The sequence below is a fragment of the Chiroxiphia lanceolata genome, chromosome 2 (genome assembly GCF_009829145.1).
Source record: "Chiroxiphia lanceolata isolate bChiLan1 chromosome 2, bChiLan1.pri, whole genome shotgun sequence".
Classification (NCBI taxonomy): Eukaryota; Metazoa; Chordata; class Aves; order Passeriformes; family Pipridae; genus Chiroxiphia; species Chiroxiphia lanceolata.
This window is the reverse complement of record NC_045638.1, coordinates 35,375,179-35,447,267: the sequence shown is the minus strand read 5'-3', so window position 1 is coordinate 35,447,267 and position 72,089 is coordinate 35,375,179. Positions and strand designations below refer to the sequence as shown.

Sequence of the window (72,089 nt, the reverse complement as noted above, 5' to 3'; positions counted from 1 at the left end):
TTTGTCTCCCATGCCTATCCAAATCTTTTCTACTATATAATGTCCAGAAATATTCCTGGTACATATCTTCTTAGAAACAGCATATGTGGCACCCTGTGATTTCTTTGCATGTGATTTTTGTTTTCTGTTGTCACTGAACAGGGGACATCTCTTTATTCTCTCCCACACCGAGGGAAAACTGAATGATTCACTTCCCAGTTGAAGAGTTTATGAATGGTATTTGGAAATGGAAGCAGCAGCACAGAAGAATCTCTCGGATGAAGAGATTGTGTAACTGTTGAAGAGACATTGCAATGTTCGTTTCGGACTCTAAATAGCCTCTTCCCAGAAAGCAAAATTAATCCCTGAAGTGGGTAGGAACAGAGGAATGAACCTAAAATGTATTGATTTATTTCCCATAGTAAGAAATGGCTCCACGAATAATTTAATTTCCTTTCATTAGTTCTACTCTTTTTTGTTTGGAGGTTTGTTGTTGTTTTTTTTTAATCTAACTGAGTTCTGTCTGTCAGTGAAGTGTGTGGTTGTGACATATTTTCTGCCTTGGAAAGAATATATAACATTGGAAGTAGTACCTGTGCTGATACGGGGCAATTTCAATTAACTAGAATTAATCATTACTTCCTGTGGCTGGTTCTCATTAGGCCTAATTATTGTATTCTGTTTAAAGCAATAGATGACAATATACAGAGATAGTTTCACTCTCTCTAACATAGCCTTATGGCAGAGAATTACTCTTGTTTGCACAGAGTAGGAGCACACAATGCAGAGCAGATAAATTTCTAATAATTTATCTCAGTGAAAGGGCTCACTGCCATCTGTCTTACACTGAACAGAAATGGCAAAATTTCTGCATTTTGCTTTCACTGAGGCAGAATTAGCATCTGTTGTGGTACTGGTTTTTGAACTGTCTGGTCAAACCATAATGTGGTGTAGCCTAGAAAACAAACAAACAAAAATAGATTTAATTGCAAAAACACATTGTACTATGCTCATTAGCAAGATGTGTGTTTTAAATAGCTTTAGTACCATGCTGTCAGATGCATTATTGATAATTGCACTTTTTATACAAGCAACCATGAGATGCTTTCACTTAGTGACAGATTTCAATAGTTATCACTTAAAATAAGTCAAAGTCTAAAAGATCTGGAGTTTTTTCTACTTTTTTTTCCTTACCCGTTTAGAGGGAAATATTTGAATGTGATTCCAATTAACACTAGAAAATTAAGTATTTCCTCCATAGTATTACACATTGCAGGTTGATACCAATCATAAAAGCATCTCATGTTTTAATGTACACTTTTTAAATCCCAAAATTTTCTTAGTAATTTATGGAGTGAAAAGCAAGAGCTGATGGCTTTTCTGATGCAGAAAAGAGCAATGGGTTAATACCACTAAGCTTCCTCAGTAGTATATTTCTTTTGACAAATTCCACAAGATCTAATATGAGTGCAACTGTTGACACCCCAAAGACTCTTTTTAAAAAAGAGGTGAAACTGCATTATTGCCATTGTAGAACTATACATTTCTGAAGAAGACAAGATCTTTTAAGGACCAAGATCACCTCTGTAGGTTCAGCCTTCTCTCCCCACTTATGTTTCACTTAATCCAGAAAGACCAGAGATATTTTGACAGATCTGGCATAAGTGGCTATAGCATTAATTCCGTGTTTCAGCAGCAATGTCTGTAGCACAGCCTTGCTTCCCAACACACTCATGGGAGATGTCAGGGGAATCTGTGGTAGAATGCTGTGCTGAGTTTTTGCTATATTTGCTTTTTGCCCCTGGCAATCCTTCTTCCTCATTTCCCAAGGTCTGATTGTGAAATCTGATAAGCTAAACAAAGTAAGGATGACCAAGCCTGGTCACATTTGATTTGCTCTTAACTCTGCTCTTTTCATGCACACAGGTACTGCCAATATGTCTCAGAATGTGCTGCCAGGGCTCATTCATTTTAAGCTTTACGTCTTAAAAAATGTCTTCTAGTCATTTCTATTACAGGTAGTGGGTTTATACTGAGATGCAGACTAACACAGTTGAAATAATCATTAGATCACCCAAATCACTGACAAAGTTGAATCAAGGTTTGTTTCTGGACCACAATATATACATATATACTTCTATATCTTTCACTATGTATCAGTCTATATATGCAAACACACATACACGTATATATACAAACTGATTTCCCCCTAAGCTCTTTCTACAGCTGGCAGAGACACTCAGGTTTGTGTCAGGAAAGTCCTCAGGTGGTATGGTGATTCTGTGCTAGAGAATGACAAGTCACCCTACTATTAAGTTGTAAATACCCTCCTACCTTCTCTTCCCAGATACGAAAAAAGCTTTGGTAGTCAGAATGGAATTCTAAAGTCATGTAGGTACCACATATTGGACAGCAATCAACTTACAGCCAGAGACTGAAAGCTTCCAAAAAGATTAGGTTTTTGAACTTACTACAAATGAGAAGATATTCAGGTACTGTTAGCTGATGTGTTATCAGGAAGTGCTAGAAAATGTAAAAGTGGGAGAAATAAACCTAATAAGTCTGGTTTAGTAACATCAACTTCAGGAGTAGAGTGGTTTGTCTTGACCTGCACCACAAAAAAGTTTGACACATCATCTGTGTAGGATTTACTTGCTCTGTCAATGTCTAGACACTCACATAAATTCTGGGAGTTTCCAGTATTCTGGCTGCCAGACCCACAACATCATTGCAGGTGAGCTATTTTTCCTAACAGTGCAATGAAATAATTTTTTTTCATTAGTTTTCTCTTTAACCTGCACTACTATTTGCAGTAGTATTATTGTCATGATAGGAAGAGGAAACAGAAGGAGAAGGAAGGTTGCCATATATTTCGTATCTCTGAGCAGGAATTATCTTTAATATAATGACAGTCCTGTTTTAAGGATAAAGTGACAGTTTTCTGCAAGTGGGGATAGAATGCAATGATTCTTGTCAAGTAATTTTATTTATAAAAATAATAATCTTAACAGTGTATTTTCAGCTACTTACACTATAGCTTAATTGTTGTCTTACTTATAATTTGGTATGAAATAACCATATGAAGCAAGTTTTGCACCAAAGAAAGGGAAAAGTTATTTAGGTTAGTGCAAGGGGACTTAATTGTGACTCACAGGGTATGACTTAGAAAGGGAAAATGTCATGACTGCAAGATCCTTTGACCTATATAAAGGGGAAGGCTTCATAACAGCCAAATTGTTTTGTTTGAGAGACTGTGTGGGAAATAAATTTGTCTGGGAAAAGCTGCAAAGCCAAAAACCTTTTTGTCTTTAGCTTCAACTGCCCACTTTACCCTTTGCTGGTAAAATAGGTGGTATAAAAATGAATATCTCTACTAGGTTTCAGTGATATTTTTCTGGCTTCACAAGCTTGCTGGTATTCCAGGGCACTTGTTACCTCTTTTAGAAAGCCTTTGCTTATTGAGCTAAGAGATGGAATTTTTTAATGTTTCTTTCCTTCTGGCCTTGCACCTGGGTCAGGGCAATTCCAAGCACAAATACAGCCTGTGCAGAGAATTGACTGAGAGTAGTCCTGAGGAGACAGACTTGATGGCGTAGGTGTATGAACATCTGAACCTGATCTGGCAATGTGCCCTTGCAGCCCAGAAAGCCAATTGTATCCTTGGCTGCATCAAAAGCAGCGTGGACAGGAGGTGAAGGGAGGGGATTCTGCTCCGCTACTCAGCTCTCATGGCACCCCATCCAGAGTGCTGCATCCAGTTCTGGAGCTCTCAGCACAGGAAAGACATGAACCTATTGGAATGGGTCCAAAGGTACACCATGAGGATGATCAGAGGGCTGGAGCACCTTTCCTATGAAGGGAGGCTGAAAGAGTTGGGGCTGTTCTGCCTGGAGATGGGAAGGCTCTGGGAAGACCTTATAGCACCTTCCGGTACCTAAAGGGTGCCTACAAGAAAGCTGGAGAGGGACTTTCTACAAGAACATGTAGTGTAAGGACAAGGGGGAATGGCTTTAAAATGAAAGAGAATACATTTAGATTAGATATAAGAAGAAATTCTTCACTATAAGGGTAGCAAGGCACGAGAGCAGATTTCCCAGAGAAGTTATGGGTGCCCCATCCCTGGGAATGTTCAAGGCCAGGTTGGATGGGGCTTTGAGCAACCTGGTCTATTGGAAGGTGTCCCTGCCCATGGCAGCAGGTTGGAACTAGATGGTTTTTGAAGTGCCTTCCAATCCAAGCCATTCTGTGATTCTACAATGTGTTTAAATATTTTACATATATATGGCACAACGGTCACAATATTGTATATTGTGGATTATGGTTTTGTAGGAGGACTTGAAGAATTTAAATTCTACATCAGTGATTATCTACAGTTCTATCACCCTTCCCTACAGAGCTGGACTACCCCAATTTTCTTCACAAAGATGGATGTCGTTCCTGTGATCTCAACCAGTTTTTCAGGGACCATGACTCTTTTTAAGCAAGTTCTTCTGATCATGGAATTGCAGGGAAGTATAGTTTTAGGCAAATGTTTGATGTTGCCCTGACTCTCCTCTCAGCACTTTCACTGACATTCTGTCCTGTTCTTACTAAAATAGTGAGTTTAGGGAGATGGCACATCAGTTTGAAAGTAAAGCAGCATCTTTGTAAGTGTAAACTATCCAGGCCTTCTAAGTCTAAGTTCATGATAACTGATAATAACACTACACAGTAAGCAGAAGAAAGCAATTTGATAGTTGACCTGCTTGTCCAGCAGACTGAAGTTGAATTTCCTTCCCTGTTAAAACTTCCAGCTAAAGGAATTACACACAGTGATACTTAAAATTTAAGTGCGAAGCTGTTGCTTCATATGGGCATACCTGTGCACAGTGCATGGAGGGAGTCAAACAGCTTAAGTGAGGTTCTAAACAGCCAGTTGGGAGGAGCCTAAACTACTCAAGACCCAAGTCAGGTATGGATTTGAGGTTTTCATCTCAGCTCTCTGCAGGAGACAAGTGCTGAATCTCTCTCTCCCAAGGATCAAACAGTTGATCTTTTTTCCGTAGGATCCTTTCAGTAGGAGGATTACAGGATCTTCATGTTTCATAGGCTTCTTCAAGTGAGGTGGGAAGCCTAAGCTTATCTCCTATCTCAGCCCAGAGGGAAACAAACTCACAACGAAAATTGTCAGGGCACATTTTTACAACGTGGTCAAACCAGAATGTTCTTAACACAGAAGCAACTGTTCGTTGTTATGAACCCGAAGTATTTGGTTTCTAGCAAGATCTACCTTTCAGTCCAGACTCTGGGCACCAGAAATGTGGTAGTTTATTAACTGATGAGTTTAAAAGATAAAGGAGATTTGGTTTAGCATCTAAATTGCCCAGTATGCAAAATTTGTTGTGATGTCTTTCTCAAATCTCTGTTGTTCAGCTGTTACTGACCTCAGGGCATGATTCAGTGGGTGATATTCTACAGCCTGTGTGATGCTGAGGTCTAAACCCATGTGATGTTACTTGTAAGGAGAACTTGGGGAGATTTTCATTTGCATACACAGTGTTTTTCAATTGTTTTCACATTGGCTTAAACTCTTATTTAGATATTTTATTTTAGATTGTATCCAGGCATCCTCTGCTGACCTCCTATGCTGGTCAAAGACAACTGTGTCTGGTGATCTGTCAGTGAAGCACCTCCTATGAGCTCTTTTGCATGCAGAAGACAAATGCCAGTCAGCCAGCTCCAGCCTGGCTGACCTAATTGATTTTTTCTGTGGTAACGGGGAGTCTTGTCCCATTCCTTCTCCTTCCCCCAGCCAGAGGCAGGCAGAAGTTATTAACTCAGGTTAAGGTGTTATCAGCTGCACCAATCTGTTTGGCTTCTCTGCTGGGTATTAATTACCACAAGCAGAGTCAGGAAAAATCAGTATTTGTTTACACCTCTGCTGCCCTCATGCACACCCCAACTTCTGTAACTATGTGGGAGCTTGGGCACATGCCACATTTTTGTCTGCTGCAGCCAACACTTGTACCTCTTGACCCAAAAAGTGCACTGGTGTATATATTGAGCAACTGAGGTCAGTGCTTCTGTATGTGACTGAGTTCTGCATTGCTGCTAGATTCAAAATCACATTAGTTAAGTTGAGCACTAATTTAAAGTAGATCTGCGAAACAGCAGAAAGACATGATTCTTTCTCCATCTCCCTCTCCTCTCTTCTCTTTGCAGGAAACTGGATTCAAACTCTGATGTTTCACCCAAGCAATGAAAATTTCTTGTATAGAGCACTGGTTTTTAGGAAGGCTTCTGTACACAGAGTGTGTTGCTCTCTTTGTTGACTTCGGTCTATAATCTAAAAACCACAAGAGTTCAAGCAGTTTGCTCAAGTAACTAGGCTCTTGCAGCAACAGGTGAAAAGAGTTGTATTTGACTTATGATCAAACGAGAATTATAGAGTCATAGAATATCCTTAGTTGGAAGGGACCCACAAGGACCATCACAGCCCAACTCCTCCACAGACCCCAAGAATCACACCATGTACCTGAGTATTGTCCAAAGGCTTCATGAAGTCTGGCAGGCTTGATGCTGTGACCACTTCCCTGGGGAGCCTGTTCCAGTGCCCAACTGAAGAATAATGGAATATAGGAAATACACAAAGAATTCATAGATAACTGTAGTGTAAAATTTAGCTTATATATAATGGCTCAGCAAGAAGACAAATACTAATACTCAAAACTGAAGTTTCACCTTGAAGATCATTAACAGGAGAACAACCTAATAGCAGAAAAATTGACTGTAACTTCAGCTGAGTGACCAAACCTCAGAGAGGTGAAGAGTGCTAGGCACGAGTGCTGTAGCGTAGACTCTAGCCCAATGAAAGAGAGAGGGACGTATCTGCAAGCAAAACACTTCTTTTACTAATTCAGAACGTATTAGTTAGGGCAAATTATTACCAACACTATTTTTACCAAGCATTTCTAATTGTTATCAAGAGTAACACACATAAAACTAGCAGTAAAGTTTTGATTCTATATTAAGAACTCTGAATATCTACTGACTTTAATCATCAGGCTTTCTGACTTCTGCTTCTTGGAAAGCCCCAGCTTACTTCTCACTTCTGAATATTTGCACCTCTGATGCTTTCAGGTTGTTGCATTTCTTAGTAGCGTGAACAAAGACAAGCTGGACATGTGTAATTTTTTTTCATTTTCACTAGTGCTAAGAAAGCTGCTATGTATATTAGTACCCTATCTATTTTGCTGCTATCTTCTACTGTTTAATATATGAAGTTTCCTTAGAGGAGCCCATGTTAAATGATCACTCTGCTAAGGAGCAAATGAGTTGCTGAGGTAATAATTTCTTTCAGCATCCCAGCTAGATCTTGACATTTGCACCAGTCGGGAAGGATTTTTACCTGATCTGATTAGCATGGGGCATTACTGCTAGTGCAAACAAGTTCTCTGGCTTAATGCAAGAGTAAAACAAGTGAAAAAGCTATAATTTAGGAGGGAGCCTTAGCATAGAGATGGATTTTACAAGGACAACAGAGGTCTACTAAGAATCCTGTAGCCATCCTTGGCATTACCTAATATGTCTTTGTCAGTTTTCTCTGAAACAGGGTGCTTGTGCCTCAAGGAGTGTGTAAAACAATTCATTGGAGTGCAGAAAGAATACATTTTTGTACCATTAGCAAATAAAATTAAAATATGAGTTTTTAAAATAGTTTTTATTTTATCTTTATCTCATCCTTTTTAATTTCTATTTTTTTGTAAGTTTTATAATGTACATAATATGTTAGTTCAATAGTACACTGGTATAACTTTTTTATAAATAAACATACATATGTTGAGGGATTATGCTCAAAAATTTTTTACTTAGGGTGCATGATCAAAGAAATTTGAAGACCTGTGTCATATTGGAGCCATCTTCCACTGGACATCTGTCTGATCAGCTGAAGAGTATGAGTCTCAGTACAGTTTAGGACTCATCATGTGGCTAACCTCAAGTAGCACTATTGAAACAGGTTACCTATTTTTTCCACTATGGAAAATTACTCTTATGGGTGAATGACAGTGACAGATCAGGCTGCTATATGTAGACAACATATTGCCTCCCTCATACTTATATTCATCTTCTACTTGGATAGCACTTAATATTTTAAAAAATTCTTTGCAGCTTCCCCTTCAGTAAAGAGAAGGTTGGTATACATTGGAATTTCAGCATTGCAAACCATATGTCAATTCTGGAAAAATACCTCTGTTGGTAATTCCAGCATTTGTGATGTGAGTGAAAAGCTGTACAACGCTCCATGAGTAGTGGGTTCATCATGCAAAAAAAAAGGTTTTGAATTGGGGAAAAATATATATCCTTTTAGGAAATATTCTAAAATAGCTTTGTCAGTGATTAAAAGAAATGAAAAGAGGAAGTAGGTGCAGCAGTTTAACATGTTTGTGTTGGCATCCTACTGGAGAAATGCATTCAGTGAGAAAAGACTGAAGAAATCCAAATGTGTGTTAAAAAATCAGGTAAGAAAATAATTTCCTTATTTAGTATTTATGAAGTCCTTAGGAGCACAAGTAACTCTTTCCACAGTCTGTTTGACTGACAGGAGCATTTGATTCGTGGTAGTATTTGATCAGTCTTTGTAGTTTGAAAAGACTGAGTTTGTTTAGCTTTAAAGAAGAAAAATGTTTGGAGGGCTTATGTAGGAGGGAGCTCATTCTCTGGGTTCAGGGTGGGTAAGACAGGAGCCTTCAGGCTCCAGACTGAGTAAAGAAGAGTCACATCTGGAAGATTTTTTTCTTTTTTCTTGTTTATAGCTGGCACTTCAACAAATGCCTGAAAAAATTATACTCTGTATCTTTCTTTCTAAGAAGATGTTAGATATACATTTAATGTTAGAAATTTGACTGATTCTGCCATAGGGAAAGGATATGAACAAATAAGACTCCAGTCAGCCCTATTTGTTTTGTGAAACTGTTGCTGCTATTTCTTCCATTGTTTTTTGAGGTATACAAGGCTAAATCTGGGTTTTGATCTATCAGTGAGACAAATTCCAGAAGAGTAAACCTCCCAGACAAATATTTAATTTATAAATTGCCCAAAGTCCCATGGATTATAAGTGGTGTGCTTTTATATTGCTATATTGATCTTATAATTATGTAAAACTGTGCTGAACTGAGTACTGTAACAAGCCACATTTTCTTGAAAATGTCTGTATGGAATTCAGGGTTGACAATGGTTAAAAAAAGATGTGAAATATTTCACTGTTTAAGGCAACATCCCTTTTCTGAAGATAGGATTTCAGTGTTATAACTACCAGTCTAGTTAATTTATTTAGCTAACTGAGCTCTTGCTCAATTTTCTAATTAATTCCATTTGTGTTTTATACAGTACTTTACATGCATATATCCATCTCAGGAAAAGGCTGAAGTGTTCAGATCCTCTTTTGTAATTTAAGAGCCCAAGTCAGATTTTGCCTTCTGAAGTCATTAGGCTTCACAAAGAAACATTTTCCTCAGCATCTCTTTCCAAAGATCTGCTAGTGTGAAAAGTGAGCAAGGTGTTCACAACAGTAGAAGTGAGTAGGACGAGGACTGTGTGATAACAAAACCAAAAAGTCAGATAGCTGTTCTGTTTATTTTGCTTGTGCTTAGTGGGTTTGCTGCAGGGAGAAGGGGCTATTCTTGTCCATCCACGTGCATATGCATTCAACAAGCTGCAGAGAGGAGAAGTGAAACTCGGGTGGTGAGAGAGAGGGAAGGTGGGTGAGTTGTGGATGTTGTAGAAACAGTGGAGTAGAGGGAAGGGACGTGTACTGGTGTTGACACATCGTGGCCATCTGGTTAATGTGGGGGGAAAATGGACTTTTCTGTGGAAAACTTTCACTGTTCTGGACAGACATCTGTGACTTTAGACATTGTGAAGAAGCATCTGCACATTTGTGCAAAGCTGTTGAAGTCATTATTGAATTCATACTCACGGCATTCAAGAACTTATGAATACTTAGGTTGACAATATACAGACCTTTTCAAGTATTTCAGACAAAGAAATCAATTATAACTAGGCAAAAGGTTCTTTTCAGAGAAAGTCTACTACAGAAGTGATGTTTTTGTAGCTGTTTTTCTTGTGGAACAGTTAGTGTGAAAAGGTCTGGGTTTTGCCTTCACTGTTTTCCTAACAGGGCAATTGCTTGACAAGTTAGGATAAACCCCAGGGAGCCACTGAAAAAGTCCAATGGTTTTCACTGCTTTTTTTGAGAAGAATAACATGTTATGTAAGGAAATTGATACCATCTGAAAAAAACTCCCATTAAAGGATTAAAGCAGAGCCTGAAGTTTTATACATTTTCTTCTCCACTTCTGTTTGATATGATGCCATAGCCAGCGAGTTCATGTCATAGCCTGATACTTGTACCTCTGAAATGTTAAGTCCTAATGAGAAGTGTCCAAAACACTTCCTTTTCCATTCAGCTGTGCTCTTTGGATCAAGTGCTTGTATCTTCACACGTACACAGAGTAGCTGTATTCCAATTTTTTTTTTCTCAGATTTGTGCCCTGCCTTTAATTTAGAAAATTACTGGAACCTGTAAAACCAGGTATATACACAAATGTCAGTAGCTAAGTAAGCAAGAGAGTGCCCTTTCTGCTTTCACTGTCCCATAAGGATGTCACAGGGACTGTGAGGGTGGGCTACCCCACCAGGACCAAGCCAGAAGCCAAGTGTAGGCATGAGGTTGGTGGGACTATCTATGCCCTCTCTTACTGGGGTCAATGCATCAGCACCAAGCAAGGGAGACAGGGTTGGTGATCATGGCTAGCCCAGAGCCCTGCAAATGTCTGGCAAAGCCACAGTGATGGGGCAGGTGCAGATTCCAGTGAGTGCAGTAGATGATGGTCAGCAGGTACAGACTGGGCACAGACTGTGATGTAGCTCAGGCAAGGGCCACAGGTGAGGATCTGGTCACAGATGCAGTTCCCAAGAAAATGGGTCACATAAAGCTACCCCAGTGATATTCTTGGCTCTTTCTGCCCTGGCTCTTTCAAGCTGGGCTGCAGAGCCAGGAGCAGCACTTGGAGTCCTGGAGAATGGCGGCTCAGGAGCAGAGCAGGATTGATTTTTTCCTGTGAGTATCACTGAGAAATGCTGTTGTTTTCCCTGAAGTGTTTTCTTGGAAGCATATTGCATTATCAGCAAAGCCTCTGGTTTCCAAATGGGGCTTTGTGGTCCTGGAGCAGGGGGCCAGCAGTGTGAAAAAGCTTTAGGGTCTATCAGGGGCCAGTGTGACCATGGCCTGAGAAGACTCTACTGGGAGTGGAGGCTTCAAGGTGTTAGTCTGTGCAGCAGGCAATGAGCATACTCAGTGGCTCAGTAAAAGTCTTGAGGATTTGCTAGACCAAATAAACATGAAACTTTTAGAAACATCAACCTCCTGGAACAAGAGCAGCACCAAGATATGTTTCATCTGCGGAAACTTCATAATTTCTTGAAAATTTTTGGCTTGTGAGAAATTAAGAAAAAAAAAAATCTGTGTTTGTATGGTTTTGTTCTGACTCAGACAAAACCCAGATTTTAACAGTGCCTGAACTTCCCAGAAACCTCAGAACTCTTTCTCATCATCTCTGGAAGGAGGCTCGCTCTGCCACCCATCATTTTTTTTCCTTAGAACCAAAAATTAATTTCTACACAAGTCCTTTTTAGAAAGCACATTGTTCTTTTATGGCTGTAGCTGAACTTTTCAGAATAAAATGTAAAAAAAAAAAAAAAAAGACTTCCATAGTAGAGAAGAGAGAGTAGTCTAAAGCTGTAATGAGGCAGCATTACAGGTAAAAGATTGAACTTTGAGAACATCTCCCTTATTTGCATTTACTTCATACAGCTACAAAGATAATGACTTCTTGCATTGTGGTGTGGACTTCCTGCTCTCAGGAGAGGATAAAGGCAGACAGTTTTAAAATATCTCTGTCTCCAGACAGTGGTTAGACCAAGAGGATGGGCAGGCATTGATCTCCTCTCTGTGTTGAACAGTGACAGGACCCAAGGGAATGGCCTGAAGTTGTGTCAGGGGAGGTTGGATATGAGAAAAAGGTTCTTCACCCTCAGAGGATGGTTGGGCACTGGAACAGGTTCCTCAGGGAAGTCACAGCACCAAGCCTGACAGGTTCAAGAAGCATTTAAACAATACTCTCAAGCAGAGTGTGTGACTCTAGGAGATGGTCCTGTACAGGGCTAAGGGTTGGACTCGATTATCCTTGTGCATCCCTTCCAACTCAGGATATTCTGTGATTCTGTAATAATGAAATGTTAGTTGATAACAGTGGGGCTTATTTGTATTTCAATACAAAGTTTCAATGTGCTACTTGATTCTTCAGTGGACAAAAATATTGCTGACATGAGCATGCAAATGAGTTTCATATCACTTGTTTTAGATGTTAAAGTCTCTTTCCAGGCAGTGATGTAGCTCAAAGTACACACAAGTAAAAGATCTAATGTGAATAATGTAAGGCTTTTCAATTTCCCATCAGAGAAACTTTTTTCTTTTTTATTGATTTATTGCTACCTCACCATACACAGGCAAGTGTAGGGATGTGATTTGGATTAAGTCTTTTGTGGAGTAGCAGCTGCACTGACAAAACCATCTCAATATAAAAGTCTTAATGGATTCTAGGAACTGGTCTGTATAGTCTGGCTAGCCCCCCTAAATGGCTTTTACTTTGGGCAATTTCACACAGGAAGATGGGCCCAGCCTCAAATGGGTACAACAAAGTAAAAATTAACAACATCTTGTTTCTTATGGTATGATACAGGGAGAAACAAAGCTTTGTTGAGAGTGTAAGTGCAGTTCATTTATGGATTGAGACTGTGACCGAGACATGCTGTAAAATGAAAGCAATAAATTTGGCTTTCTACGGCCTCATGTATGTATATGCAGTGGAAACTACATTATCTGTGTACATGGTAGGAAATAAGTTCTGCCTTAAACACATTGGTTGAACATTGAGCTTGTTAAATTGTGATGTGTTCTTGCTTAAAACAGCTTGAAACTTGTTCTGTGCCAGTGAAGCTGCTCAGAGATAGGATAGCATGAATTTTTCAACTGTAGATTGGTAAACTGACTTGGTAGTAAATCAGCATGCTGGCTGTAATTTAGAGACAAGAGCTAGTTGTGCAGGTCAAGGATCCATGCTAAAACACAAAGAGGGAACAGGGAAGCAATGAATAATTACAGTTCAGGGTTTCTTTTATTCCTACCTTCTCATACAGGTGATGCAAAGTCCGTTTTTCAAAATCGTGAAACATCTGAAAAACCCCTCCTGGTCCTTACTAGTGAGGGATTCTAGCAAAAGGAAATACAAATGCTATTTTTTGCCTTGAATTGTATTTATGAGTTTAAAGTTCAGCATAAAATCAGCATAAAGCCATGGCATTAATGTGAAAAGACTTATGGCACCTGGTCTGAGTCAGGGCCAAAAAAGTCCCTTTCTTCAGAGGTGTTTCAGGTGCTTTATTACTGTCACTAGAATAGTAATATGAGAATGAACTTTCAGTTAAAATCCTCTGCCTAGGGGTCAGAAACCCACCAATTCAGTCATATATCAAAGCTATGGCATTATGTTCTTCCTGCCCTATCTTGGCAGCAATTCCCTGTAAATGAGCAACAGTGGTTTTCAGCAGGTGCCTCTTCCTCAGCCTCAGGAATCCAAAACTGACTCAGCAGCATCTCTTGCTATGACCCTGCTCAACCTGAGGGAGCTCTCTGAGTAGCTGAGATGGGGGCACTTGCCCCTCTATCCTCAAGTCTCAGACATCTTCATCCAAGGATCTCCTCTGATGTGAAGCCAAGCCATCTGCACTGAGTCCTGGGCCTGGTGCTGTGTCCCAGGAGCTCTGAGATAGGTAAAAGTGTTTTACTTTCAACATCTGCAAACTCTGTCACCCTTTAGCTGGGTATTTAGGATCCTACTTCAAAATGGCTATATTCATGTATTGTGGGCCATTGCTTCTTGGGCTTTAAGATTTTTCACATTTTTTTTTAAAGGTTTTTGAGTTATACTTCAGGGCTATCTTGGTGAAACTATAAGGATTCAGCCATTTTTTCCCAGCTCACTTCCTCTCATTTGCATCAAATCTCCAAACAGCCCAGAGAGCCCCCCAAAAGTGACATGTATTGAGAATCCCTTCTCATCTTCTGCCTCTGGTTCGCTATTTATCTCCTGCCTCCAAAAGCACCAGATTTTCCTGCTGCCTCTGGCGCCTCGGCCCTCAGGATCAGCTGTATCCAGAATGGGAAATTGGACGCAGTGGATGCCTTAAGGAGAATGAGTCAAATGGAAAAGGGACAAAAGGAAGTCAAATGCTTGTAAAGATGAGTAACAGTCCTCCTCGGGATGTTCAGAAAGGAGATGGAAGACCAAGGACTGAAGATAACCTTTTGTTTTCTAAAAAGCATTGCTAAGATGAGGGAGGGGGAAGGAGCAGAAGAAGGGCAGGCCATGCTAGTAAAAGCAATCCTGAGGACAAGTAGAAGAAAGAGAGAGTATGTCAGAGGTCACTTCCCACTCTGGGACAGCAGTTATACACTTCCATCCCAAGCTGTTTTCTGTCAGTCTTGATATCTGCTGACCAACCCCCCAAAATTTTTCATTATTGTAACACCAGTTTTCTTGTGTGCATGGTTGATAAGCATAAGCTTTTCAACTCTCAAACATCAACTGAAACTTTTATCTCAAGACTGAATACATGTCTGTTCAATGCTGAGAGAAAGAAAAGTACACAGAGATAGTGTCAAAATATTATTAATCATATGAATAATTTCTTTCATGTTCTTTGTGTTTATTTTATATTGTTTCTTGAAAAATAAAATAAAGCTCTAAAGAGCAGGGTAGAAAAAGAGTTGCAAGAATTATTTCTTAGGGCTGATTTCTGCTAAAAAAAAAAAAGAAGGCTTATCTGTGGAATAACTCAGATTCTACAGAGTTGGAGGAGCACGAGGTTCTGGCTTAGAGGTACTACAGTAAACCAGTGACAGTATTCTTATGCTTGCATGGCACCACCTGGTGGGTAGCTGCTCATCACTACATGTTCCAAGCCCTACATGTGTGATGGCAGCTCCCGGGCAAGTGTTGCATTTTGTCTACAACTGGACTTGCACTCAACCCCAGATGCACCTACACACCAGTCCATGGTCAGCCACAGGTGTAGCTCAATCTCCAAGCCTATCCCAGTGTCCCTCCCTTCTCCAGGTTTCAGAAGATTGGGACACAGGTGAGGTCAAGTGTACCCCAGGCTTCTCTCCTTGCAAATGTTTGAGTCTGGTTATCAATAGATACCGAGCCAGAACAGTGCCTACTTTGTGTGGAGATACAAAGGAATCGTGTTGTAGGGCTGGGAATGCATAAATGCAGCTCCTGCTTCAATTAACGTTATCAAGAAAGCTTGGTTTTATAGCATGTATGATTGGCATTAGAAGTCCTTACATCCTACAGACAAGTAGAGCCGAGGTAGCCTAGAAGTACCACCTTCTGACTGAGGCAGAGGGAGAAGGGAAAATGGGGGAATATAGTTATGTACTTAAAAACAAACTTCCTCACAATGTTTGTGCAGGGGAGAGTGGTTTTCATGCTATTATCTCCAAGTTTCCACAATTTGACATTCAAACTACTTTTTAAAATGTAATTTTACATTTAATGAATGCTCAGTTTCCTTTGGCTTTTCCTGGAAACATTTAGCTAGCAGCCTATATCTCCATGCTGCAGCTGCAACAATATCCTTCAGAGAAGGATTCACCCACATCTTGCACAAGTAGCGAGATGTGCCAGAGACTCTTGCACCTGGTCATATTCAAAATAGCTGATGATGCTGGATTTTTCTCTTTTCCCTGGAGGGAACTTTTTTTTGTGGTTAAATGAAGCTGCTTTTTGTTCAACTCCAGATCACCTCAGATCTTTTTTTCATTGTATTGATTGTTTCCTTTTAATTATAACTTGAACTTTCTTCTTCACCCTTTCTTGCTTTTAAGAGAAAGCTTTTCATCCCCATAGCAGCAGAAAAAGGTTTGAAGATAGGTATCTCAGTGAATGACAACCCATTATTTAAGAAATAATCTGATGTTTAAAACAATATCTTAGTACTTACTACATTTAGGATTTCTAGATGCATGAGACTGGCGGTTGGACCTCCAGGTAAAAGTGTGAAGGAATAAAAGTACCATGTTACTTTCTGGTCCCATTCTCTAATTCTCCCACCTTTAATTTGAAAGATTTGTATGCATAGCTAGCAATATTCTGTTTTACAGTCTTAAGCTCTGCCAGGGGAGGCTTAGATTGGATATTAGGAAGAAATTCTTTACAGAGAGAGTAATCAGACATTGGAATGGGCTGCCCAGGGAGGTGGTGGATTCAGTGTTCCTGGAGGATTTTAAAAGGAGACTGCATGTGGCACTTAGTGCCATGGTCTAGTAACCACGGCAGTGTTGGATCAAGGTTGGACCTTGATGATCTCAGAGGTCTTTCAAACTCGGTTCTATGATTCTATGATTCTAGACTTAATCTACTAGAGCATCAGTTGCACCAACTGATACTAACTTAGACTCATGTTTCAATTGCTCTAACCTGTACACCCACAGCAATGTCACACTTTATGAGAAATGGGGGGAGGGGGAGAAAATCACTTTGATCCTCATCTGTTACCAGATTTTATCTAAGCTTCACTCTAAAATAGTTTATTTTCATGTATTAAGTATACCAAACCCTGTTTTGAGAAGTTACATGTTGGATATATGCTCAGTAATGGCAGCAATGAGTTTAACTCATTAAAATACCTATGGGTTAAGACTTACCTTTCTGGAGTAAGTCACAGAGATGGGATTCAACTCATGTAAATTAAACAGTCAAAAATGTGTCTGGGTTAAAAATGTGTCTGGGTTAATCTTGACAACTGGGGAGTGATAGGCACTTCTAGAAAGGAGATTTAATTTTTTGCCAGGGGGTGGCAGGTCCCAGCTGATGATCAAAGCTTTCTAGTTTCTGTTGCATCTGGCAGTCAAAGCGGGGCAGGGACAGGTCCTTGAAGACCTTTCAGGCTCCCCAAGTTGCAGTCTCAGCTGCCCTGACAGAGGCACACTTCAGTTTTGCATTGGGTCCAGGGGTCAGTGCGTTCCCAGCACTTTGAAAATGTATTTCAAGGGACAGAGTCCCACATTACATCCAGAGCCTGCTGAAGGGAAGGAAGCTGGAGAGAGAGGGATAAAAAGCAAAAACTTTGAAGTCATCTTATTTGATTTTCCTGAAGCTGACTAACGACAAAGGACCATAGCAAACACTTGGAATAGCATCTGGGTTGGCTGTCCCTCCTGCCCCGTCTCTTCCCTTTCCTTGGACAGCAGTTGTTTGCTCCTGCCTTATTCTGGCAGGAGCAGGAGGATGTTTGTGGTGCCAGCTGTTGCTGTATGGAAGGGACAACACAGCTCTTCTCAAAAGTGGGAAGCTGGGGAGTTCTTCAGGGAAGGAGGATCTTGCTGCAGCTGGGAGCAAGGTTTCAGGGTTTCATGCTCCTGAACGTACATGTTTTCATATGGGGGGAGGAAGGTGTGCCAATCGAGTCTTATACATGTGTGATGTAGAAAATTAGACTAGCAAACAGTTAAATTTAGTTTCATTCAGTGTAGCTTAGTGAGCAGCAATTAGTGATGTACTAACTTTATTTTTTTATCCCATTTGTTCATATTCTTTCTCCTTTTTAAGTGTTGGTATTCCCTAATGCTTTCTCATTAAGGAATGCAAACTAAATGTGTCATAAAATTGCTGATTTGAAAACCACATTTCATTTTTCTCCATTGTTACAAAGAAAAATAGATGGAGCTGAAACCTGCAGAAAGTATTCCTTATCATCCACAGCCATGGGCTCATTAAAGACTCAGCCTCTCACATTTGCAGTTATGTTTCTAGAATCAGAGATTACAGGCAGGATCACCACATATTAATAAAAGCTGATGGAGCCCCTCATCTCTTGTGTGGGTGGAGCTGAGAAGGAAGGTGAATAATATCCCCCAATATCTGAGGTGGAGCAGGAGGAATCTGCAGGATAGAAAATCCAGTATAAACTGGTTCATCCTGTGGCAACTGGGGAAACAAAATATTTTGGTCTTCTGGAAGCTTACATGTGCTCAGAGACTTGAAAATCTACTTGCTGTCTAGCATCTACTGTAAGTTCAAAAATCAGAATTCTTAAATTTCCCATCAAGATCTGAAATTAAGATTAAAGATTACTTCACATTAGATGTGGAAAAAGAAATCAACCCAAGAAAAGTTTTCTTTCAGGTCCTTGAAGAGGTCTTTTCTTTTCACAAAGCCATATTGCCTGACTACATAGGAAACAAAGAATTCCTGGAAAATATTATTTAATTTTTCTGCCTTTTTCTTCATTTGGCTTCTACCTGCTTCTTAGGAGTTTGTTCAGTTCTGAATTGGACAGCAAGGGACCAAGAAAAATGCTGCTGCAGATGCTTTTGGACTAAATTTTGCTCCCAGTCAGCCAAACAGGCTTGTTTCTCTGCCACTGGATCCAGCTTCCCCAAGGAAGTCCTTGCCATGTAGGAGGAAGAAGCAGCTCACAGGGGCCCAGCAGGTTGTCCACCTTAATTGGGGTAGCTATTGCTGCTTTCCATGTCTCCATTAGAGCTACAAAAAATATGCTGGGGCCTTCCTGCAAGGGTCATCAGATTCATTCCTCACTCACAAGTGTATTTTAGTGCAGCTAGAGTAAAAGCCCCCACACTTGCTGCTGTCAAAGAGGTGTGATTCCACTCAGTGCTTCCTCACCTTCAGTGAAAGTGAAGGGATTTCAAGCTGGTATTTAGCTGCTGCCATCAGGCCAGTAATGTTTGCGCTGTGACAGCACATGGCCTGCTGGAGAATTTTGGTGTGAATCAAATCATAGAATCACAGTATCACAGAATATCCTGAATTGGAAAGGGCCCACAAGAATCATTGAAGTCCAACTCCTGGACTTGCACAGCACAGGCCCTGGAATCACATCATGTGCCTGAGAGCATTGTCGAAACTCTTCTTGAACTCTGGCAGGTTTGATGCTGTGACCACTTCCCTGGGGAGCCTGTTCCAGTACCCAACCACCCTCTGGATGCAAAACCCTTTCCTAATATCTAACATAATCTACCCTGACATAGCTTCATGCAGTTCCCTTGGGTCCTATCACTGGTCAACAGAGAGAAGAGGTCAGTGCCTGTCCCTCCACTGTCCCTTACAAGGAAGATGTAGATTACAATGAGGTCTCTCCTGAGTCTCTCTTCTCCAGGCTGAACAAGCCAAGTGACCTCAGCTACTCCTCATACAGCTTCCCATCTAGACCCTTCACTGTCTTCAAAGCCCTCCTTTGGCTGCTTTATAATAGCTTCATGTCTTTCTTGTACTGTGGTGTCCAATAGTTAGTTGAGGACACCTGTGTTCATGGCTTCAGGAGCTCAGCATCATGGCAGAAGTCACCAGGAAGCCTGTTACCTGTCTCCTCTCATGGTGGCCCAAAACTTGCTCCACATCTCACTAACTTTGCAGCAGCAGGAGCCATGGCAGTTGAAAATTAGAATTTCTGAGATGGAGTGTGGGTCCTCTTTGGAGGATGGATGACAGAAATGAAATCTCACATAATGTATGGGGAGGATGGAGGGACCTTCACTGCACTACACAGGGCCGGTGCTTTTCAACCTCCAGGTTCCTCTCACCTTTCTCCTCCAGTTGCTGCTGTGGCAAACTGTGAGGTAAGGAGCAGCGAGTGAGCCCCGCACACCTTCACAGTGATCGGAATCACAGGAAATGAGTGGCTGGGTGGTGTAAAAGCAGAGGTTATCTTTAGGTTGATTGCCCATCTCTGATCTTGAGGATAACACTTCTAGCATAGAGCAAGGCAGGTGCTGCAAAAGATATTCCCAGAACGTGTGTTGCTGCTTCCCCACCAGAGAGTGAAATAATATTTGAATGGGGGTAAAAACACACATTAATGGAAACATTTATTTATTGGAACATCTATTCAGAGTGCCTAAGAGAATACCCTTTCATGACTCATTATGTACAAATATCTAAATTGCTATTACAACTAGGAGACATATTAAATATTGTAGAAAATAACTTAAAAAATTATTTATGGGTGCAAATGCATATTATTTTCTGAGATGAAAATAAAGAAGTTAAAAGGTTTCTGATCTGCAAGAGAACTTGCTTCTTAAAAATATACATTATATATATTTTAAAAAGAAATAAAATTAGTTTATTCTTTACTCATCTGGCCTTCTTTCATATAAAAAAGAGGGCTTCTATTCTTACCTAGAAAAGCAATTTGAGTATAGCTCACCAAATCCCTCCTACCACTGTGGCAGCATTAGTTACCAAAAGAGGAGAGATGCCCAAGAGCGAAAGCTGCACACTGCCCTGACAGCCCTCTGCTTGCTCATTGCCTCATCAGCCTAGGGTTCTGACAGGTCCCCTGTTACCTTGGGTTCCCTCAGTGAAACTCTCCCTTAACGTGACCAGCAGCCGTACATGTACAGCATGAGAGCCTAAGCTGCCTGCTGTTCCCAGGAAAGAGCCGGCTCCTTGGCCCCTCTCTTTGTCATCCTGTGGGTGTTGCCTTCTGCAGAAGGAGGTGATACTCTGGCTCAAGCCACACACAGCAGCCTCAGGCTCTGCCCAGGAACTGGTAACTTGATGTTACAACCATCTGAGATGTTCAGAACTGCTCCTCTGGTGTGTGTTTTCTTCAGCTCTTTTCTTCCATTTAAGAAGACGCATTTCACTTTTCAGTGCAGGAATGACAGACAGCAGCTCACTTTGATGTGTTTGTTAACCCGAACTATGTTTTTCTTGAGAAACACTGCTTATGTTAGAGATGCTGCTTTGGGTCACAAGTCTCTGGGCTCTCTCCCAGCTCACTAGCAATGGCATCACAATTATTCAAAAACTTCTTACTGGAAACTTTTCACTTCCCCTTGTACACAATTTGGGGAAACCAAAAAGCACACTGGTGCTTTCAACTTTGTTTTGTGTAAGATTTTTATGATGTGCTATATGCCTGAAACAGTGATAACAGTAATCCAGCTAGCCTATATTGCCAAACTGAAGAGTTTGTTTGGGGTTATATAAGCTTTTGCTGGTATTAAACAGTCTCCACTTTGATCCTATTGTTGTTATTATTGTGCTGCAAAGAGTTTCAACAAAAGGCACAAATGAAGATCTGCAGATACATTCCTGAGACATGCAATGGAAATGAAGATATGCCAAGAACTTCCTGAGAGAAGAATTGCAGAACTGAAAATATATTTAATCTGGAATAGATACACATTACAGTTTTATCTGGGACCTGAAAAGTCTACTATTTTAAAACTCAGATTTCAAAAACCACAGCAGAGTGTAAGCTGCTCTCTGCCAGAAAATGATTGCAACTTATTGGGATACAGTAATTGGCACTAAATACAGCTCAGTGTGAATAGTAGGAAAGGAACTGATCTTCCTTGGCATCAGCATACTCCAGCATATGAATGTTTCTGAATTAGAAATGCAAGGTGTACATTTAGTGAGGGGGCCCAGCACCCTGCTGGACTACATTTCTTGGGCTTAAAAAGATTCTTCTAAAACTTCTTTCCCTTTTGCATTGCTAAAGGAAATGACTGAGGACAATACAATAAACATTTAGTCATGCAGCAAAGAAATATCTGGACTGAGCAAAATTCATTGTTGCCTTGGTCAAGGGTAAGTGCAGATGAGTTGACGGAGTCTGCAGTTAAAAACTGAATGGCAAACCCCCACAGATTAACTTTAGTCTGTCTATGCAAATTTAGCTTCCTCTTTGCAATCAGTGTTTGCATCGTTGATACATTCAACGTTAACACATTGTATGTACATTTGCTAATGGTCTCAGTGCTTTTATCAGCCATTTCTGGGCTTGGCCCATCATGTTATGCAGCCCCCAATATCTGAAGTGTATGGCAAAGTGTAACATAGTGGAAAATCAACCTGGTGCTTTACATCTCTCCTCTCACCAGGCACTGGTCTTACTGTCTCACCTGCTGCTCCAAGATTGGCCCTAGGTCCACGTCTGCTGCCAGTGAATATCAGCCACACAAACAGCGCCATGGGCCTCAACTGTGCCCTGTGGGAGCCCAAGCTGAGCCACGTCTGGAGAACTGTGGGCACCCAAGACAGGAGGTGTGCATGTGAGGCTGCCACTCCACTGGAAACCTGCAGCTAAGAGGACAGCTGTCACAGCAAGCACCCTGAACGACTCTTCTGTAGCTGCTTGGGCACTCCTATAAAGGCTTCCCAAACCAGGCTGCTTACTTCCTTGCTTCGTTCCCCTCCCCACTGCCTTTCCATCCCTAAAGCCATGCATGAGCAGATTTAAGGCTGAGTCACCTCGAAGTACACGGTCTGCCCTGAGTGGGAGCATTTTGAACGCACAGATTTGCAAGCAAAGGTAATGAGGATGTCAGAAGCAAAGCTGTAGCCCTGTGAGGATGTCAGGAATACTGGACTCATTCCAGGAGTTGCCATGGTTTTGCTTGCACTTTAGCAGAGCTGGGAACACAATTTGACCCTCACTCTTATATCTGATGAAATAATTAAAGACTAAATGAATAATTTATGAATAAATTATTCATATAAATTAAAGACTAGAAGTACTGACTGATGCTTATATCATAGGAATAGAATCCAGGTTCTTGATTTGAGCTGCAATACAGAGCCCTTTGGAAATATGCACCACCCAACCTCTCTCTTACACACCCCATTCCCTTTCACCACTAAATGGTTTTGTATATTGCTGGAAAGATTTCTTAGCAAATGTGTGTCTGGAAAAATCAAAAGCTTTTCTGGGTGTAACAGGCACCGAATAAATAATTAATGAGCACCAAGATCATCTGCTTTTTTTTTATTTTCCTCTTTTCTTTTTCTTAAAAAGAAAGGGTGAAAAGAGATTTCTGTTGAGACACGGATGACACCTTTAAGCAATGGTGCATGATAAATTAAGAAACTGGGTGGAGTGTTTCCTTCCTGTAATCCGTTTGTAATCAGAGAAGTTAGAGACAAATAGGATGTCTTATAGAACATCTGAAAAACAACCTTTTAACAGTTGAAAAAGAAAAAAAAAAAAAAGGAAAGGTCCTCCCACTTCTCTGCTGGACTTAATCCTGAGTTCCCTTAAAGGCCAGGATGACAAACACCCTGCCTCGGTGGAATTTCTGATGCTGGCCAGCTGATAACTCTTCAATCTGTTTTTTTCCCCTTCTTGTTCAGTAGGCAGGCTGGTATCTTGTACACCTTTTCTTGGGGGTATAAGTAGATGCGTCTTCAAGGAATTTATGGTGGCAGTCAAGACTTCACAGCATCTGCTTACCCAAACATGGGTGAACACATTTTCCAGGCAGATGCGTGATGTAAGAAGGGGACAGAGGGAAAAAAAAAACCCAACCAAAATCTACAGGGATCCCACCATCCTGTGTGTGACAGCCACAGCCTCATTTTTCAGCATCCTCTCTAGAGCAGATGTCTGCTCTGAAGCATCTACCAGGCATATTCCAATTTGTCACATTCTATATCTGGGCAACAAACCCCCAAACCCCCATATTTCAAACAGCTGCAAAACAAAACTGAAACACTTTAGTTGATAGAAGAAAATGCAAAAAGAAAACCAAAGCATTAAAAATATTTTTTTTTCACCACAGAAAATACTTTGCTTCCCTAAGCACTGACTTTTGCAGGAGCTCACCATTTTCCTGCCTGTTTTGTCCAAGAGTTAGACAGAGTGGTTACCAGGATCTAGGAAGCTGGGAAGTTTAAAGAAAAGCTTTTCCACTTGCATATCCTTCATTTGGGGTGATCTTTAAAGGTTCCTTCTAACCCAAACCATTTTGTGTTATATTCATGAGCTTGCTTAATCAGGGAACAGGAAGACAGGAAGCATTGGTTTCCTGCCAGTCTGCTCACCAGGCACTGAAGTGTCTGGGTTTGCTGCTGAGGTGTGGAAGGAAACAAGTCTTGTGACTAAGGTGGCCAAACAACCTTGATGACTGAGAACTAGGGGAACAAAGTGCTTCCCACTGTAAGAGATCTGGTTTGTGACCAACTGAGGAACCTGACTGTGCATGTCTATGGGACCTGATGAGAAGCATTCCAGAGTCCTGAGGGTGATGTAGTTGCCAAGCCACTCTCCATGATATTCATAAAGTCATGACAGGTGAATATTCTGGTAATTGGAAAAAGGGAAAACATTGTACCTATCTTTAAGAATGGAAGAAAGGAGGACCCTGGGAACTACCAACCTGGATCATGGAACAGATCTTCCCGACAGCTATGCTAAGGCACATGAAGGACAGGGAGGTGGTTCAGGACAGCCACCACAGCTTCACCAAGGGAAAATCCTGCCTGACTAAACCAAGTGGCCTTCAACAATGGAGTGACTATGTCAGCAGACAAAGGAAGAGATATTGTCTGTCTGGACTTCTGTAAGACCTTTGACGTGGTCCCTCTTGACATTCTTTCTGTCTTAGTTGAAGAGAGATGGATTCAATGGGTTGACTGCTTGATGAAAGAGGAACTGTTGGATGGTCACATCCAGAGGGTAGTGGTCAATGACTCCAAGTCCCAAGGGACATCAGTGACAAGTGGTGTCCATCAGGGACCTGTATTGGGACCCTATTTAATATCTTCATTAATGACATAGACAAAGGGATCAAGTGCACCCTCAGCAGCTTTGCAGAACGCACTAAGCTGAGTGGTCCAGCTGATACAACTGAAGGATGGGATGCCATCTACAAGGGCCTGGACAAGCTCGAGAAGTCAGCCCATGGAAATGTTACCACATTCAACAAGGCCCAATTCAAGGTGCTGCATCTGGGTCAGGGCAACCCTCAGTATCAATCCAGGCTGGAGGATGAAGGAATTGAGAGCAGCCCTGCAGAGAAGGACTTGGGGTACTGATGGATGACAAGCTGGACATGAGCTGGCAAATGTGCACTTCCAGCCCAGAAAGCCAATTGTATCCTGGGCTGCATCAAAAGCAGTGTGGCCAGCAGGTCAAGGGACATGATTCTGCCCCTCTACTCTGCTCTCATGAAATCTCATCTGGAGTACTGCTTCCAGCTCTGGAGCCCTCCACACAGGAAAGACGTGGGTCTATTGGAATGTGTCCAAAGATGGGCCATGAAGATGATCAGAGGGCTGAAGCACCTCTCCTATGGAGAAAGGCTGAGAGAGTCGGGGTTGTTCAGCCTGGAGAAGAGAAGGCTCTGGGGAGACCTTGTAGCACCTTCCAGTACCTAAAAGGGACTTATAAGAAGATGGGGCCAGACTTTTCATCAAGATCTGTCGCGACAGGGCAAAGAGTAATGGTTTTAAACTAAAAGAAGGTCAATCTAGATTACATGTAAGGTAGAATTTTTTACAATGAGGGTGGTGAAACACTGGAACAGGTTGCCCCGAGAGGTGGTAGATTCCTCCTGGAAACATTCACGGTCAGATTGGATGTCTGAGCAACCTGACCTCGTTGAAGATGTCCCTGATCATTGCAGGGGGACTGAAACTAGATGATCTTTAAAGATCCCTTCCAATCCAAACTATTCTAACATTCAACGATGATTTTATGATTCTATGACCATCAGCAGAAGTTTTGCTGGGACCTATATGTCCCTAGTAACACAGTTCTGGACCAAAGCCTTGCCCATACTGATTTCAATGGGTCAATCCCTCTGTGTTTCAAGAGATGCTCCCAGAAACTGAGAACCAATAATATGTCTACTTTGGGAAAAATGTGGTTGAAGTGGTTTTACTAGCATCTCCTAGGAACTAGGAGGCAGAGGATCAAGCAAGAGTTCAGTTCTGGGGTAACACTAAGTTGTTTTAATCATAAGACTGGAGAGAGACCACTGCTTTCTGCAGAACCACATAGATTTCTCTTTTGAGCTGACTCTCTTTGGAAGGACTTCAGAGAATGGGTGTTTGGCCACGTCTATCTAATCTCAGAGGCCTAGATCAAGCAGGTGCCTGGAAAATGGAAACAACTGAGTGCATTTTCTCTCAACTGAAATTGCCTGTGCTTCTGATCACTCTGTTTTTCTCTGTTTGGGACAGAGCTCCCCCTGCAAGATGTAGTAACCTCATAGATCAAGGTCTGGATCCTGCCTCCTCCCAACACTTCTCCCACAGAAATTCTGATCCCTGCACTATTTTTTTTCCTTATTTTTTCTTCCCCTACTATTAATGGCCCCTTTACACTGACTGAAAAATGAGGGGAAACGCACTTATGTGGGAATCATACCCTGAAATAAAAGTAGCAAGCGGAAGTCGCTTTTAAAGTCTGACTATCAGGATTATCAAACTGAAATCTGCCTTGTAGGGTTTAGTCAGGCCAGCAATCAGTCAGCAAACATGCAGTTTTCTAAACAATTTCAAAAGTAGTTATTGGTTTTCTCAAAGCTGAGTCAATTCAAGCTAAGGCACTGGCTGTTTCGTGATGTGCAGGTGGATTTATTCGGAGTCAGCTTGTGAACTGCTGCAGTGGAGGCAGTGATCAAAATGGCAACGACAGAGTGATTAAAACCTTAAAAACCCCAACATGCTGAAGATCAGGGATGTAAATTTCAATAGTTTTCAGTGAATAAAGAAATAACTTTGTTTTGTGACAATTAATTTTTTAGTTTCATCCCAAGTACATGGGATTATTCTTTCTAAAAATGTCGGTACTAGGTTCACAGGGAATGCTGTAGGTGGCATTCATAGACCTGGAGGCAGAGCTCTGGTGCTTCACAAAGTGGGTTTTAGTTTCAGCTGCAGGAAACTGAGGTGCCTGTTGGTTCTCAATACAAGCATCCCTTCCCTCCCAGGAACAGTCACTAGTCACCAGACCGCAGATTCATTCTGCACAGAGGGTAGTTCAGTATTTTGTACAACATAGAACAGGAAAGACAAATGCTGCATCTGAACTTGCACTCTGATGCATGCCACAGTGCATCTGATGAGCCCCGTTATTCCAGATTTGCAGGTTTCATCCTACTTAAGGGCTCTTTCCCTTTTTCCTTACTCTCTTGCTTCTTCATCCCCCTTGCACATCAAGAATATTAACTCCTCTCTGCCACCCGCCATCACTCTCCCTCTCTTCCTTCCCAGACTTCTTCTCACCCCATGCTTGCAATAAGGTCTCACCTGTTCCTACTTTGCTTCATACAGCACAGGAACCCTTGCTCAGGCTGCAAGAAAAATACATGCCAGGAGTCTGTTTTGCAAAATGCCTCCAGTTTTGTATAGAAACCAAGGGGCATGTGTGAGTGTGTTTGGAGGGAGAGGAGATGTTAAAAGGCTGAAAGTCGTGAGACAGTTTGGCTCTGGGGCATAACCAGGACACTCATCTCAATGTAAAAATTAGGAAGTTTCCCTGGATGTGGTACAACAGATCTAGTTGGAGAGATCTTGACCTCCAACTACACTGCAGTCCAATGATTGAAATGCTCCCCCAGGAGATGGAAGGTCCATCTCAAAAAAACCCAAAGATCCAAATCATGTACAACTATCACTGCCACCAAATTAGACAGCAGCACTCATTTCCTGTGACTGAAATTTCCTATGATGAAATGAAAACTCATGTCAGTTTGAAAACACTGAGATGAATCTTTCTGTCTTTGAGGGTTTTTTTCCCTTCATTTGCTCTTGGACAAAACCTCATGAACATGCATTTTAGAGGATAAATGACTATGAATCAAAATGTCTTGACCCTTGAAGGCTGTGACATTGGACAAGGAATCAGGACACACCTTCCATGCAAAACAACCTTGTTAGGTAGGTTTTCTTTCTCACCATACCACCCTTTCATGGGACTAGAGCATCTGGATTATGAATCTGACTTTAGAAACAATTGGCCAACATCACCTGCTTATTCCCTGGAGAGTTAATGGGAACGTCTTCTTTCTGGAGAGCTCCACTGATGATTGCATGTTAGCACTGAAATGGACAAGCAATCACAACTGAGGGCTGGAGTTTCTTCAGATATGTTACGGCATCATAGTATGCACATCAATGTCATCAGGCAAAAATGAGTTTTGCCACCTGAAAGATAAGCACCAAAGTAATGTACTCTGTCTGTCATGTATTGTGTCTGTCCTGTCACTGCTGGCATCACAACTCACTTCTGAGCTCTGGAAGTGGGTGGGTTTTAGAGAGCTTGGAGATAATCAGGTTAATTGTGAGGCAGAGGTCTCTCCTTTCTTTTCACTGGTTGTCTGCCTTCCATTCATCCATCAAAAAAAAAAGCTCACCTTGCTGTGGGACAGTTCATGCCATGGGGATCTTGCCTGCCGAGAATGGACCAAGTGCATGAGGCCTGGAGACCTGCTCAGACCTCCTGGTTCTGGATGACAGAGAAGCAAAAGTCTCTCAGAATACTCTTCTCCTGTAGGAGGCGTGTCCCAGGGGCAGGGGAACCAAGGGACATACGCAGGGACAGACAACCCCATTGGTTGAAGGTCACATGGTTTTAGGGGATAAAAGGGAGCACGAAATTCAAATAAAGCCTCTTTGATTTCCACCTCACGAAGAGCGTACAGCATTCTTTATCATATAAAGACCGCGACCCTACATTATCCCTTCCTTCCCCTTTGCTATGATATAGGAGGGATGTCACCGGGGCCTCTTTCCTCCCGTTCTGTTCTGCTTGCCCTCCTTCCACAGTTCAGGGACTCCTTCTCTTATCCTCCCTTGCTTCTGCGACTTTCCCTCACTTCCATACGGATTTACCCTTCTGTCTTCTCACTCCCAAAGCACAGGACTTTCTTGATGTTGCCCACCCTCTACCACCCTGTTCACACTCCCATATCACTGTGCTTACAGACCTTTCCACCACCACCTGTGCAAGCTCTCTTTGTCTCCCAGTGCATCTCAAGCTGAGATGAAGAACCCTTTGGGAAGGTGCAATGACAGCTTGCCTCTCATTTTCATGTCGCAGATAACATCATGTCATGCTCTTCTGTGGTTAGACCTTCCTTTGTTCATGGCCTGCCAGGCTGGGTCCATCAGAGGGACCCAAAGCTGGTCCTGTATTTAAGCAATTGTGTGTTACCCCAGACACGCCTTAGCTGCAGAAGAGCAGCTAATGTTTGCTTCTCTGGGAATAACATTGCTGTTAATGAATAACCACATTTAGCCTTAGTGCAACTCCCAAGACTGTTTATTTTTTTCTCTACTTTTATGCAAAGGGTTGGTATGTCCTGAGGCTGGGGAGCCCTCAGGGCCTTGTGCAAATCAAATCCCCATCTGCATCTGCTTCCTCTGAGCTCCAGGAACCAGAGCCACATTCAGGTCACCCTCAAGGCTGGTGCAGATTGACCCTAGAGGAAGATCTCTGCACTGGAGAGATACTGAGGAGCTTTCTAACATCACTTAAAAAAAAGTCTAAAATATCACCAAACTAGTCTAAAGTGTCTTAAAAAAAAGTCGTGTGACCCCCCCCCCGCCCACACCCCCCCCCCACCCCACCCTGTCTCCCAGGAGAATACAGTCATGCAAATACTTACCAACAAAGGCAGTGACCCAAATACTCATAAATTGCTTGAGATAGCTCCAGGGAAGACTATAAAGGTGAACTCCTGTCCCTACTGAGCTCAATAAGAAGCTGAGTGTGGACTTAGAGAGGGCTAGAACTTCACCCAAAGGAAACTCATCTGTAAAAATTCACACCATTGCTCATAGTCATTCTGAAAGACATGACTAGTCTTCAGAGGGATGTTTTCTTAGCACCTAAATGCTTTCTAAAGAAATTTAACATGAACAACTGAATGCCATCAAATTGATTACCATGTAGTAGTAATTATTATTTTTAATTACTAGATAATTTTCTTTTAATTATAATATGATATACAACAGTATATTGTACCACAGCATTAATTACTGCATATACTTTATCATATAATACTCCAGGATTTTAAAATGTCATGGTTTTTATCAAAAGTAAATGCTAATTTTTTTCATTCTGAAAGTTTCTTTCCACAGTTTTAGAGGTAATAGCTTCTTTAAAATGGTAGTGAATTAAAAGTTGTGAAATTTTAACTATTTGTAGGTTTAAGGATCAAAAAATAAGAAAAAAAAAGAACTCTATTTCTAACCTTCCATATTTAAACTGAAAGAATATTGTTGTTAGAAAAAAAAGAACAAACTAGGAAGCGAACCAAATCTCATTAGTTTTTAGGAGGTCTGATTCAATATATTTTGCACTCTTTGAGACTCTGAGACTGAAACTCCTTCCTGTTTACCTGTGAGCTCATGGTAAGAAGTCTGACAGTTGGTTCAATTTTCTATGTGGAAGTGAGAAGTTTCAATGCAAGAAGAATTTGAGTCTCTGTCCTGCAACCATGCTTAATATAAATTGCCCTGATGTTTCTGCATATGAAGCTATATCATAAATAGCTGTAGTTTGAGGAATCATCCCAATGTTTTGGCCTCCATTCCAAAAAAGCAACTAAGTACCTGCTTAAACCAAGGATCTTGAGTACCCTCATTATTTTGTGGTAGACTGTGAAAGGATGAAGTTCAAGTGCAGACCATCTCATCAGTGTCTCGCAGGAGCACGCCTCTGGTGTCGTTATTACTGGAATTGATCACTAGAAAAAACTTAAGAAAATAAGGATTTTGTTTGTAGTTTTTATAGAGTCTTGATTGCATAAAAAAGTTACGCAAGCAATCTATATAGCAAAAGGAACACTTACTTTGATGTTAAAACTCACAGATAAAGAAGCTTGCACAGGACAGTTTCTCTCCCTCACCTACAGTCAAAAGTGCCTTGAATGGGTAGCTCTGGTGTAGACATCTGCAGTGCAAATGCCCAGAGCTAAGTGAGACCCCCATTGCTGTCTCAGAAAACCCAAATATGAGGTCTCTCATAGACTCAGAAGCCCTGGTTCCACCTTGGGTTCAGTGTGCTGGTGCCCTGTCACCAAAGGCAGCCTATGCTCCTGCCTGTGGTCTTGTGGGGAACTGGCCTTTAATAGCTTTCAGGTGAATAGTTTTACATAATGATCAGTCTCACAAGTGCCTTTTAGTTGAAGAGGTACATTCAGGCAAGAGAAACAGATTTTTAGGCACAAAAGAGGTTTTATGCACAGAGGACCTAACCCTGATGCTCCAGGGCTCCTGACTTTCACCTAGAGACCCCCTGTGTATAAAAGTATCATATACCATATATCAAATGCCTGTCCAGATTGCAAGGGATGCCACTCCTTTAAATAACCTTGGGGTTTTTTTTACCTTGCTCTGTTGGGCACCACAACTCTGAAATCATGTTGACAATATTGGTCTAAGCCTCTTCTATAAATGAGAGTTAGGAGTGAAACCCGTTACTCAATCATTTCTACACTTCATTACATAAGCATCACTCAACAGTAAAATGTACTTGGTCACAGTTACGCAGAAGACACTGCAATTTTTCTCTTCCATGGAGGTGATCAGAGTCATCTCCTCTGGCCACCTGCATATTCTTAGTGTGAAACAGAAATCATTTGTAGGGCATGGCATTAGACGGATTTTTTTTTGCTGTACTTGAAAAAGCGAAGACTTAGAAGTGAGGGAGGAGCTAATCGTTGCAAAATACACAGTCATTTCCTGAGCCCTCTGGTTGGATGAGTACAAACTTTCAACTATTTCTAATTCTCCTCTGTCATTTAAGAGGCTTTCAAGGTGCACTGTACATCCCAGACAAGGTAAGGAGTACAGCTTTCCACTTCTTCATTGTTTATTCAAAATTGTTTTTCAGTGGAGTCAGACTCAGTCAAGACTGATTTTTTCTCCCTCCTATTACTTACATCTGAAGGGAGAACAAAGTTCCTTGCAATCCAAGAAATACATGTGTGCCTTTGTGCAAGATGTGTCTTGTGAGCTGTAGGAATAAAGGAAGAACTGTTTGGCTTAATAATAGAGCAATGATAATTAAGAAATTATGTTGCACATATTTAGAAGTCAGAATTATTACAGCAATACTGCAGTATACGAGAAAGAAAACTCTTACCACCAGTTTTAAGGAGTTCACTCTGCACAAACCACTATCAAAATAAAGGGGTTTAAGTGCATAATTAGCTTTAGTGAGGGAGGTAGTAAAAATCATAGTGTGTCTTTTCCATATTGGGGCAGAAAAAAAATAAAAAAAAAAGCACCAGATAATTTTGGACCAGTTTTATTTGTAAATCTGAACCTGATATTTATCTTTAGCTATTGTAGAGTCATGTACTGTACTCATCCTGAGACTGTTCCTGAGGTTTGCAGTAACCAAACATACACTCAGAAGTGACTGTGGAACCATATCATAAAGTGATATAATTTCCTTGGGATATTTGGATGCACAACAACTGAACTCAGACAGACAGGCACCAGAAGGAAGTCTCATAACACTGCACTCTTGCATACTGCATTTGTTGTCTCTTAATAGATAGGGAAAGAGACTATTTGTGTGAAGTTTTGTTTTCTAATAGATCAGAAACAAGTATAAAATAGCCAGCTGTGGGGCAGTTATTGTAATAATGTTCTGTCACTAGGTCACCATACAGAAAGTGAAATTGTGTGTGCTGTGCTGGTCCCTGGTTGAAGTCATACACTGGATACTCAGATCTTTGGCATTTTTGGTTTTTTTTAAGTCTTCGCTTATAATCAGTTTTAGTGTTTGGACACTGGTTCCTTGAATGTCTGGTATAAACATTTTCTGGATTTTATACATAGTGATTGGGAGAATCTAGTTAGGATTTTTTAAAGCATTTGTTTGATTCAGACACATAATTTCCATCTATGTCTCCATTCATTTCTAAATCACTTCCACTGTACTTGTGAGATTGCTGCTACGGTAGCACTTGGACCTCTCCGATGAATTTCACCCTTAACAGACTCAATGAGCCACTGGAAACTTTGTCACTGCTTTTACAGGTGGGGAACTCAGATGAATCCCAGTTGACACCATATTTGTGCCCTGGTATTCACAGCTCCCTAGTGCAGGCAATCTGATCAAGAAACCCAGGTCTTCCCTTGCAAACAGCTGTATTTCAGTTTAGACACAACTAGAGAGCATGTCACCATACTGCTAGGGAAGAGGCTATGACATGGGTAGAAGTATTTGCATCAGCCTTAGTCATCTCAGTTTGAACATTGATGCCAAGCACTTAGCTGTTCCTTATGGGTCTCTATGGCCTTAGCTGCTAAATACTTGGAGCCTGTGCTGCAGCTTGCTAGAAGAAAGCTGGCTGAGGTGTGCCTACCCATCTTGCAGTCACATTTCCCAGTTAGTGCATAGGCACGGCTCAACAGCTCTGTGTGCAAAGAGTAAACTGAACCCAGGCATCCCCCTGTCACCAACCAGCAGCTTGTCCACTGCTTCTGCCTTCAGTTTTTAACATTCCTTCAGGTACATTTATTGACAACATGTATTCACCTACTGTCTTTCAGTGTGGGGTTGGGTTCAACTCTGATGCATCTGTCTATGCGGATAAATTTGCTCTCATTGATGACTGTAAGCACAGAAAACGCCAGCTTAGGTGATTTAAAATGTTTACTCTCAGTGCTCTGTTTCAGCATCAGTATCTTTGATGTGGGAAGAGGGTGCACTCCTCGTCTCTCTGTCAGAGGGACGTATATGTTATGTGTACCAGTTATGTGTAACAGGATTGAAAATAACCCAATACTAGAAAGTTGTATGGTAAGTTTGGTCTCCCACAGTAACTGCTGTATTCTGGGCAAGTGGCTAGAGGGGAGAAAACCAGAAGACACAACCCAGCCTCAAGAAGTTATCTTATGGTAGCCTCCTCTGTCCTGCTCAAAAATAAAGACACATCAAGACAATGTCACAGTGCATTTAAAAAATGTGCTGATGTTTTGGACATGTATTGCTGCCTAATAAAATTACTTCATATTTGCATAGTTTCTAGATAAATAGGTGTTTTGAAGCAGAAGATCAGGGGCTTCACTGCTGACAACTAATGTTTGCAAAGACTTCAATTGTAAAGAAGGATGGTTTTCTTACCAGGCATATTTATGAACACTGTTTTCATGTTCTTCATAGTGTGCAAAAGGAGCTTGAACATGTAGCTTTCCTATGAAAAATGACTACAGAAATGGGGGGGTTAGGCCCTTGACTACTGCCTTCAAAATTCCTGAATGAAATGAGCTCACTTCATAAGTAAATGTCTTTGGGATTGTTGTTTGGGCTTGATTATTCTTACTGCCAGCTGTCAAATGGGAAGGTCAAGTTAGTGTTTCTCCTGGGCTTGCTATTTACACACAGGAAACCTGAGAGGGACTCAGCCTTAGAGTTAGGGTTGTTATTTTAAAATAGATTTAAAGTGGGCAATATAATCCAATTTTTGTCTAAATTTAGGTGCTAATCAATCAGAAACATTCCACAGGATTCATTTTCTACATCTTTGATTCTGGTAATGTCAGTTTGATCCAGTTTCTTTTCATGTATTTTGATTGGAAGCCTTGTGTCCTTATGGAAATTTTCCATCAAAAGTCTTATTTTTCAGTGTTTCACAGAGAGAGAGAGAGAGTGAGCTATGTATGCTTAAAGCAACAGTTCAGTTTTCTAAATGCTGGGGTTTAGGTCTCATTGATATCCCAACAGAGAGATTCTGCCTTTTTGCACGGAGACCAATGAGGGTCCAAGAGTTGTTCAGACAGGGGCAAGGGATCTATAAACTTGGTCATCAAGAGCCACACATTTTTGTCACATTTTCACACTCCTGCATGATGAATTCAGGCTCAGAAAGTGGTGAATTGAAAATCCTTGCTCTCCAAACTGCTCATTGAGTCTTGAAATAAGAACAGAAATTACTCACCGGTATGACCACGAAGAAGTAGCTAGGGTTACTTACTACCAGATACACTGCACCTGATTCACATCTGCAAAAATAAGAAGGGAAAATATCAAGCCAACAAAAAGTATGTGCTCTTTTATCTTTATCTTCAGATGTGCATACTTTGAATCTTGAGTAGTCCCGCTCAAGCTGTTTTACAGCTAGTGAACCACATATTTAAAGCTATGACAGTGTTATCAGTGCTTGTCAGTGTTCGTAATTATCTTTAAATGTGTTCCTTTTATTTATTTATTTATTTATTTATTTATTTATTTATTTATCTATTTTAACAACTGATTCTTAAAAGACTTTTTAACAGAACTGTTTTCTGTTCCTTTCTGTAGCTCTTACTCATAGAGGAAATGTGATCTGCTGCAGTACGGAAACATCAGCAATGACATGGTGAGACAAATTCCTTAGGGAGCTGCCTGTAAGTCCAATCAACATTTAAGATGAAAAGTTTTGCATTTTCTTTGGCAGGATGTTACATACAGAGTTTAGCTGTTTAAGGCAATTGCTGAGGCAATAAGGGAATATTCAGGAACACAAGCTTCTGCTTTGAGTAGGTGAGTGAGCACAAAGAAAGGAATAATCTTGTTAAGATTTTTTCTTTTCCTGCCTCCCCCTCCCTTCCCAACTTCTCAAAAATATGATTGGTCTTTGAGACTTTCTAAATTGTGCCCTGTTCTCCCAGGATCCTGGATACACCAAGTGGACCTCAGTTCAGGGCTACAATGGTTCAGTAGCTGAAAGCTGTGAGAATAAGCCTTTTTTGTATTTTTGTCACTTCACCTTGTGACAGTCAAGCACTGTGGGGGTCAAAAGGATATCCTCCTGGAACACTAGCAGTGGTGAGAGGTAGGATAGGAAACTCTGGATATGTAAGCACAGAAATGGTGAAGAAAAGACAAAAAAAAAAAAAGACAAGCTGAAAACTGGTAGTACAAACTTGAGATATATGAAGACACAGGGTGGTTTCTGGACAGCAGTTAACAGAAGGAAAACAGACTTTGGGTTAAATGCTACTGATGATGAAAACAGGTTTGCAGAGGACAGCAAGGTGTGATCCTTTCAGCTCTTTTCCTCAAATACTTGGGAGAAAACCCTGAAATATCCAGCTCTCAGTAACCTAAAAAATAAATCTAAAGGCAGAGCAGGTATGTCCACACTCTTTAGTGGTCTAGACAGAAAATGCTTTTAACCAGCAATAATTTTGCACTACATCTATTTACTGGGACCAGTCATATCCTGATCTTTACCTTATTTGACACAACTGTAATAACTGTTTTCAGCCTCTGAAAAATGATGGCTGCATCCAAACTCCTTTTTGGGAATGGTCTTTTGTCTGTCACAGTCCTAAACTATACAAGAAGTTGTGTGTGGTCCAGACTTGTTTGAGGGAGCATTAGTTGGTGTGAGACAAAACTGTACCAGAACTGTAACAGCCCAAGCAATTGAGTTCCATGGCATGGGCCCTTGTTCTAACAGTGTTTAATTTACTAATATTGACACACTTTTCATGTAGTAAAATCTCCCTTCTTCATGTGGTATATTCCTCAGAGTCCTAAGTGTAAATATTACAGAATAATAATTCAGCACAAAAAAATCAGTGAACAGCCGATTTAGAGGGAGACCATGCCTGTCTCCTTGTTAAGCTCTCTACTTGCTGCTGGAGGACACATTCTGACTCAGATGTAGGGCTACAGGAAAAGGCAAAGTAGCCTTGTGATTGCAGTAACTGAGTGATGTTCTGGGAAATTAGATTCTGCCACTGATTCTACCTGAAAGCAGATGCTGAGAAAAATGTGTGTGATGCTGAGAAAAGGTCACCTTCATAATAGAAAAATACATGATAAATGCCTGAAATGGAGCTGGGATGGAACTTCAGAGCTTCAACTACAAACAGGAAAAAATTCTAATGCAGCTTCTGACTGCTGGGGAATTATACCATAATAGTTGCTTCTTATAATATGACATAGCAGTACTTAAGATACTCAATGAAAAGTATGGAGCAGATATCCATTTGCCATAGTAGAACAGCTGGATTTTGACAGGACTGAGAGATCTGTCCTGGTGCCAGTGAGGAGCACGCTTAAAGCACATCAGTAAGACTATATTTCTTCTTTAGAAATACAAGTACTTTCTTTTCAAGAGGTCAAGGAGTAGGGAACAGTGTAACTCCTCCTCTAGAGCACTCTCCCAGGAGAAAGAACATGCATATTCAGCACTGTCTTTGAAAAGTATTTAAAGGCTTATCCACCTCCTTCCTTGCTAGCTAGGTAGTATGCTAGCAGGTATGGTCTGAGCTGAACTGCACCTGGCCAGTAAAAGCTGGAAGGGCAAGAAGAAGGGGACAAAAGAGGAGCAGATGCCTGAAATACCATTCAGCCAGAAAGACAAAGACCTCATGTCCAGCCTTGTCTTCAAAGACAGTATTTCACAGTAGTCGCTGGATAACTCCAAAGGCCAACCTAAAGAGTAGATTCCAGACCACGTCCACTACATTATATTTGGTGACTGTCACTAGGCTAGAGAATCTCTTGCCCTCATGCATGCCATTTTCATCTTTCCCTGAATTGTTGTATTGATAATTTTTTATTGTACATCTTTGATGTGAAATATGGGCAGTACCCAGAAGCCTTGTGGTTAATCTCCCTCTCAGATAATAAGTCCCATGGTCAGACTTGGGAGACACCTTAGGGCATCTATTTCCTGACATTAACCACTACTTTATCATTCAGAGAGGGAAGGGAAGTGTTTGTCTTGTATCAACCATCTTAAAACATTTTGGCAAATCATATTTAATCCCCAGAAAGAAAAGGTAACACAGAATTTTAATAAAAGGAAGTTTGACAAAGAGATTCAAGGGTCAGGTCTTCCAGTAGTTTTTCTGTGAGAGAGAGAATGTTCTATGAGACTCACTAAGATTTTTTTTTTCCCTCGAGTTTTCATGTTTTCAAGGCTCATCCATCACCTGCTCTGGATGATCTACGTGTGCAGCAAGTGAATAGTGCTGATTTCACACTGTTTCTTATAATTTTTCTGACTATTTCAGATCCCATTCTGAGACATTTAAGCCTTCATTGGTGGCTTAATCCTTCCACTCATGTGATGCCCATCTTACAGATTTTGAAATTCTGTTTCAGGTCTGACTTCAAGGGGTGTAAGTTTTCAGGAACAGGCACCAGCTCTGAGTTCCTAATTTTCAAGTGTTTATTAAAAGACACCTGGATCTGACATCCAGAAGTATTGAGTACTCATAAATCCAGATATGGTCAATAGAAATGTGGCTTTGAATCAGAAACATTTTATGTAATGCCAAATGTGCTTAGAAATCAGGTCCTAGGCAACTCGGGGGCTCCATTCCTCACTTTTCTCTTTGTAATATGGGGTTAAATAATCTTCATATTAGAGGAAGGCTGTAAAGAAGAATTTTGCAGGTTGTTCTGAAGCTACAACACTGGATGACAGAAAAGTGCCCCAAAATCAGTTATTTATTTAGTATTTAGGTCGAGAGTTTGAATAGTGCACTGTACATAGGACACAGTGTCACTCATTGAACAATGAGAAAAAAGCCAAAATTTTTCTAATGGGGTATTTTGCCTTTTCAAAATTGCTGGGAGGGCATTAGTTCCAAAAAAGATAAAGCAGAAAAGCTCAAAACTTGTCCATGTTCCAGAGTGACTCTACTGTGACTTGTAGAGTTTCTTGACAGCTGGGCTGATTTGCTGTGTTCAGCTTGTTGACTTTCACCATTTCACTAGTAGGATCATTAAACTGCAAAGCAACAAGTGGAAACTGCTGATGAAATTCTGGATCCCAGGCTCTTCAGCTGTTTATTTGTTCAGGCTGCTAGAACAGTAACCTTCCTGAGGTATATGAGCATTGTGAATATTTCAGAAAGGAATGAACAGACATTTTCATAAGGGATACCTTTCCCTCCCCTCAATCCCAAGTTTCTGCAGAGCTTGTGATCTCAGTTACACAGTGCTGACATACTCAGTACACTGATCAGAACTGCTTGGGTCTTTAGAAATACCTAGTTATTTAAAAAGTTTGCAGCCTATCCATGATTGCAGCTAACAGAAATTGGCTGCTGGCACATGAATGTGAGGCTGAGTTAAGCAGAAGCAAGATCAAGCCCTTAAGCTGAGCTAAACATTGCTTTGCACATTGTACACAACATCTCTTTATCAGCCCAATTAGTGACCTAAATCTGTACAACCTTGTCAAAGAAAAATCTGGAACTCACTTTTTGACATGAAGATGTGCCTTCTTAGTCACACGTTTCTCCCATGGGGCATAAAGATATCTTTAACACCTCTAAGAGAATGAAGAATGAAGTTTCCTGCTACATCTGGCTTTTGCAACCTCAGCAATTCTCAGCTGTGCAGACACATAATCTTAAAATCTGGTCTTGGTGGATAAAATAGCATCACAGACTCATCACTTAGGTGTTTCAGGTTCAATGTATGTTAAACATTTGAGATTTATAATCATATATAGTTGTGAAAGCTTTTTTTCCAGCTTTTTAAATGATAAGTTTTCCATCAAGAGCACTTCTTTGAGAAACTAACAGGACATGGCAGAGTTTTACATGTTGCAGTAGGCTGATAGGTCTGCTTAACTCACACATCTATTCCTGCTAATGTTTGTGGGCTGAATACATGATTACCCCCACATGAGAGGGGCAGAGATCATAACCAATATAGGTATCAATAACACAGATGGTTGGTCTGTGCTGGGCTTGCAAATGTGTGAGTTGGGTGGATTCTCAGCACCTACCAGTTTTTGCTGCTGCAGCAACAAAGTTTGCAAGAACAAAGTTTGCAGTCTCTCACAGCAGTGCATGGAAATCACTTTGCTATATGGGGAACACCAGCATGTGTAAAGGTTATTCCTATGCCATTCAGCAGTAGGAGAGCAGAGACACACAACTAGTACTACAGAAATATTAGCTCCTTTAGTTGTGCCTACTCTTCTGATTGCTCTAATTTGTCTTTGGGACTAGTGTAGTCACGAGTGTAGAAGGAAAAATAAACAGTCAGAAATACAGTATAATAGATTTTTTTTTGGTTGGAAAAGACCCTTAAGGTCATCAAGTCCAACCTTTAACCCAGCACTGCCAGGTCTGCCACTAAACCATGTCCCCCACATGCCAAATAACTTCCAAGGATGGTGATTCAGCCACTTTCCTGAGCAGCCTGCTCCAGTGCTTGACAACCCTTTCAGTATCCAATATAAACCTTCCCTGATACAACTTGAGGCCATTCCCTCTTGTCCTAGCACTGGTTACTTGGCAAAAGAGACCACCCCCCATCTTGCTACAACCTCATTTGAGGTAGTGGTACAGAGCAATAAGGTCACTCCTGAGCCCTCCTTTCTCCAAAGTCAACAACCCCAGCTCCCTCAGCCACTCCTAATAAGACTTGTGCTCCAGACTCCTCACCAGCTTTGTTGCCCTTTTCTGGACACTCTACAGCACCTCAATGTCTTTCTTGTAGTAAGGGGCCCAAAACTGAATATCTTTGCCTACTTCAAAAGAGCATGTGAACACTTGGAGATTTGACTTCCTCAAGTTTGAAATAAAAACTATCATGTTGCAGCTTGCCATTGCCAACCATTTCATTGTTCGCACTAACATGCCAGAGGACCTGTAAATGCTCCCCTACCCACACCTGTCCCAGCAAAGTAAAAAAGTTCTCACCTTCCATATATCATCAGCTTGAAGGTCCAGAGATTTAGAGTGCCAGATGTCAGAAATAAAGCCATGTTTCTATATCAAAGATATTTTGTGTCCACCTGTGGGCCCAAGAGAGCTGAATGGTAAATGCTCTGACTTCCTGTTCCCTTCAATGGAAGATAAATGTATTCACAGTCTGTTGGTCCATTCATAAATTGGGTCTGTCACATGTTGAGTCAAGAAGGACTTGGTATAGGATTTGCAGACCAATATTTGTAACTATGTGAAATGCTCTGCCTTCTACTCTGAGCTACACCTTCATTGCTTTGATCCCAGGCTGAAAAAGGGATGGGTGAAAGGCGTTTTGACCAGTTAGGATGAGACTCACAGTGTTGCTCTCCCATAAGGGGGGATCACACCAACAAGTGTGGCTCCAGTGGCTCTGTGGGCAGTAGAAAACACTAATCTATTTTCTTACTACAGTTCTGTGACTTACAATAGATTAGTATATGATGAAGATTATCATTATTGCCATTGTACACATCTACAACATTCTTTTGAGTTATTATGGCCATGACAAACAGAAAACCATATGCAGTTGCAGTAATCAGGGAAAGGAATTCAAAAACATTAGGTGGAATGATAAATGTCTGCATTCCAGGCTTTCATCCAGTTGGCCAAATAATTTATGCCATGCCCAGAAACTTAGCTAATCTTGTGACCTTCACCCTTTATCAGCCAATTCACATTTATTGAGGGAGAGAGGGGAAATACAGACCCATGAATATAGACCAGAGATCCTTTTCAAATAAAGCTCAACAGCAGCTGGGTTCAGTAGTTCTTTGGGTTTTGTTTATATTCTTGCTTCTATATTAATGATGAAGTGAACAAGTGGAAGTGTTTGATACATCTTCTGGATGACAGTCACCCAGGATTTCCACACCTACTTCTGGATTCTCCCATATCACATCTTTCCCCTACAGATGAGGCCACATGCTCCCCCACAGATTTCATTTGTCTAGTGAAAAGATGTACTGAAATACCAATGTCTTTCACTTTTAAGTCCAAGCAGTTTATGCTGTTTCTGCGAAAAGTATTTGTTGACTGGCTCATAGAAAGCATTGCCTAGCCCAGCATCTTGATGCACATTGTCCCACCATTCTCCACCAAGTCTTGTCCTTGCCTCCCATTTCTGCAGCCCAGGGCCATTATTTTCTTCTGTGATGAAGAGCAACAAGTCTTCCCTGAAACAGACTCAGGCTGTGCTTTCTGTGTATGCCTCAGTGCTCTCCTCCTCCTCCAGAGAAGTGTGCTATAGAAACTTGTAGGTGCTTATTTCCTTTTTTGAGATCTGTGCTGTAGCTTAAGTCTCTTGATGTGTAGTCATCAAAGGCATTGAAAATAGATAACTCACAGTGATGCTGGTAAATATATAAATAAATAAATAAATAAATCCTAAACCATCCCCAATCTAAATCCTTTCCACAACCACTCACACTGGTGAAAAATGGTATCATAGATTTTGGCGATGTCCTAAATATGGACAGTTGCAAATGACAGCACTTTTCTGAACACATCTCAAGACACAGTGACTCTAGTACTATATTTTTTTATATATATTAGGGCTACATCGATTGAACTGCTGCTGAATCACTAATGTCAATGGTGACAAATGTCAAGAGTATTTCTCCAATGGAGAGACAGCAAAATACAGTATCATTTATTAAAAGCCACCATAGCACTCTCAGATCAGAATTATATAGTATGTAAATGTTCTTTGCAAATAATTTTGTATTTATCTTTTTGACACTGACAATTCAGCTGTCTTTTGTGGCAAAACTCAAGGTAAATTACTTTGTGCTTGCTCTGTTTTATATACTTTTGATCTAATAAATCTCAAATTAAATAACTGGGTAAAAAAAAGGTGCTATCCTACATTGGAAAGGTTTGGAAAGCAACCTCTTTTCTCTTTATTAGAAATAATACCTTCGCTTCATGTTTCATTCTGGGCGGTGAGAAAACTGCCCTTATGTTTTTTTGCTAAAGGTGCAGTATTTCCACTTCTGAAGTTCTTGTTACAGTTTCCACTAGTTCTGAACACCTCCACCCCCAAGAATAAAAGCAAACACCTAGTTTGGGGCTCTTCTGTGTTGTTTATATGCTCCGTTTAAAACGTTATCAAGTTTTTTAAACTTTTTTTTTTCTGTGCTTAAAAGCAGACTGTTTCAACCACTACTTCCTTATTTCTCCTCCCTTCCTCTTAACTCTTTAATATAGAATCTCTACTTGTGCTTCTTTGTTTACAGCCTATGATTAAGTATATCTGTGCATCTTCCCAACCAACTGGGAGTATAAAAGCCAAGTAAATTTTCAGGCAGCTTTTAATCAGAAAAGCAAGACAGGGTTAAAGTGTTGACAACAATTTGGTAGGAAGGGGGAGAGAGAGGGTGCCAGGCTGTTACCATTGAGAATCTTATGATCTTCTCACTCATCCTTCTAATAGAGTTTTATTTTGACAAGCCTACATCACAGGTTGTGTCAGATTTCCACCATACAACACTAAAAATGACCTAATCATCTGCTGCAAAAACAACCCAAGAAATCAGGCATGCAGCCCTACTTCACTCCTGTCTGTCCAATGGGAAAGACACATAAACACTCAGCCAGGTGATGTGCAGTGAAGGCATCATACCCATCTGCCAGACTCAACCTCATTCATTCCCACAGGTCCTTACATCCTGACTACTCTGTTTGGGAGAATGGTACAAAAATGCAGAGTTGAGCCAAGTAGCTTTTCTCTGCTGAATGCCTTTCCTGGTATACTGGGACAGGATATTTGTTCTCAAGGAGTTTGGCAAGGAAAAAGTTAAAATGTCTGCAGACATTTTCACTCTGTGATCTGGAAGACTGATTAGCTGATTGAGTGGCAGTACATTATGGAAGACCTGCCAGGATTTTTGACCTAGAGAAAAATCATTGAGATTGCTGTAAAAGCAGGCAAGTGCTTTTACTTGACTGCCACTGAGTCTCAAAATAGGGAGTGCAGGCAACGCATTCAGGGTGGAACTACACTCACCAACGGGTGATTTAGTTAGGAGAAAAGGAGATTCTTCATCCCAACCTCACACACTAAAGGAGAAAAGTTTTCATCACAGGCAGAATTTTCAACATCAGACCTTAATGCTAGCACTTAAAAAGGTCTTTAGGAGCCTAAAAACTCTCTTGTCACCACTGTAAGTGCTGAAACTCAAGGCTGAAGTCTTCAACTGCTCTTGCTAAGAGTGCCCAGTATCAAAACTATGAATCCCAGTCACTAAGTGCTCAGAAGCCCATGTGTCTTAATACCCAACTCAAACCAAAGGCCTGAAATGATTCACAGTTGGGCAGGGGAGGGGTGGGCAGGGGAAGACTGTTCCTTGTTCTCTGTCAGCTTGAGGACCAAGTACACCATAAATAGTCAAAACCCTTATTGGAGACTTACTGGAGTATATTCTGCATGGGATAAAGCCAGAAGAAAGGTGGTGATGGCATGTGCCCTTTAATCCTGTGGATATTTAGGGCACTCCTTACAAACTTGAGATGTTTACCCAGTCTGATTGGAACTGAAAATTCTTGCAGCAATGCATTAACCACCATGTTAAAGCTATTTTTCTGCAACTTATCTTTACTCTTGCACCTGAATTTTCTCCAGTTTTCATGGTGGAACTGGAACATAAAGTCCATGAGTGAAAAACACAGACTGTAGTGTTTTGTTCGGTACCGGAGAGGAGAAGATATCCAAACTGCATTACCTATTTCTATGCAATGTATATGTTTTATATGAAGTGACTAATACAAAACCTTATTGCTTGGTGGAGGGTGTAGATTTAAATCTCACTACTCTGAAGATAGTAATAAATTCATATCTTCCCCATCCCCATTGAGTATGATTTGGGACGTGTAAACAGTACTTTTGTTTCTGGTTCAGATCTATCCATTTTTTATGAGACAAGCATCTAACTGCAGGAGAAATTTCATTTGAAATACATGGTTGTATCTAGAGGTCTCCTTGAAACCCTCAGCAAAGTGTTAAAAGCTGAAGGTTTCTCAGGGACCAAGGCATTTCCTGTTGTCTAGCCTGCTTGCTGCTCAGAGTCCTGGTTCTCTGGATGTCACGATAAAATGCCTAATTGTGAGCCACTGAGGTATGGGCTCCTCAGCGAGGGCCATGGAGACTCCTGGGCAGGCAGGTGCCTCTGTCTACTTATGTTTCTACGACCTGGGGCAGAGGAGGTGTGGATGGTGGGTGCACTGGGCTGCCTCTGTGGATTTACATTCTGTATTAACTGCTTCTAGGTAGTTGCTGCTCTCCCGTGTCTCTGTATTTTTTTCTGTGATTGAGCAAAACTAACCACAATCTCCTTTTACACCCAATTTCTAAAGAAACTCTTTTAACTGGTTTTCTGCTGAACTGTGGCTTCACTAGTGACAAGAACAAGACAGTAGAAATCTGGTATACAAAGTAATACCCCAATTTTGTCATATTTTTTCAGTCATTTGAGAACGAGAAAATCTTATTTTTCCTCACGATTCATGGAGATTTTTCCTCTTAGGATATTATTGCACTATTCTGTTTCATACAGAAAAAAATCCACTACCCATAAAGACATACATTTTTATTTTGATAATCCATTTGTGAAGTTTCATTATTGGGGTAACACAATTTAAGGTACAAGGAACTGCTCAATTTAAAAAGAAAAATATCTGAACACAATTTTGACATATGCAGTTGCTTGAATATCAACATTCAAAAATATGGCTCAAAAACTTATTCAAGAACTTTCTGACATAACTTTCAGACAACTTCATCAAGTGTACTTCATTGTTTTAAGAAGTCATTGAAATTTTTGCAGAAATTGTAGCATAAGAGATCTTGATGTCTTGTCTGGGAAAAACGTTGTTATAAACCATGAGAACAAGTCCTTTGATTTCAGGAAACTACTATTAGTTAATTGGATTAATACTTTCTGTAAAACTGGATACAGCACATATCTAACTTCTTGAGGCATTCTAGAAAAGAATTTTCTAAGTAAATGGGTAGTGTATTACAGAGACAGTTTTCATCTTAGAGTAAGCATGCATGTATGGTTTTTACAGATTGCTTCTTCAGTTTAATAAAAGCAGGTGCTGTGCCTGCAATTTCAAAAGCCACTTATAATGCTCTCCGTATAACTCTTGAAGCATTACAAAGCAAGATACTAATATTTCTTGAGCCATCACCAGCAAGGTAACTAAGCAGTGCAAAGATATTAGTATTATTTTTAAAAAAAATTATGTCAGAGTAGAAAAGTGACTGTTCAAAAGGCATCGAGCAAGTGAAAGGAGAGCACTGGCATTTAAGAACATCTGCTTATCATCCTTGAGAACACACCTACAGTCTTAACAACTCTCAAAAGCATCCTGATTCTTAATCATCTACCTCTTGTAATTGCAAGGAGGCTTTTTCCCAAAGAGATACAAAGAAGTTGATAACATTTTCATCTCCTTATTGACATGGCTTTCAGCAGGAGTGATAATAAGGAAACTTGTTGTGGATGTTGTCCCCAGTCCTCTTCATCCCAGCACTCTTGAAGTGCTCTTGGAGTGCCAGAGCCATCCTTTTACACAGGCATGTTCAATAAGGTGGCTCCTTAATCTAGTGTAGAAAATCATAGTGCTTTGGCTATCAGCCATTGCAGAGAGGTCACTGTCATACTGATCTTCTGGTCAAAATATTGTTGCATCCTTTACATCTACAGTTTTGGCAGCAGGAGACAAGCTTGCTTTTGCTTTTGCTTTTGCAGAAGAGTGCATGGAAAACAGTCAGGAATGCTACTGCTAAAGGCTGATTTCTCAAAAATATTTGGATGCCTAATTCCTCTTGGGGACTTAAGCCAAAATTAGCATATTTTCCAAATGTTGTTTTGTACCAGGTGTGTAAAGAAACTAGAAAAAAAAGAGCAATGACTACTATTAATACAAATGGCAATGCAAGGAGTTGGCATGTGATATGACCTAAAAATAGGAGACTATATAAATACATGCTCATACTAAAAAGTAGTCTGTCTTGTGATTAGTGTGACCATTTCAAAATATTTCCTGTTGTCACTGTATAACTCTTAAAAAGGATGGATAGGTTTGAGCTGGTGAATTGCTAGATGTCTTTCTACTAGTGCTGGTAAAAAAAATGATAGATTTCTTTTACAGTAAAGAAACAGGTAAACAAAACTAAATAACAAGCCTTAGGGGTTTTGTGTAGGTTAGCTCATATCACGCTGTAACAGAATTCTCTAAAAACTATCAGCCTATGCAGTACAAACACAAGAAACTTCTACGTGTAGTTTATAGTACATCCTAGAAGCATCTACAGAGATGGTGTGGGAGTGCAGGGAGGTTTGAACTGAGGAAATTGCTTTTAAAATTTGGGGGTTTTGTTTAATTTTTTTTTTTCAAGAGTTTCAGAGAATTGAAAGAGGAACCTGCACTGAGCAGCTAGTCCTAACTTGTACAAAACTTTCCCCACATAATGTGATGAAACATATTTTATCACTGCACTCTTATCTTTAGTATCTGAGATGTTAGGGCACTATAGTTTGCTCATCTTCATGGATGGATGGGGTTAGAAGGGGTTTGGAGAATTTATTTTACCTTTCCAGCCTCTTTTATGGAAATGTAATACACAACCTTTATTAAACCACAATCCTCAAGAAAATGGATTTATTTTAAAGCTTAAAACTCTGCTTTCCTTTTCTTCCTCTCTCTCTCTCTGTATATGTGTATGATGATCTGGCAAAGTGAGACAGAGAAAACCACAGAGAAAAAGAAAGGATTCTAAAGCTGCTGTCCTGAAGGGTACATTGCCTTTATGTTTTTTATAAAAGTCTTGCTGAGATATTAAAATAAAAAAGGACTCAGGCCTGTTTCCTTCAGATCCCTAAATGAGTTTCAAAACACTGGCCTTTTCCATCATTTGCTTGCCAAACCACATTACAACCCCTGTGGGCTGGACTGCTAAGTGACTGTCACAGGCAGGGGTGACTCCATCTCACATGCCCCAGCGGGCCCCTCCACTGCCAAGCTGATTCCACATGGAGATGCTGTCTGACCACCACATGCACATGCAGAAAGTGTGCTCGGATTCCAGATGATTTCAGAAAGGCTAGGGAAAGCATAGCCTTGGCAGCTCTGTGTAAAACCACAAGATGGCCCTGAGCCCCTGAACTTCGCAAGAGCAAGCACGAGCAATGAGTTCCAAAACAGAGCTGGGAACTAAGTAATAGCAAAAATTAAATAACCTCCACTATTCTCAGAAAGAGAAGTGAGAAAGTAGGTGGTGCTGATCTTCCTTCACAGTGGGCAGGGGAGCAGGTTGCATTTTCAAAACCACTGTCCCATCCCTACTCCTTGGGGTTTCAGAAGAGAATGTGGCTGCTGTGGTGGCTGCAATCCCATTTCAGGCACTGCTAAAGCGTCAGGTGCCTGCTAGTGAAGGAGCTCCCAGCAGCATTTCTCCTTTGAGATCTATGGCACTACAAGAGAGTAAAAAAGGGAACCTGAACCTTTCAATAGGGAAGACCTCAAGAGAGCCCAGTATTCAAGCTTGCCATTTTCTGCCAGGTCTCATTTCTCATCAGATATTTTCATGTATTATGCACTTACTTGGGGCCAACAAGTTGTATTTTTATGTTATATTGATGCTAATAGATTAACCAGCTCCACAGAAAGTTTTTGATCACTGGAGCATGTTTCTCTGCACTACTAGCTCACAAGAAGGTTCCTTGGTGCAGATTTGGTTTGTGATAGCTGATTTCTCCCCATCAGTTCCATGAGGTTCAGGGTTTTTCTAGTTAAGCAGCTGAAGTTGTAGAAATTTATTTGCAATAGGCTACAGGCCAAAGCTCTTCCCTGTCCTGATGGCGAAGCAAGAGACCCCATGTCAGTGCTCCTGCTGCTGCAGAGACTCAGGATGGCAAAGGTCTCAGTCAAGAGCTGCTAATCTTCATCTTGTGAGGAGCTCGCCACTGGATCTTGAACGCTTGGCTTCCACAAGGAATCACATTTGTGACACCTGAACACATACATCACACCAGAGTGTATTTTCCCAGTTTGGTTAGGGGTACTTGAAGGGTTTTGTTATTTCTGTATTGTTTGGTCTCACAGCTGATTTTCCTATCCCAAGCACATCACTGCCACATTTACCATCCTCATTATGTGATTGATGATGCAGTCCTCCAGTCACATCCTTCAGCCCATGGAAATTTTGTTTCACGTGTTGATGCAGCTGAATTGTTGACTGGATGTGACACAAAGCTTCCCATAACGCAACAGTACTGATCCTCCAGCAACACGGCCCGTTTTGGCTGGGCTGTATCAGCATGTACCCTGGTCATACCATTCTTAACACTCACTTTCTTTCATCAGACTTCTCAGATACCTAAACTAGGTCAGATTCCCAGCTGAAAACCAGAGTAATCAGCCTCAGCATTTTTACTCCTTTTATGTAACTGCGTTTTTATGTACCTGGGGTTTTTTTGTGGCTGACTGTTTTACGTGATGTGCTTCATACACTTCACATGTAGACACTGTTTGTCTGGTTCCTTCCTGGACTTAATACCTTTTCCTGTCCTTTTTTTTAAGACTATAGAGGATTTAATAACATTCCCACCACTAAATATGTGTCATCCTGAACGATATGCTTTCTTGTGCCAGTCAGCTCTCTCTACATTTTAGTTTAAAAACTGTAACCTTAATTTTTAGTAACAGAAGCCTGGTTTGTTTTAGTTTAGGTCACACCATATTTTCCTGAATAGGTGCCATTTGCACCAAAAATTTCCTTTATTCTTAAGTACGTCTGTGTAATTTTCCTATGCATGTATTGTCAAGTTACACACTAAAACTGCAGGAATCTGGTAATATTTCAGAGCACATCACTTAAGAGATCTCTAGCACTCATAACAACCCATATTTTGTCTCCAAAGAACTGTCTCCTACTGCTCTATTGTTATTCATATCTTATCAGAGCATAACTGTACCAGTTATCAAAATTGCCTCAGAACACAGCCTAGTTGGAGGACTGCAGCTTGGGGTGCTCCCCAGGGGTCAGTACTGGATACAGTCTTGTTCAACTTCAAGCTGCCAAGTGCATATCAGTTTAGCTCCTACAAGAGCCCCACATCTCACATTTTTCAGTCAAGACTGTTTTCATTACTGCTGATGTGAGAATCCTTGCTACACAAACACTTTTATGATCACATAAAACTGACTGTAGGTTTTGACACACAGGTGGAAGAAGACAGGTACAGGTACAACCACGCACGTGGTCCTATTCTGTGCCAATTCATTTTCACATAGAAGCTGACCCAGTCATTTTAAAGTAGCAGCTGAGTGGTTCAAGTGTCAAAGGGGTCAATCATGCTTTAGGGGACTGGTTCAGATTTGGACAGAATTCAGGTAATTATGGGTGTCCAGGAAAACAGGATCTGAATCAACAGGATGTTTAAAATGGGCTGGAATCAGCTTCAAACACCTGCCTTTACTGTGGAAGTGACTACGTATGAGAATGTTACAGTCACTGGAGATCTGCCTAGTACAATCAGTGGTATTCCCATTTTACAATGCACCCTAAAATAGACACTTAGATTTCTATGGATGATAAACCCACAGCTGTAGAAAAGACCAGGCAGGAAAGGTGCCAGCTATACCCAAATCTTGCAACTTTGTACTACTGATGTGGAAAAAATTTTGAAGATTCATATAGATCTTACTTAACAAGGGGAACAATAATTCATCCTGTATTTACATGTCACCAGTTGTTATGGATCTAGCAAAGGCTTTTTTGGGCAAGTCTATTTATTTAGGAGGTAGAAAGAGATTTTGAACATACTAAGGCCTACTAGTGGAAGTAGTAGAAGAAGGCCCATCTGATGACAGCTTACATGCTCAACCAAGTTTTTTGATACACCCCTAACAATACTGTTTCCAATTTCTGGTCACAGTATTTTATACAGATGTTAGAATTACCCTCCATTCTTTACTCAAAACATTTCCCAAATACCATGCCAAATTATCCTTTCAACTACACCTGCAAAATTTGGTGGTCCATTCTGTTTACGGACTTCATCATATGCTAAATCAATCCACAGCTACAGATTGTCATATCCTTAGTGCAAATATGAGAAAAAGCAACATCTGAGGTATTTTTCTTTTTTTCTTCTTCTTTTTTTTTCTTTTAATCTAAAAAGATAATCTTCAAGAGCACACATGCAGCTCTACCTCAATTCCTTTGTAGACTGAACAGGAGAGAAAACATTCAGAAAGAGTTTCACAGAAAAGAGAGATGAAAAGATAGAAAGTACAGATTTCAAATAGGATATATATATACACATATACACACATGGTTTTATATATATATTTTTTATTGTAAAATGCCTGTTTGACCATACAGATTCAATGTAAGACCACCAAGTTTTCTGAAGATTGAGGGATTATCTCTTAGGAATCTGTCAAATGGTCTACCACAAGCACCTTGTACCTAAATTCTTTTCCTGGAATTTGAGGTCAGAAAGGAAATGATCAACTACACCTTTTTCTCTGACTTTCACAACAGCTGTGTGAGGCAATTATTTGCAGTGGGAAGTGACTGCTGACCAGAAACCACTGTCTATCCATTCTGGACATAGGCAATATTTAAAAATTTAAAGTTGTAAAGGAAATCAGCTCATGTGTTATTTAAATTCCAACTTGATCTGGCAATTTCCATGGTCAAAGTTCCATAAAAACATAAATCTTCATCATCTTGCCATAACTCAAGGGCAAGGTACCTGCAGGAGGACCCTCTGGCACAGGATAACTCCACACCACACAACAGGATGTCTGCCAGAGTAGTTAAAAGGAGCTTTCTGTTTGTCGACCATCTGACAAAGACTGTGACCCACTGAAGTGAAGGTTCCCTGCCAGGTGTCAGTAATATTTCAGGAACTGCGTGCATGCTCTTCCTCCACAATATGTGCAAGATTGCATTGTTTCACCAAGAGGCAAGCTACGTTGTGCCGCTGGGATATGACTGTATGCACATGAGCAATGATCACAGAGGACTGTAAGTCCTACAGAATGAATGTCTCAGCTCTTATGTTGAACTCTTATGTTGCCTTAGCTTTGCTAATCCTTTCTAAAATATCAGCCTTGAAAAAATTAAGCTTACTAAGTCTGTGTATGTAGGAAAGGTCAACATATATATAATATTTTAGCTATTAACCCATAAATTGGAACCTCTTTAAACCCAGTTTAGGATGCTTACTCTGAAATTTAAACCAGTTTAGAAAATCTATCAGTGGAGTTATTGGTTTCAATTGACCTAAAGTTTTGCTCACAGAATTTTTAAAAACTCTCTTGGGCACTGATAAAGAAAAGTGCAAACTGCTTCATTTTGTAATGTAACTATCACTTGAATCATAAAACCACACTTCAGATGCAGAGATTGCAGTATTTGTCAATACTGGCCCACAGACTTACTATTTCCAAAAACCTGACTGCTGCAGAAACAAACTTTTTAAATGCCACATTGATGAGTTTCACACTGAACTGGCTTATTAACACAGACGATAGCGGCTGTGTTTATGCAAATCTTATCTAAATTAGGATGAACGTTGCTAACACCAGCACAGAATCCTGACACTGATGATTTATGGTTAGAAAAGGTGAAGGTTTGAATGAATTAAAATTCAACTATCAGCAAAACTGCACAGTCCAGGACAGACACTGCACAGTCCAGGAAATTTAAAGGTAGCTATGTACAGTTAATTTTACTGCTTTACCTAGTTCTGAAGATTCCCTTGTGGAGTTTCTTTGCCTGTCATCTGTATATTTAGACTTCATACTTAATAATACTTTTTGATTCAAACTTGGAATCTGCCTACCTGCACTCTCTCAAGCTGGAGAACAGAAACACATCTTAGTAAGCAGAAATGCTAGGATTATTTTCCTTCACTTTTGAATAAAGTTCCTTTTGTCTAGACTGATACAGCTAACAGATGGAGGCATGTACCCTCCACTACATGAAAGCTGGTAATGCCTCTATATTTTCTTGCTGAAAAAAATAGAGGGCTTTTTACCTCTCAATGTGAAATCTTTGTGGAGAGAAGACACTCTTGTTTTACCTTGTCCTGACTATTTGAGGTTAGAGTTGTAACCACCATAAGGTTTACTTTGACTGGGTATGCTAAGATAAAGACTGAAGTTTGTCTCCACAAGAGTTTTTGATTAATATACTAGTTATAATGTAAGTCTTTCATTGTAAAAAATATGCTATCTTTTGCAGTGAAGACATACATATGGTTTTCTTATGTCCTTTTTCTGAATAATCTTTGGTGAAAAATAACAAATAGACAATACTTTTATTTTTCTAAAGCTAAATAGCACAGAAGGTCAGGAATATTGCAGCTAGTTAGATGTTTTCAGATTCATTCTGTTTTCTCAGAAATATTTTCACACGCAAGTGCACAGAGGGTAGAAGTCATATTTCCAAAATGTATTTATTCTTAAAAGAAGATAAAGTAAAGCCTAGCATCAAATAATGCCTTTGTGACAATATTACAGGCTCTGCAACAGTTTCAGATGTTTGCAATAATGTTACTCAGAACAAAACAAGTGGAAGAAAAAAAATCAGCAAAAAGGACAGGGAAGCCCAAATACAAAGAAGTTTCTTAGAAGACTTGGGTTCACATCTTGACTGAGTGAACCAAACTCATGGCTGTTAGAGAAGTTGAGATGTAATCCTACAAGCTAAAATTTGCATGAAAGTTCATTGCAAGGATGAGAAAGAATCATCAAGGCAAAACCTGCAGTCTCTTTTGGTAAGGCCCATGTTCAGTTTAAGAAACACACAACCAGAGATGAACTCATTTACATTCCTCAGTTTGGTGAACTTGAACATTCACTGAAGTGTTTCTCTGAAAAGCACCAACAATGCTTTAGGAACAATAACTGAGATGTGTTACAGAAGGGCACTTTTCCTTCTTGTTCCTCATATTAAAACCCCTTATTCTATCTAAATATCAAAGTGTTTTTCACTTTTCTCACAGCTCAAGATGACTGGCTCCTGACTCCTTGCCTTCCTGGCTCCTTCTTCTCCTCATACTCAGTCTACAATAGAAATTAAGCATCTGTTTTCTGTGCTTGTGTAATATTCTTTCATCTTACTAGTAATTCAGACAGTCCAGGAGGGGTTGAATACCCAGCAGGAACACTGCACTCTGACAATTCCTAAGTTTTAACCAGTTTTAACTACAGGTAGGTAATCATAAACTATCCTAATCCTTTAACTCTTGTTACTGATTTGTAATAGTATTAAACTGAGTAAACAAGAAATAAAATAAGTTTAAAAAATTCTAAAAAGTGCTCTTTTGAGAAAAAACAAAATACATTCTTCAGCCACACTTGCATTGATTAAAAACTATTAATATGATTTTCTAAGTGCTTACAGTAAAATCTGTGCTTTCACTTTGCCTCATTCTGAATCTGTTTTGAATTGAATTGAAATTGCATTTCAGTTTATTTTACCTGTAATCTGAAACATGCCATCCTACACTCTTCAGCTAGAAGGGTGTCTTTCCGAAAGTGTAACAATATCAAATAATTAATGAAATAAGACCATTTTTCCCTATGCAATTGCACTTTGACAGGTAGTGAACCAAAAATTATGAAACAGAATAAGTTTTGAAAGGCTTTCTGCTTCATGATACATTTTGACATTTATTTTTCCATCTCAAATCACAAAACAAATCACAAAACTTTTTATAAATTGGCAATTCTTGTTTTCATTTGGCTCACTGGCTTTTCAGTCTTTTTCACAGGTGCACTTGACATTGAAAACAGGAAGATAATAGACGTAAGAAAGAAAACATACCAGTTTTTTTAGTAGTTCTCCAAAAAGAAAGTAGACACATCTCTACTGTTACTCTTCCATAGCAAAGAAATAACGCAGTTCTCTTGCAATTTTTTACTGTGTGATTTTCAGTACATCTTTTAATGTTTTATTTGCCATCTTTTGCCAATCGAAGGGAAAGGAATCACTATTCCAGTCAAAAAAGCACTGAGCAGCTGTCACCTTTGTTTACAGATTGGATAAAAACCTACTGAATTTCCAAATGAGCTTTCTGTGCAGAGTGAAATGACCAGTGAGCACAAAGAGTAGCAAAAAAATCCTACATGGATTTTTTGTGTGTTACTCCAGAGGCTGTAGGTGCTTAGTACCTAATATGAAACTAAAATACATCCATCCGCTAAATGATTCAGAAATGAAGCAAGCAGAAAAGCTTAAGATTTCTCTTTCTGTGTCAGAAGCTTGAGTACTGCTGTAACTGTCAACCAGACTAGATGGTGTCACTTGAAGAATCCTTATTGAGTTTTTGTTTCAGTCTACTTGTATGTTCATTTGTCTGTTGCACTTTAAATAGAGCTCTCCCAAAAAAATAAAAACAATATATAAAAAGTATTTCTGACAGGGATATTTATGTAACAGAACTATATTTTTACAGATTATGCATATGAAATCTTAGCTGAAGGTGGATATTTTTAAATTATCCTGCAGCAAAGTTGGTCTTCAAGATAATCTATGCAAGCTTCAGTGATTTGAATTGTGTTGGAAATCTGAAATTGAAAGGAAAAAACTCATAAAACATAAGGGGACTCTAAACCTCTAAAGTGATATTCTTCTCTGTCTTATGTATGACATTTTCTAATTAAACCACAAGAGACAGACAGAGACTGTGGTTGCAGTGAGGGAAAGACATAAAGTTACCCTGAACAAAATGTAAATATAGCATTAACTAAACCCCTATAAACACAACAGTGGGAGAGATAAAGTACATTGAAATGGTACACTGTGGTTCTAGCAGCTTAACCTGGTGTCCTGGGTCAACCCCAGCCAGCAGCCAAGCCCCACACAGCAGCTCAGTTCCTCCCCCACCAGCAGGACTGGGGAGAAAATCAGAAGGGTAAAAGCCAGAAAACTCGTGGGTTGAGATAAAGACAGTTTAACAGGGAAATCAAAAGCTGTGCACACAAGCAAAGCAAAATAAGGAATTAATTCACTACTTCCTATGGGCAGGCAGGTGTTCAGCCATCTCCAGGAGAGCGGTAATGGTGACTTGGGAAGACAAATGCCATTACTCCAAATGTCCCCTCCTTCCTCCTCTTCCCCCCACTTTACATACTGAGCATGATATCATACAGTCTGGAATATCCCTTTGGTCAGTTTGGGTTATCTGTGCCAGCTGTGACTCCTCTCAATCTCCTATGCATCCGCAGTCTCCTCGCCAGTGCAGCAGTATGAAAAGCAGAAAAGGCCTTGGCTCTGTGTAAGCACTATTCAGCAATAACAGAAACATCTCTGTGTTATCGACCTTATGTTCAGCACAAATCCAAAACATAGTCCCATACCAGCCATGGGGAAGAAAATTAACTCTACTCCAGCAAAAACCAGAACACCTGGCCATTTAAAAAGCAAATCACCACAAGTAAGGGTGAATCAGAGCAGGAATTTCTTCTAGCCCAGACTTTCCTGAGCAAGGAATTCACGATTAGAGCCTGAGAGAATATGCCAAAAGGAAAGACAAAGTTGGAAGGAGAATTTTCTGTACTCCACATTTCCCCAGGAGGCTGTTTGCCCTCAAGAACGACTTACAGCATCAATCTTGTGTGCTTTGCATGCCCTCTTCTCCCCTGTAGAAGAAGACTCTAAAGGAATCACCACAACATTCTTCTTTTGCTCCTTGTGATGGGCATCTTTATCAGTGAAAACCATGCCAAGGTTTTTTCTTTTTTGGAGAGCTCTTGTAGGCATCTAACCACAAAGTCTTGTGTCTTTTATCTCCAATTCAAGAAGTGCCTACATTTGGAGGTACTTAGTTTCTACTGACGGCAACATTTCACAAGTGCATAAAACTTGCCTTTAGCCAGGCCATGAATGCTGACTGTTTTGTATTCTGCAGCATCTATGTGTGCATTTTTTATCTCCTTCTTATCAAGATGTCTATCTCATATTGGCCTTTTTAGCCACCAACGCGCTTGCAACAAGCGTGGGTAGTGCCTTCCCAAATCTTCGTTCGCGAAGCCCAGCCATGACTTGATTTGATTATCAAGATGTATTCTCAGAAAAAGCAAGTATAGAAGAAGATTTGTTTGTGATTAGGCCTAACACAAAACAAAATATAAGACTTATTCAATAGCTTTATTACCAGTGAGACAGATATAATGGAAATTTTCACCTATGCTGCTACCTTCCCAAGTACCTACAATTTCTATAGGAATAGTAACTAGGGGTCTGTGATAGCAAATATCTTTCACTTGCAAAAGCATATTATTAGAGCTCTGTACATACTCTGATATAGATAATTTTTTTCTGATTGTTTCAAGAAGTTTTGGGTTCTTAGGTACACAGAGGTGCCACTAGAGAAGGATTTTTGAGGCTATAAAGTTCATTAATAGGTATTTGCTATGGAAAGTTGAAATACAGAGCATTAAGGATTTTTTTCCAAGAGTTATGTGACAGCGAGTGCTTTTTTAAGTTCTCCTGAAAAAATGAAGAATTAGTTTCATTCTTGATATAGCTCCCCTGACAAGAACTGAATCTCCTTTGCAATGGATTTGGCTCAGAGGGCTTTTTGCAGTTGTGAACATCTGATGATCACTTCATTACTTAGACCAAGTTTGCTTGGTGTCAAGTGTGTGATATATTAGTAGCACATCTCTGACTACTTTGCAATCCTATTTTCATGTTCCTCTCCCTAGGCTTCCAACAGCTCAGCTAGAAGCTCCTGAAAGACTGGCAACATTAGTTAGCATCACTTGCTTGATACTGACTCTCACCACTACCGAATATTTTTAGCTGACATTTGAAGCACTGTGTCAAGCTGATCAGATCAAGAAAGAACCCCTATAAGCTGCCACTGAGCCGCTTGCTGCTGCACTGCGATTTTCTGGATTTGTGCTCAGGTGGTTTTGAGTTGAGTGCCTCCCTGCTGCACTACAGCCTTCACTAGAGACTTCACATTTGCCAAGTCTCAGGAACCATCAACAATTCTTTTGTGAAAGGTCTAGCAAGTTATTCAGTAAGAACCTCTGTCAGAAAAACCAATTTTTATCAGAATGGTTATTTCCAGCTCTAGAGTTTGCCAGCACCAAGGGCTGACCTCTTTGAGGGACTGATCCGTTACACTACTCATGACCTATGACCACACAAATTAAAGATCTTTTTTAACTAGATCTGAGGTTATGTGACACCAACTAACTGGCACCTATGTTTTTTAATCTGACCTCCTACAGCAGGTGTGTCTTGCAATCAGATAGCTGGATTAAACAGTGAAGGCGATCAGAGTCTACAAGCAGGACTGTGTGTCTGAACCTTCTCTCTGCCTGTTATTAAACATAATACATGTGCCCACAGTTATCAGTTGACTTTGGCCTGGCACCTCTTCAGACCCCCTATTGCCACTCTTCACAAAACTTACTCTAGTCTATCCTCTGCCTTTCTGGACATTCATTGCCATTTTCTTCACTTTTCAAGCCTGTACTTTTGTGAAACTGCATCCCTGTACTTGCAGCTTAATGACAAGTAGGCACACGTAGCACATTAAGGCATGGTTCTTGCTGCAGCTGCTGAATGCTACTTCGCTGCTTAAAATAAATAAGCTAAACCATAATCTATTACTTCTGCCAAGAAAGATCTATATATGCCAGACAGTGAAAGCATGGGTTTGCTTTGCAGGCTGCAAAACTGAAACTAATTTTGGAGAATTACAGGTGGTGGCAAATAAGACCAGCTGCAAACAGAACGTTTTAAAAAACTTACATCTTGCAGAAACTGAAAGTCAATAGCTTTTCTTTTTATTAGCAGAAGGGCTTGCTCCTTCTTAAGCCTGGTCCTTCAGCCTGTAAATGAGTCCAAACAACTGCAATCTGTCCCTTGTTCTCATGTTTGTTTTTTTCTTTATATTCGGTTTATATTATAAATATACCAAGAATAATGGATTGCATGTTCCTGTTGTGTGAAGAGGGGGAAGATTCTCTTGACCCTCACTGTGGGAACTTTCCTCGACTGTTAGTATGTGCCTGTCACATGCCCCAGGAAAGTGGAGAGCCTTGTGCCTGACCAGTCGGTCAGTGTCCTCTTACGGGACGCTTCACTGATCAGATCCTGCGAATCAGAGGGTGGTTCAACTGACTTACTCAGGAAAACACACCAACAGCATAAGGGAGACCCCTCAGCAGAATCTTCCCACTTTATTTGAGTGTGTACTGGCTGCTGGCAACTGCTGGTGTCTGTCAAGGGCTCACACTACAGTTTTACAGAATAACACACTTTATTATATAAAATTATGAGCAGGTTAGGTTGAAGATGGCTGGTGATGGCATCTGACTGCAAAAATGTATTTAAAGAAATATTGAGACAAGTTCTTATCCCAAATAAAGTATTCAGCACACACAGAGTACACTCCCGTTACCGCAATACATGTCCATGTCAAGAAGACAGGTTCAGCCCTCCGATTAATCCCCAGCAATTACAATGGAGCCTTCCTAACTTTCCCCCCTATTCTAGATTTACTTTTATACTATTTCTTTATTATTTAGGTGGAGCTTGAGTGACTTCAGTCAGAAATACCTTTGTTGCTGATTGGTGTAAAATTTTCCCACTTTGTTTCAAAAAAAATTATGAGGTGCATGCCCTTGAGGGGTGGTCATACCTTGGAGGTGGGTAACTTTGGGATGGAGGTGTGAGTAATATTACAATTAGGCTTTAATGAACCAATTCATCTGAGGAGAGAGATTCACCATGGAGCCTGGCTGTGGGGTCTCCCTCTGCTCCATCCTCTGTTCCATCCCCTTAGCAGGTGCTTGCTGTTGTAGGGGAATCATCGTGGAGCTGCCAACCACATTCCATCCAGGAAGTAGCAGCTGCATTTTACCCCATATTTTCTGTACCGCTATAACTTCTGTTAGGATGTGAATATAACTTCTAACTTTCCTCTCATTTTTATCCCCAGTCATCTTCCCACAGTTCTCCTTTCCCTAAGCTGAAAACAAAAACAACCAACAAAGAAAACTTCAGCACTTACTTTGAATTGATCACTGTTAGTTGGGGAGAAAAAGTCAGAAGATATTGTGTACCACAAAAATCAAGGTCTTAACACTAGAGTAGATAGGATGGACTTAGCTCATGGAAAATGTGTGGCCTAGTGTTCCATTTAATTTCAGTTTGTGATAGGTGATTTTCTTCATGTTACAGTAACATAAGAGGTGTGGTAATGAATAGACTGCAAAGGGGTCTGGACAGGCGGGATTGATGGGCCAAGATCAATGGTATGAGGTTCATAAAGTGAAATGCAGAGTCTTGCACTTGGGTCACAACCCCACGGAGCACTACAGGCTTGGGCAGAGTGGCTGGGAACCTGCCCAGTGGAGAAGAATCTGGAGATGGTGGTCAACAGCTGGCTGAACAGGAGCCAGCAGTATGCCCAGGTGGTCAAGAAGGCCAATGGCATCCTGCCTGTATTGGGAATAGTGTGGCTAGCAGACCAGGGCAGTGATCACGCCCCTGTACTCAGCACTGTTAAGGCTGCAACCTCGAGTACCATGTCTAGTTTTGAGCCCCTCATTACAGGAAAGACACTGAGGTGCTAGACTGTCCAGAGAAGGGCCACAAAGCTGGTGAAGGGTCTGGAGCACAAGTCTTATTAGAGTGGCTGAGGGAACTGGGGTTGTTGAGTCTGGAGAAGGTTCACAGTAGACCTTATCACTCTCTACAACTACCTGAAAGAAGGTTGTTGTGAGATGGGCTTCAGTCTCTTCTCCTAAGGGAACAAGTGACAGGATAGAGGAAATGACCTTAAGTTGCACCAGGGGAGGTTTGGGTTGGACATCAGGAAGAACTTCTTCACTGGAAGGGTGGTTAAACATTGGAAGAGGCTGCCCAGGGAGGTGGTGAAGTCGCTATCCCTGGAAGTGTCCAAGAAATGACTGGACTTGGCACTTAGTCACATGGTTAATTGATGTGGTGGTATTTGGACAACTGTTGGACTTGATGAGCTTGGATGTCTTTTCCAGCCTTAATAATTCTATGATTCTAAGGAGTAGAAAGACATTCAGCAGGGAAAAAGTAGCCATTCAAAGACAGGAAGAAGTGAGACTGGTAAAACACTACCATGATTTGGAGGGAGGAGAGAGTTTCAGAAGGTAATTTAATAGATTCGGTACATTCAGAGAAAATCTGACAAACTACTTAGTTCATTAATAGAAGGACTATGTTCTTAATTTCTGTGTTGATGTATTGCTTTTTTCACTTAACATTTCTCCTTTAGGTTTTGAAGCCAAGTGTTCATGATATGATCCAGCTGACTTACAGGAATCAACAACCCCCTTGTGAATAATGGTTAAAAACGGATCCCACCTCGATGCTTTGACGCTGGCAATGCTCCAGAATAAAACTGTCTCCATCACTCTCCCAGTTGTGTATACAGTGGTGGCACTGATCAGCATCCCTGGCAACTTGTTCTCCCTTTGGGTGCTCTGCTGGCACATCAAACCCAAAACACCTTCTGTCATCTTCATGATCAACCTAAGCATCACGGATCTCATGCTGGCCAGCTGCTTTCCTTTCCAGATTTCTTATCACTTCCAAAGCAATCACTGGAGCTTTGGCAAGACTCTTTGCAGCCTTGTGACTGTGATGTTCTACTCCAATATGTATTCTTCCATACTGACCATGACCTTTATCAGCATTGAGCGGTACATGGGTGTGGTATACCCCATGAAGTTGATCAAGTGGAGAAGAAAAAGATATGCCTTTGCTGCCTGTCTAGCTATGTGGATTTTCTTGCTACTAGCCTTGTACCCATTAGAAAGCACAGATCTCACCTATGAAGTGAAAGAATTGGGGATTATAACCTGTTTTGATGTCCTAAAATGGGATATGCTGCCCAACTTTGTAGCCTGGGTAGTCTTTCTCCTCACCCTATTTGTCGTGCTCTTCCTGATCCCTTTTGTCGTAACAGTTGGATGCTACATTGGCATCATTCGGAAGCTAATTCAGACATCGAACAGATATGGTAATAGGCAGAAGACTAGATCCATCTACCTGGCGACAATTGTCCTTCTGGTGTTCATCACTTGCTTTGCCCCCAACAACTTTATCCTACTTGCACATATGATCATCCGCCTATTTTATGACAGCAGTTTGTACCCTGCCTACAAGCTCACCTTGTGCCTCAGTTGCTTCAACAACTGCATAGATCCCTTCATTTATTATTTTGCATCCAAAGAATTTACCAGAAATTCATGCAATTGTTTCGGCCAAGGTACTGCTCAGTGACAGCTTAGAAAACAGAAGGGAAAGTTTATTCTCTGGCAGGACCGTGTCAGTCAGGTCAATGTCAAGTGGACCTATGGATGGGTTAGAGGGAGTAAAAGTCTATTTGCAAAGGCAGGAAAGTGTTTTTTAGCTTTAGACATCCCCAGAAGAAAGACGTGAGATTCACGAGTAAACAAAGAAGATATTTCCTTTTGAATGGCTACTCTCAAAATGCCTGGCTTTTGTGACAGAACTCAATCTGTACTTACATTGCACATTCTACTCCAGTACTTTCCGGTAAGAAATGGAAGTCTTAAAGGAATTGAGTTTAGTCAAGAAGGCACTGAAGCAAACTCAACATTAATAATTAGGACTAGCTTGGAAGTAGCCTACCACATGAGACCAAGGGATAAATTTAGGACAAAATTACTCTCAGGTTGTACAATAGGATTTAAACCAAAGACTTGTGATTCTCAGTTAATGTGAACTATTACTGTACATGAATTACAGCATACAGTGAAGCTGGGTTTGGGGCAAGGGGGTTGTTGTTCTAAGCAACATGCTCGGCTTTGGGTTGTTGGGGGTTTTTGTTTGTTTTGTTTTTGGGGTTTTTTTATGTATTGCTTTCTCTCTTGTTGTATTTCTATAAAAGAATGAATAAAAGTAGCATGTCATTTTACCATAGCCACTGTGAATTCACCCAGCAGTTTATCAGAACCAAACCACACTGACATTTGAAAAGGATAGGTTGACTCATACTATTTATTTCAATTTTATACAGTAAATATCTCTTGCAATGAAAGAAAAACTAGAACTAAAAATATTTGCAACTACTTCGCTGCTGAGTGGATTATATTTTAATTTCTTGAAGTTATTAATTTCTCAGGACTGTGGGGAGCAGTTTTTTTAAAAAAAAACCCAGATTTTCTCACATTAACATGTACTCTAAGCTATATGTAGAAGAGCCATCCCTCTTAGCAGAGAATTTAGCTTTATATAATGCATGGGCAATGATTTTATCTTCCTTACAGTGATGGTGTGGATTATTAACCAGATTTTCAGCTGGATAAACGAGAATTCAACCACAGACTGGAGAGTGATTTTGTACCAGCAGAAATCAACTGAACCCCCATCTCTATGGCCAGATGTCCGAAACAGACGTCTTTCAGGCAGGCAAACAGAAAGAAGAAGAGAAAAAGGAAAGTAAGGCATGAGAATGGGAGCTGTACCACATACTCTGATAATAGGTTATGGCAGGTGGATTGTGCAGTCCTGTGTTTGGAATGCTTCTCTGAAATATCCTTCTCCAGCTTATTTGGATATACCATGACATGTTTTTCTTTTAATTTTTCTCACATCTCAACAACTGCTTGTGTGCTTGGAAAGACAACTGAGGACCATACACTGGGGAAAGACAAAGGCAAAGTTTTTCCAGCCATATTTACAGCTTTTTACCTACCTCTGGCCCTCATTGATAGTGGAGAGCCAAAATATATCTGAGAGTGCTGGACGAGTTTCCCCTCACAAGTGAGACAAAGCTATACAGTATCCTTTTGCTGCACTGCAACACCCAGGGTCCTTAAAATCTGTCATTTTCTTTGAGTATAACATAATTAAAATGCAATTTTCCACCACTGATCATCATGAATGTGTTCATGACAGATGTCAGAAAACCACAAAATGCACCGTGACATATTTGTATGTCCTACCTTCTGCTAAAGTATCATCAGTTTTTGGAGAAGAATAAACATGAGTGGACCTAGTATTACTTTACCTGACTTAGTAAAGCCAATGGGAACATTCAATGTTTTGTGGCATTTCAAGTGATAGTTTTAATTATCTTCACATTTTCTGCCTACAAGGCCAGCCTCAGTGATACGTAAGCTGTCTAAACCTTCCCATCAATTTGTCTGGAAGATACCCTTCACCATCCACTTTCACAGAATTCCAGCTTTCTCACTTCTAAAAGTGTTTAATTGTTTTCAGCATTTTGCTGCAGCAGAAACTTTCTTGGAGGTTATACTGAAATCTCTCTCCCTTTTTTTTTTTTTTAGCATGCAAATATTTTTACAATGAAAACCATTACTTCTCCTACCCCTAATGCAGACTCTGTTTTATCTTGAACCTGATCTGTGAGCGTATGTGCCTGAACTGTAACTGACACCAAATAGAGCCAAAAGGGAGAAACCTTGCACTTTGGACCTCAACAGTTATATTTTGAAAAATACTGAATTGCTCCTTTTGCAAGAGAAAATAGATGGTCACAACTGACCAAAAATGTTCTTCTCTCCATCCTCACACAGCTCAACATAGCCCTTCATCTCTCTTCTGACAATGTTTAAAAAGAAATAGGGAGGATGCCTCAGGTACAGATTCAGGTACATCTTCATGCCATTTCACCAACTAGCCTCTAGTTACCTCAGATTAGGCAAAATTCCCATTTGGGTCAGCGGGACTGTTCCTTGAGAAAAGAACATAAAAATGAACCAACAACAGCAATCTTTTGAGTCTGATGGTGTATACTGTGAAGGCTTGGAGGGTTTTTATTAGAGAGGAAGAGAATAAATTATCTTTAAAAGTGGCCCAATATACTGTTCTTTGATCCTGGAAACACATTCTTCTGGGGCATCATAAGAACAATGACTTCTGCCTTCATTGGACAGTGGGTGTGAGTTGACATTCACACATACACACACACACACACGGATATATACATATATATACACACACATAAATGTAGATTGCAATTTGTGAGGTTACTGAGAAGTTCATGTCCATGTTAGCTTCACTTTGGAGAATATGGGCCCTGGGCAACATGCTTACTTGCTTGCCTCTGTAGTTAATGTAATTTTACTGAGAAGACAAGAATGCTTCTGTTTGTTTTGGAGGTTGGAGGGGTTTTTGTATTTTTGGTGGTTTTTTTTAATTGTCTAGAAATTTAATCTATGAATGTGCTTGAAATTTTGCGTACATATAATAATAATAATAATAATAATAACAATAAATGTGTGAAAAACTTCCAAGCATAGAAAAGGGTAGAGAAGCCAAGTCATGGAATAAAATTATTCTGTTTCACATTGTTATTGTGCTTTTCTTAGATTTCTATATTGTTTTAAGTCTGTTATTTTTCCCATGCATGAAGATTGATTTTTTCTTTGCATATGTGTTCATATTTTTCTTTTTTTTTTTAATGTATATCTTAAAACTTGATATTGTCATAGACCCTTCACACAAATTTTAAATGTATCAATACTTGAATAAGATGTTGGCTAACTTAAATCCTTCTCTGTGCCCAAGAGGTGCACCAAATACATATATTTTTAAATTTCAATGCATTTCTGAAGTGGTCTGGCAGTCAGAGCCCATCACACCCCCGGCCCAGAGCAGGGCACTGGGGGAAACTGGGCAGGGACAGTCAGGGTTGGTAGTGCTAGATAATAGAATATCTCAAGTTGGAAAGGACTCATGAGGATCAGAGTCCAACTCCTGGCCCTCTATAGGACAGCGCCTGGAATCACACCCTGTACCTGAGAGTGTTGTCCAAATGCTTATTGAACTCTGTCAGGCTTGGTGCTGTGACCACTTCCCTGGGGAACCTGTTCCAGTACCCACCCACACACTGGGTGAAGAATCTTTTCCTAATATCTAACCTAAATCTCCCCTGACACAGCTTCAGGACAGTCCCTCAGACCCAATCACTGATCACTAGAGAGAAGAGATCAGTGTCTGCCCCCCTGCTTACCCTCGGTGAGCCTGCAATGAGGTTTCCCTCAGTCTCCTCCAGGCTGAACAGACCAAGTGACCTCAGTCGCTCCCCATACGGCTTCCCCTCAAAGCCCTTCACCATTTTCATTGCCCTCCTTTGGACGGTCTCTAATAGCTTAATATCTTTCTTAAACTGTGGTGTCCAAAACTGCACATCATATTCAATATTGTTTATGTAGGATCTACAAGGACTGGAAAAGATCAAGATAATGGCATATGGGATGATCTAAGACAGTGATATAAAATCTTACAAGTTAAATAGTTTAAGACTGTTCACCTCAGAAAAGAGACAATGTAAGGTAGGAAAAAGGTCTACAAAATCCTCAATGAAGTGGAAAAGCTGCTTTGGATGAGTTTCACTGTCTTTGCCCAAACAGTAACTTGAGAATTACATATTAACTAATGAGATCCAGTCTTCTTGCAAGTCTTTTAATATTTTTCCTTAAAGTCTAAGCAGCTGGAATATGTTATCAAACAAGAAGACTCTCAAGTCTCTTTAATTATAAAACAAGAAGTTCAGAGCTGCCAGACAAAATACCTTTCTAACTTTTAGCATAAATACCTCAACTCCCTTCTTGACTGTCTTAGCTCATGATGATGCCCTGCAGTCAGTCTTTTTCTTTTCCTTCTGCAGAAATTTTCAGCACACAGAGTGTCTGGTCCTCTTTCCCTGGTTTCTTTACCACATGACCCGGCTCTGGCATGGCACAATTACTCATATACAGAAAGTCAAGTGCAAATGGTGTCCTGCTGGGAGTTACCAAGGCTAATTGTCCTTTGAAGCTTTTCCTGTTATGTTCCAAAACCTTAACTGCTGTTGTTGGATATGGTGAAGTACCATAAAAATGGAGAACAGTTTTGTTGAGTCCCTTAAATCTGTAGAAATGTAAAGGTTTTGCTCCTCTGCTGTATACCTGAGCAGCTTTGTCAAAGGAGAAAGGACAACAGACTTAAGGGAGGTATAAGCAGATTCAAGGAAGAGATGGGAGAGGGGTCGCAGAAGTAACATCTGTGGCTGGACAGAGAGATACTCTAACTGGTAGTCTGCAAAGAGACACAGAAAGTTAGTCTCTGTATTAGTCTCTCTGCAGTTAGAGAATGTCTGTAAATAATTTTCTTCATAAACAGCCAGTTTCATTTTAGAAACATGGAGCCTTTTCAACATAAAAGCTGGAAGCTGCAGCAAATCTCCAGATCTCTGCCATAAGGAAAGGAATCTGATTAACAGACATATAAACCACTACCTAGATACAGAGCAAACATCTCATAGAGGGACTCAGATCTCTGGAAACGTGAGCCTGCCATGCACAAAAGGTGCAACTTATCTGATCAAAATAGATATCAAGTGTTGCCCTAAGCATCTTATTGCTTGGCAACATTCATGTTGACTTCCTCCTCTGTTCCCTAAATTTATGTGACATCTGCTTTGATTATTGGTTGCATGCAGACATCCAGGTGTTGGTAGATCTCTGTGCCATGGACCCACACCACAAAAGCAATGTTGGTATCCCAGGACTGTTATCACTTTCTTCTTGACAGCTGAATTGTATTTTGCCATCTTCATGCTTGCAACAGCAGGTTGTTTATCTGAAGTAGGCTCATGACCTAGGAAATAATATTCCTGGGGACCTCAGCAAACATTTAAATAGGCCACAGGTCTTTCTCACTTCCCCAGATTCATATAGGTTCAGAAAATAAAGGATAATATATAAGTTAAATGACTGGAAGCCTCTTCCCCTCAATTACCTCTACGAAGAGTCTGTTCACCTTCTCAATTAGAAGCTCTATACAGAGTGCAATGGCTTTGTCTCCCTCAAAAAGTTTCAGCACTGTAACACTGATGGTTTGGTTTCCCCAGTTCATCATTATTGTCAACAGGCTGATATTTTTATCTTCCCCTATTTCACCTTGCATTCCATAGTAAATGCAGAATGCATCAGCATCTCACCCTATTTGCATGGGGTAATGCAAACTACTCTGTACAATTACACACAAAATGTCCGTATGTTTTAATGAGGCAATTGTTCCCATATATTGCTGCTAAAACTAAACCTTTAAACAAGTACAAAAATAAGATAAAATACAGCATATAATTTTTCTTAAATTGATAAATCTTATCAGACTGAGAGGATAGAAGACAAAAATAAAGACTTTATTCTGACACTATCTAAGTTTTTATTTCCACATCCAATAAAGTTATTTGGGTCATAGGGTAGAATTATTCCTGTTCTTAAAACCATGAAAATTTACAGTGGCCTTAACCTCTGTGGTAAACATATATTATCACCTATTAGCATGCTTATGATAGCTCTTTCTAGCTTCAATATCAGTGTATCTCTTTCAAGATATTGCTAGACCTATTGTCATTAATATCAGCTCTGATTGCCCCTAAATCATAGAATCATAGAATCAGCCGGGTTGGAAAAGACCTCCAAAATCATTAAGTCCAACCCTTGGTCCAACACTGCTGTGGTTACTAGACCATGGCACTAAGTGCCATATCCAGTCTCATCTTAAAAACCTCCAGGGACAGAGAATCCACTTCCCTGGGTAGCCCATTCCAATGCCTGATTACTCTCTCTGTAAAAAATTTCTTCCTAATATCTAAACTAAACCTCCCCTGCCAGAGGTTAAGACCATGCCCCCTTGTCTTACTGCTGGTTACCTGGGAGGAGAGACCTCCTTTCAGGTAGTTGTAGAGAGTGAGGAGGTCTCCCCTGAGCCTCCTCTTCTCCAGGCTGAACAACCCCAGCTCTCTCAGTCTCTCCTCAAAGGACTTGTGCTCGAGTCCCTTCACCAGCCTCGTTGCTCTTCTCTGGACCTGCTCCAGCACCTCAATATCCTTCCTGAACTGAGGGGCCCAGAACTGGACACAGTACTTGAGGTGTGGCCTCACCAGCGCTGAGTACAGGGCAAGAATCACTTCCCTGGTCCTGTTGGCCACACTGTTCCTGATCTAGGCCAGGATTCCATTGGCCTTCTTGGCCACCTGGGCACACTGCTGGCTCATGTTCAGCTTCCTGTCAATCCAAACTCCCAGGTCCCTTTCTGTCTGGCTGCTCTCCAGCCACTCTGTCCCCAGCCTGTAGCGCTGCAGGGGGTTGTTGTGGCCAAAGTGCAGGACCCGGCACATACATGTACATACGGATAGACAGTAATATTATGTAATCTTTATAATTAAAACTAGGAATTTGAGCGTTTGTGGTGTGTGGCCTTTAGTTCTTAAAAGTTACAGCTTTTTAGAGCTGACAAAAATTGTGATCAAATACGTAGGAAAATGACGATATGCACTGCCCTCTGGTGGAGATTTAGATAATAAACATAAGAGTTCCACAAATGTTCTCGGCCTTGGAGCCTCAGAAGTTATCTTCCAGAAGAGCTGGGATTCCAGTTGAGACAATAAATATTTTCTTTTATGCATCTTATTTTCATTTTCCCTAGCTTTATACCGTTATCTTTTCAGTTATTGTTATACTCTATAAGCAGAAGGAAGAATTGTTTTTCACACTTAGGCAACTATATGTTTGCATCTTACATCATATATCTGTACACACATTTTTTATAAACACACACACATATATAGCATATGCATGCTATATAATATATACATTATGTACACGCACACTTTCCCCAAAAATATTTTACAAACTTTTTAATATTTTTTTAAAAAATAAACAATTCACCATCAGTGGTCTTTATAGTCTGCTCCGCTATTTCTTTTTGTCTAGAGATTATGTGAGTGTTAATGGGAGAGAGACCAGGGTAATGCCGCGGTTAGAGGTGAAACTGCCTGCAGAGCACAAATCAGCCATGTGACTTATTTAAGAGAGCTTCATGGATTCAATATAATCCACTGCCCCTCAAACACACAAACACACAGATATCTAGGGATGTTGTCAGCAAACACTTACCCTCCTGTCCCACTGATTACAGGCTTATTAGCCACTGCCCAGTCTTCCCCTCTGAGGCTGCTCGTTGGCCCTGCACTAACAGAACAGAGAAGGCAAGATGCAGATCAGAAGTTGCTCTCAGCAGCAGACATTGGCTGTGGCAGCAGCTGGGAAAGTCAGCACTGGAAGCATATATAATGTATGTAATGCTGCTGCTATGTCATGTAAATTGGGATGTGCTTGCAGCACAACATTTTAACCTGAGAGAGGCTATAGCACACATTTGATATCAGGTGGAAACTGGCAGGAAGGAAGCATTCTTTTTTTTTTCTTCTACCCTACATTGCTGCTGTGGACCTGGCAGCTCGTCCTCTTGGACAACAACCCTGTCATTCTGTGCTCCTCTTGCTAGGATTTAGTTGTCTTCACACGGAGATTTTTTCAAGGCTCTAGGCTTCTCCACTTTGCAACACCTTTCCTGTGGCAGAAGCCACAGAACCGGGCAGATACATTTTCATTGGCAGAAAAAGGCTCCTTGGAAGACGTTAAGTCTGAGCTCTTTGAATTAATGAGGCTATCCTAGAAAAGCCAAGCTGCCCTGTGAAAGGTGAAATGCTCATTCCCTTCATAGCAACTTTATAGCTAAGTCCCTAGGAATCACTAACTTCTTCACAATGGACAGGCACTGTTCCCCAAACAAATTGATCCTGTCCTTGCACAGGTGGCTCAGACAAATAATACACCCCGGTTGAAATACATACACTCATTGCAATACATATAAAGGTAGGGATAAATATTTGATGATCATAGTGTTCTTTACATGCTTGAAAGTGTTACTGTGATGGTCACAGAGTAAATGCATAGGCAGAAATGCAGAGAAGTCCAGAACAAAAATATTGAGGAGAGGTCTCTGCAGTTCAGAGCTCTAACTGTTATTTTGCTTTTGTTCAAAATACCTTGGATATTTGAAAAAGTCAACAATTTCATAAGCAACCTTGGACAAGCTAATCTTTGACTAGCACAGTCAGCTACGACAGAAACTTCTCTGATAACAGCTGGTGTCATTGATCTTCACCTCGGTCATCTCACTGCAGCCTCACACTTTCTATGTCTGACTCTTGCAAGGCTGCTATGGAGCAGTTAGTAAACACTGCTTTTCAAACCTCTCCCACCTGGAGCAGTTTACATGATGTGGTTTAGCTTTTCACACAAGGTTGTTTGGTTTGACATTTAGACCAGCATAAATAAGATATAAATAACGTAAATGAAAACACGTATTTCAATAGGTTTGTGGGTTTGTCTTTTAAATAAACAAAATCACTATTTATCCTGTAAGTTTAACAGAATAACAAATTTAGTAATTACCACTCCTTAAAAATAATAATCGAAGAGTCATACCTCATTTTCTTCACATGAGAAACCTCTTTTTTTGGTTTCCATTTTCAGGTATTGTCTGAACTTTCATGGAAAATTGTTGATGAATTGTTTATATTTGAAAAACAAATTTAAAAGTTCGTAAAATATTTTTGGGAAATGTGAGTGCACATATTTATCTTTCATTTATTTATTGGTTTATTTATTTATTTTACTTTCAGAAAGTCTGTTGTGTAAAGCAGAAGAGCAGCATACAAGCAGAATTCAACCAAGGGAAACAAATCTTTCTTGTCTTACTCTTCAGTTAATGGGATGCCACACCTAAGACAGGGAAGTTATGTTGCATCTCTAAAGGCTGTACTGGTGACTGGAGACAGATCTGCATTTGTTCCTGTCTGCCAAAACACGCTGGCAGAAACAGAAGGTGTTCTGTCATGTCCAGTCTCTTCTTTATACATTTACATGGGTTGGGATAGAGTCACAATTTCATTGCTCCGTTGCAGCTTCACACCAGTGGAACTATACTGGAAGACTGAATAAAATGAGGAAAAGAAGAAAATTGAGCCTGTTGGTTTGAGATGGGAAACTTTGCATTATTGTCTTATTTCTCTGGAGTGTCTGATTTTAGTTTACCATACTTGTTTATATCCCATACAAAGCAAGGTGTATGGGATAGAAAGATGACTCTGGGTAAGAAATGTGTCCCGAATTCTAGGAACATCCATACAATTTCAATTTCCCTTTCTCAGGAAAGGGTCAGTATTGCGGTCATGTTCAAGGTGTATATGTATTAGGATTTACACTTAAGTTAAACTTGCAGGATTGCAATATTTTTTCAAGAGGAACAACTCCATATCTTTGCCCTGTGTGTGCCAGGAAATAGGTTTCTGTTACCTGATGAGATCCTTGTCTTTTTATTCCATTAAAAATTATATTAGTATCATATGAAAGATACTCCGGTTTTCATCTCTGTAGCATCTTTCAAACCTTCTTATTAGCAAGGAGCAGTTTCACAGTTCACAGCCCTGAAAAATGAACAGTGAATTTGTTCTGACATGCTCTACGATAACCATAGACAGTGTGTGCATGTCTGCCTGCTGGCAGTGCAATACATGCTCAGCCTTGGTGCTGGGAGCAGCTGGGGCCACAGCAGCCTCACCTCCATTGGGCTGTCAGATTTGGCAAGCCCTAACA

At 40.5% G+C, this 72,089-nt stretch overlaps 1 protein-coding gene across 1 annotated transcript; it reads left to right on the top strand.

Moving 5' to 3' along the window:
• The first annotated feature begins 31,653 nt into the window (after nucleotides 1-31,653).
• P2RY8 (P2Y receptor family member 8) lies at nucleotides 31,654-62,466 on the top strand. The gene is given in 4 exon segments (XM_032679481.1): nucleotides 31,654-31,690; nucleotides 35,167-35,252; nucleotides 60,878-61,844; nucleotides 61,846-62,466. Coding segments are annotated over 2 exon segments (1,071 nt in total). The 5' UTR covers nucleotides 31,654-31,690; nucleotides 35,167-35,252; nucleotides 60,878-60,945; the 3' UTR covers nucleotides 62,018-62,466.
• Nucleotides 62,467-72,089: the final 9,623 nt, after the last annotated feature.